We start from the raw sequence: 72,089 nt of genomic DNA, 5'->3' as shown, positions 1-72,089 counted from the left end.
TTTGCAGGCAAGTGGTGGGATCTAGAAAAGATCATTCTGAGTGAAGTATCCCAGAAGGAGAAAGACAAACTTGGTATATACTCGCTTATATAGACCTATAAGATATGATAAACATAATGAAATCTACACACCTAAAGAAGATAATCAAGAAAGTGGACACAGGTGAAGGTGATTAATCCTCATTTAGAAAGACAAATGGGATGTGCATTGAACTTATGACAGGAGTCTACCACAAAAGGCATCTGAAAGACTCTACCTAGCAGTGTTTCAAAGCAGACACTAAGACTCATAACCAAACCCTCGGCAGAGTGCAGGGAATCATATGAAAGCTTTACATCCTGATCTGCAGGCAGCAGACTTAGAGACACTGGGCCTGGAGTGGACTTTTGAAACTTTAAAGCCTACCTAGAGTGATGCACTTCCTTCAACAAGGCCACAACTGCTCCCACCAGGCCACATCTGCTAATTGTTCCAAAACAGTTCGGCCATTTGGGAGCCAAGCATTCAAACACATGAGGCTATTGGGGTTATTCTGATCAAACTATATTTGGACAATACATACAAATCATAAAAAGACATCTGTTAGGGCAGCATCTGGGATCTAGATTTGGTATTAGAACTGCAAGAACTGGAGGTTGGGTGCAACTGAAGCAAGCTGTCAATGGGAGGAGGCTGCAGTGCTTAATCCAGTGTTGAGGATAGTAAAAGGGTTTTGGTGTTGTTAGCTTTGTTTTGTTTCTATAATTTATTTTTGAGATTATGATAGAATTTCAACATTTTCCCCTCCCTTTTCCTCTCTCCAAACACTCTCATGTACCCCTTTCTGCTCTCTAACAAATTCAAGTCTTCTTTTCAACAATTGTTTTTTAATATATATATGCATACATATGCAAATATGTATTCCTAAATATAATCTGTTCAATCTTATTTGTATTCAACTTTGGGGGACTGATAATTTTGCACTGAACAAACAATTGGTGTACTCTAATCTCAACTCCTGCAAGAACTCAGTGAGCTACTTCTGTTTGTTAATGCTAATTTTGGAAGAGGCATAAAATAACTCACAATCTTATCCTCAAACTTTTAAGCACTGTTTTTGAATTCTTCCTTTGGTTTCTTCTGCCTCTTTTACATATATTCCTGTAGATAGATTTAATGATAGATTTAATAATTAATTAATATTCTTTTATCATTACATCATAAAATGGCTGCCATACATTGAGTGATCTTATTGCTTCAAGAAGATAAATAACTGAGTCCATTATGTCTGGGAAAATAATCATGTAGTTTCCAAGTCATAGTTGCACTCATAAAGAAGAAAAAATAGCTACACAAATGTCTTATAAAAAGCAAGTTTTATACAACACCTGCAGAAAGGGAGCATGGTGTTGTGCTTATCTAAATTGGAAAATGTAACCTTATGGAATGATTTTTAACTAGTGAAAGACAATGAACTATTAAAATAAAAGGAAGCAAGGTGGATGATAAGACAGGGGAAAATGGCAAATGAACCTCATATCTCCTTTATTTATTGACAAATGTAACCAAATTTCATAAGCAATTAAAAGATGGTGACATTTAAAATAATTTCGTAAAATAAAGATGAGACTGTAAAATGTAATACATTTATAATTGTCTATAATGTTGGTTTGCTGCTTTGTAGTAAAGGAGAAATAACAATAACAAAACAGTGAATCAAACTTCCAGTATAAGACATTATTAGAACAATGTCACCTTGACTAGACTCTCCTTTAACAGGGTGATAGAAAACTAATACTGTTATTTCTGAGGCAAAGGCAATAAATGACTGCAACTCAGGCAAATTCAATGGTGAGGGTGGAAGGGCTAGGTACACAAAATATGAAAAAGATGTTTCCTTTCATCTGTTAACATCACACTCTTTCATGTTTTATTGGAACATTATTCTAGGGTTATTTTTTTCTGTTTAACTTTTACAGGGTGCTTGATTTTACTTTTTGTGCAATATTGTCAATTAGAGTTTGGAAGATTACTTGTCTTCACACACACATTTGTGTGCCCTAAGGGGAAAAAGTAGGAATGCAAACTTTTGTAATACAATAGAAACAGTATGGAAGTTTCTAAAGAGAAACTAAAACAAAACCACACTGGGAGTATACCCAAATGACTGTAAATCACATGGAAATACTTAGATATTCATGTTTGCTTCTGCAGTTTTCACAGGAGCCAAGAAATAGGCCCAGTTGAGAACTCTATCAGTAGATGAATGAGTAAAGAAAATGTGGTACACATGCAAAATAGAATTTTATTATTCTCCAGTAAAAAAAAAAAAAAATGAAATTATGCCATTAACAGGAAGAGAGATGGAATTGGAAATTATGTTAAACAAAATAAGCTAGGCTCAGGGAGACAAATATTAAAACTTTCTCTGATATGCAGTGCCTAGGTTATAATTTATTAAAGCTCAAGGACAATTCTATTTGAATTTTTAAAAAATCCTAAGGAAGGCAACATGTATACCAGCAGCTTCCCAGGGGTAGATAATGGAAAACAGAAGGAAAAGTCCAGCTGTGATGACTTCCAGTCAACCATACAGCATATAAGCAACCACAGTAGGTTTTAATATTTGTATATATGATTATACGTGGGGATATAGGTGTGCAGTATATGAAATTGTACGGGGTTCATGAGAGAAGGAAAGGGATCTTAAGAGATGAAGGTAACAAAATACAAGTGCATGGGAGCAGATGGGGAGTTACTGTGGGGAGAGATTGGAGCAGCAAGAGTTGGAGAGAGTGTCAGGGGAAGGAAGGGAGGGTGGTATTATGAAGTGCATATGAAAATGTGCTCAGCTGTGAAAGCACACATCTTCCATACCAACACTAAGGAGGCAGAGGTAGGGAAATCTCTGAAAGTTTGAGTCAAGCCAGGTCAGCATAGTGAATTCTAGGTCAACTATGCCTTCATAGTAAGATTTTAACAAATAAATAGATAGATAGATAGATAGATAGATAGATAGATAGATAGATAGATAGAAAAATAAATAAATAAGTGCCATAATAAAACTCAATAGTTTGTATGTGAATTAAAAATATCCATTTTCCTAAACCACTCAAAGACCCATTAAAAAAAGAGATATTCAGACCTATTTCTCTTATGAACATTGATGCAAAAATACTCAATAAAATACTGGCAAACCGAATCCAAGAACACATAAAAGATATCATGCACCATGACCAAGTAGACTTTATCCCAGGCTTACAAGAGTGGTTCAATATACGGAAATCCATCAATATAATCCACCATATAAAAAAAAAATGGAAGGAGAAAAACCACATGATTATTTCCTTAGATGCTGAAAAAGCATTTGACAAAACCCAACACCTATTCATATTTAAAGTCTTGGAGAGATCAGGGATACAAGGCACATACCTAAACATAGTAAAGGCAATATACAGCAAGCTTATAGCCAACATCAAACTCAATGGAGAGAAATTTAAATCAATCCCACTGAAATCAGGGACAAGACATGGCTGCCCACTCTCTCCATATCTCTTCAACATAGTACTTAAAAGTCCTATCTAGAGCAATAAGAAAACTAAAGGAGATCAAAGGGATACAAATAGGAAAGGAAGAAGTCAAAATATCATCATTCACAGATGATATGATAGTATACATGAGTGACCCCAAAAATTCAACCAGAGAACTCCTTCAGGTGATAAACACCTTCAGTAAAGTGGCTGAATACAAAATTATCTCAAAAATATCAGAAGCCCTCATATATACCAAAGACAAAAGGGCCGAGAAAGACATGAGGGAACCAACACTCTTCATGATAACCACTAAAAACATAAAGTACCTTGGTGTGACTCTAACCAAGCAAGTGAAAGACCTGTTTGAAGAAAACTTCAAGTCTCTGAAAAAAGAAATTGAAGAAGATATCAGAACATGGAAAAATCTCCTGTGCTCATGGATTGGTAGGATTAACATAGTAAAAATGACCATTCTGCCAAAAGCAATCTACAGATTCAATGCAATTCCCATCAAAACACGAACAAATTTCTTTACAGAACTTGAAAGAAAAATTCTCCATTCTTCATATGGAGAAACAAAAAATCCAGAATTTCCAAAACGATCCTGTACAACAACAGATCATCTGGAGGTATCTCCATCCCTGATCTCAAGCTGTACTACAGAGCAATAGTAATAAAAAAAAATGTATGGCATTGTCATAGAAACAGATTTGTGGATCAATGGAATAGAATAGAAGACCCAGAAATAAACCCATGCACATATGGGTACTTGATTTTGACAAAGAAACCAAAACCATTCAATGGGAAAAAGACAGCATCTTCAACAAATGGTACTGGTCCAGCTGGATATGTACATGTAGAAAAATGCAAATAGATCCATACTTATCACCCTGCACAAAACTAAAGTCCAAGTCAATCAAAGACTTCAACATAAAACCAGACACACTAAATCTTTTAGAAGAAAAAGTGGGGAAGAGCCTTGAACTCATTAGCACAGGAGAAAACTTCCCGAACAGAACACCAACAGCACAGGCTCTAAGATTAACAATCAATAAATGGGAACTCATGAAGCTGAAAAGCTTTTGTAAAGCAAAGGACCCTGTCGTCAGAACAAATTGACAGACTGGGAAAGAACCTTCACCAACCCTATATCTGACAGAGGGTTAATATCAAGAATTTATAAAGAACTAAAGAAGTTAAAAAGCAATAAATCAGGGAATCCATTTAAAAATGGGGTACGGAGCTAAACAGAGAATCTCAGTAGAGGAATATTGAATGGCAGAGAAACATGTAAAAAGAACTGCTCAACATCTTTAGCCATCAGGGAGATGCAAATGAAAATGACCCTGAGATTTCACCTTACACCCATCAGAATGACTAAAATCAAATCTCAAGTGATAACACATGCTAGAGAGGTTGTGGAGAAAGGGGAACCCTCCTCCATTGTTGGTAGGAATGCAAAATTGTACAACCACTTTGAAATCAATCTGGTACTTTCTCAGACAAATAGGAATAGTGCTACCTCAAGATCCCACTATAGCAGTCCTAGGCATATATCTAAAAGATGCTCAAGTACACAAGTACATTTGTTCAACCATGTTTGTAGCAGCCTTATTTTTAATAGCCAGAACCTGGATATAACCCAGATGTCCCTCAACTAAGGAATGGATACAGAAACTGTGGTAAATTTACACTATAGAATACTACTCAGCAATTAAAAATGAGGAAATCATGAAATTTGCAGGCAAATGATGGGATCTAGAAAAGATCATCCTGAGTGGGATATCCCAGAAGCAGAAAGACACCCATGGTATATAGTCACTTATAATTGAATGCTAGACCAAAAGATAGGACATCCTAAAATCTGTATACCTAAAGAAGCTAAATAAGAATGAGGACCCAAGGTAAGATGATCAATCCTCACTTAGAAAGAAATATGGGATGTGCATTGGAAGTAAGAGAAAACAAGAAACAGGACAGAAGCCTACCATAGAGGGCCTCTGAAAGACTCTACCTAGCAGTGTATCAAAGCAGATGCTGAGACTAGTAACCAAACCTTGGGCAGAGTGCAGGGAATCATATGAAACAAGAGGGGATTAGTAAGACCTGGAGAGGACGGGAGCACCACAAAGACCAAATATTTCTGGGCACAGGGCTCTTTTCTGAGACTGACACTCCACCAAGGAACATGCATGGATATAACCTAGAACCCCTGCTCAGATGTAGCCCATGGCAGCTCAGCAGCCAAATGGGTACCCTAGTAAGTGGAACAGGGACTGTTTCTGACAGGAACTCAGTGGCTGGCTCTTTGGAATCTCCCCCACTCCCCTGAAGGAGGCACAGCCTTGCTAGGCCACAGAGGAGAACATTGCAGCCAGTCCTGATGAGACCTGATAAACTAGGGTAGATGGCCCCTATCAGTGGACTTAGAGAGGGGCAGGGAGGAGATGAGGGAGAGAAGGTGGGATTGGGAAGGAATGAGGGAGAGGCTACAGCTAGGATAGAAAGTAAATAACCTCTAATTAATATAAAAAATAAAAATTATTAAAATCCATCTTTTAAAGAAAATAATTTTTCAAAAATGAAAGAATTTGTCTGAATATTTTTATATTAAACTGTATCATCCTTCTGTAGCATATAAAATGTCAGTAAGATTGTGGTGTACAAGTTCTAACGCAGTCATGTTTTATAATTTCAAAGGTTATAAAGACTTTGATGAAGGCCTCTGTCAATTTTCTACCATGTCTCTGATTGATGGAAAGTTGGTTTCTTAAATAAACTTTAGTGATGAGCAACCATAATTTTTAGAACCACAATAACAGCTTACTCATCAAGGTAATTACTTACAATTTTACCTGATATAGCTAGATTCCTAGGAAAAGATATACTAGATATTGTGGAGTGCTATCTTTTTTCTTTTTTGTATATTTATCTACTGATTTTGTTACTTGAACATTTCATACATGTGTATATTATGATTACAAACTCACACTCTTAATTGTCTACCATACCTATCAATATACCCCATTTCTAACAGCATTTTTCCCAAAATTACATGGGCTTTCAATTTGATTTGCAACTCAGTTAATTTACTTGGGCTTATCTGCACAACTGTTGGATTGGGACTATGGTTTGGAGCCAGGCAGGGTCATTAGTGTCTCTACAACAGAAGGCAATAATTCCCTTTTCTTGAATTTATCATTAGTTAATAGTTCAAACTGGCTTTTGTTGGGTCCATTCTTAAGCAGATACATTGTTGGTGTCTGTAGTTGCTGTTTGTAATTGCAACTGCTCTGTCTTGTTCAGAACACGACATCTCATAACCTTTCTCCTTAATTTTGGACTCTTGAATTTCCTCTACTTTCTCTTCTGCAATGTTCACTGATCCTTCGAAAGGATGGTATAAATGACTTGTTTAGAGTCGAACATTCATCTACCACTTATTCTCAGCCATAAACCCCAGATCTTGTGTAGCTATAAATCTTGTACTTACAACTATTCACTACAAAAAAAAGAAAAGTTGTTTGGTTATGGCTGCGGGTAGCATTTATATTAGATATAAGCAAATATTCAGAAGGCAGTTTGATGAACTGTCAATTCAGCTAAACATTATTTAGTTTCCTTAGCTGAAGGCTATGATCCCCACCAATAATGTTTTGACCAAGTTTACAGTTCCAGATATGTATTTCTTTCTGTGGAAAATGTCTCAAATCCAATCAGAGAACAGTTGTATATCCTCCTAACAGTCAGTGCTTCTATTGCCTATGTGGGCACTTCTTTCTTGGTAAGTTGGTCCACAGAGTGTAAAGTTCACAGCTGTCTACAAACATACCTTCTTGGACTTTGAAACTCAGCCAGTGGGGAGAAGGATTCCAGTTCAGATCCAGCTTGTTATCTCATTGTCATGCATCCGAGGTATGTGATATCTTCAATACTAAGAACTTAGTTCTGGTGGGCAAACCAGAAGAATGGTAAGAGTCTGTATTATTTGAGGTGCTCTGAAGCCTCCCTACCAACTTCATATTATGACATCCTCAGCACAGCAGCTTTTGTTTAATAATCTAAGGCTTGTGGAAACAACATGCATGGTAAAGAGCCATGCATGGTGTCCCCACCATTCAAACTGTTGGGTTGGAATGTCTACCTACAGACTCTGCTCATGGAGCAGCACAGAAAATAAAAATTAAATAACAAAAACACTGATAAACCTCAAAGACCCTTGAAGGAATAGAAATCTTTCCATCATTTTTCTTTTGTTAACATATATTGGAAAAAATGTTGAAGCCATTAAAATTATGAAAGTGGCAAAAACTAAAAGCCATATTTAAAAGAGCCCTTGTTTTATAGAAAAAGATAAAATCAAGAGTTAATATCTGTTATAATATTCTTTTGTGTTCTAGATGGCTTAATTGAAGTGCTAAATTAGACTATTTTAAAAAAGAAATTGGTTCATTTGTCCGAAAACAATCTTTAAAATTAAAATTAAGACATTTTGCTCCTTTGACAGTTGAGTTCACAGTCAATACAAGTGTAGAGTGCTCCCTATTGGCACTGTTGGTTTTCAAAGCTCATCATAAGCAAAGCATGCATTACCAGGCTGTTTTCTCTTTAATTTGTATTTTATTTCAGTGCTACTTTACTTTCTTTCATTGATTTTAATCATCAATTTTGAATTAATCATCAACTTTGGGTTCAGTCCTAGTTTATATAGTAACAGGGAAATAGAAGAGCCCTGCCTCCCACCAAACTGTGTAACAGTGAAAGACAATTACCTGCTTTGTCTTAGCATTATGATAGTTTCTAGAGTGCGTCTGTACCGACTGATTTTGTGTATCAGCTTGATTCACATTGGAGTCATCAGAGAGAAAACAGCCTCAGTTGAGGTAAAGCTTCCATGAGAGCCATCTGTAAGGCATTTTCTCAATTAATAATCAATGGGGGAAAGTCCAGCCCATTATTGGTGGTGCCATCCCTGGGTTGGTGGTCTTGGCTTCAGTAATGAAGCAGGCTGGGCAAGCCAGTAAGCAGTGTCCCTCAAAGGCCTCTGTACCAATCCTGCCCTATTGGAGCTCCTGTCCAGACTTTCTTTGGTGATGAACAGCAATGTGGAAGTATAAGGCCCCTAAACCCTTTCCTCCCCAGTTTGACTTTTGGTGATGATGTTTCGTCACAGCAATAGAATCCCTAACTAAGACAGCATCTTTGTTTCTGGGTCTGATCTTGGGCCTAAAATTGTAAAACAAAATTACCTTTGCCATACCTCTCTAAAATTTAGGGGCATTTGTTTTAAAGAAGATTGGTGTGCAAAGCAGTACAGAAACATGGCATGGTGGTGGTGGACATATTCTTCCTACTTGATTATATTTCACCACCAGACAAGGCATTGATTTTGCTTAAATCATAATTTCCAGGTATCTGAATCTCCAATATTTGGAGATTACTTATTGTTTATCATAAAAAGACTTTCATATTGGAGAGTTTGTACTGCTCCAAGCTGTAAAAGTTGCTTTTATTTTTCTAATGTAATTATCATCTTGAAAGCTTACTGCTAACTTAGACTTGGTCCTGGGAGCTTCTAGCTTCTGTATAATCTAATCTAGGCCTAGAATGTTTTCAGCCTCTGAGACTTAGTGTTGAATAAGCTCACTCTTTCTGGCTCTTTCTGAGATCTGGCTGGCTGGTTCACTGGTTCAACTCAACTGTTCTGGATCAAGCTCCTCTCCAGACTGACTGATTTAAACTGGCTTCTCTCAGCCCCTGAATGAATTTCTCTGCTGGGCTCAAACTGACTTTGGCAATATGTTCTAATCTTCTGACTCCTTCTCATTCTCTGGCTCATTTTGACTCTCTCTTTACCTGTGTCTAGCTTATTATCTCTTCCTATCTCTGTAAAACTCTCCTTGTAAAACTGCCTCTGAATTTCAGGAACTCAACTGCCACAAATTCAACTTTACCGCACTGCCTCGTAACTCACTAACTCAACTGAACTTCCTGAACAGAACTGACTAGAACTCAGAGATCTGCATGCCTGTCTCTGGAGTGCTGGAATTAAAGGCATGTACAACCATAACTGGACTTAAACTTTTCTTTACATGAAACTTGCTCTATTCTAGTCTGGCCTCGAACTCGGAGCTCTGTTCCGCTCTATCTCCCGAGATGAAAGACATATTTGTATTCCAGTTGTATCACACAGACCTAGAAGGTTTTGGCTGTGATCTCTTGCCAGAGCAGCCATATTCTGAATTAAAATTCTACTACACAGAGCCACTTTCTCTACCTAGAGATTGTGTGAGATAAAAACTGATGGCTCTTACACTGCATTTCAAGCACCTTTCTTCTACTACTTACTTATCTTTATGCATGCATTCTGGTGATCAGATGGTGCTTCCCCTAGAATGTGAGAATATGCATATGCCCTAGCACAGAGAAGTACAGGTTGCTGGTGGACATAAAGAGGCTAATCAGATAACTTAAGGCAAAGTCTGTTCTGGATCTTGGACTTGTGGGTTGTCCTAGTAAACCACAAAGACCCTTGACTGTAGAAGGAAATAGAAGAAACTGACTCATAATGTGAACATATGAAATGTTTATCTTCGCTGTTGTCAGCCATCATGGCAGCATCGAGGAAAGTTTGATGACAATGGCCAACAAAGCCCTTCACAGTGGCTCCCTGTTGCTACTCTGATATCCTTTATGTCACCAGCCACTCTGGCTCTCATCTGGTTAACTGTGAGATTACAATGTCTGGACTTGAACTGGATCTTACTACTTCAGAAACATTCTCTTTCCATATGTCTATGTGGAAAGGCTGGCACTTACTATCACACTGAAACTCACGCATCCCACTCTAGAATCCATGCTTCCCTACTTTGTTTTATTTTCCTTCCACTACTAATAAATGCCAACATATTTTATTATTTATGCATATCTTGTTGAAAAATCCATGAAAGTTAGAATTGATTTATTTATTTACTGTGGATGTTTTGGTTAGTGGCTTACACATAATGAAAACTGATGAAGTGATTGAATAAGCATGCTGTACAGTGTATCAAGAAAGAAGAAAATTAATAGTGAACAGGCTGTATATGCCCCCTATTTTGCAGACCTCAAAGGCTACAACATCAGTCACTTTATTTAAAGCTTAAAGAGGTATTTAAAATGTATGTATTTAACATATCACAAATCAGGACAATGATGCCCAGAGATGTTCTGAGATTTTTGTCACCTCTGTGTAACTTCAATAAAGTGTCTGGCATAGGCTGCTTATCAAAATGGAGAAGTTTTCATAGCTCAAGTTGTTTATAATTTAAAGACCAATAATGGGTGGCCATGTGATCTTGGCCTCTGGTGAAGGCAGGACACCAATAAGGAAGTCGGTGGAGAAGCAAATGATGAATCAGAGCAGAATAAGAGAGACTAGGTCTGACAGTCACCTCCAAACTCATATGACAAACATCCCAGATGAACAAAGAGGCCTAGGTCCTTCCTCTTAATGGTTCCCAGATTCCCCCAATACTTTATCATTATGGGAACTAGGCCTTCCTATATATGCATGAATATGTCTGTATTCATATATATGCAATTCTGAGGACACTGAAGTGTGTTTTTCAACACTGGAGGGTGTTTCTTCATTAAAGACAAAGCAGATGTCTGTTATCTCACTTAGTGTTCTTACCTGTAATACACCATCCTGTGAGCATGGCAGTGATTGCTCTTCCAGGAATTCCTCACAGTAGGAAGGGGTGAGGAGAATCACAGACCCTCTCTTGAGAGCTCAGGCATTTCACCTTGTGGCTCCTTGCCATCCGTATGCAGTTTTCCCTGGGGTGTGCGTGGTCTTACAGTTCCAGAAGACTATAGACAGCAGAAGACTAACTGAAAGGAGAACTCCATCCAGGCAGCTTGGCGCCTTTGGTTTCCCCATGCTCCTGTAAGTGTCTGCTCACCTGTTCTCTGCAAGTAAGCCCAATGAACTGGTTGACTTGTAAGTCCGCCTTTAAAGGTATATTTTTTGCTCCCTATCTGAAATGATCAAGTATCACTTTAGGCTGTGCTCTATCATCTCCTTTGTAACAGTTTGTACTCAAGGGACAATACGTAATACCAAAGCTAAATATAAGGCATACAGAGATATCTAATTAGGGTTTCTACCTGTATGCAAACTTTATTTTACATATTTATCTGCATTCGCGGTTACACAGTGAAGGTTGTATATTTTATGTAAGTTCTACTTTTACTAAGGAGGCCACCTAACATTTTCCAGTCACCAGGTGAGAGTGGGAGGACAACCTAAAGCACTGTAGCCATGGCAGAACCTCATGCCGGGGAAACTTGACTGACTTACATGAAAAATTACAGTGCTACTCATCATGCTCCACTAGGCTTTTAGACAGCTTATTTCCGCTTTGATTTGTTGAGTATATGAACTTCAGTTTGGTCTTTCAAAGTAGTTTTAAATGATTTGACTGGAGCACACAGGAGTTCTGCTTTCAATCTGAAGACTATGAACAATGAAATAGTGACTGAGATTTTTTTTTTATTTTTAGCACTGTTTTCCTTGAGTGCCTTTACTGTGTTCTGATACATTTATTGTTCTTCTGAGGAAGGAAATCCTAATTTTAACAGAATGTAACGGAAATTAACGTGTCATACAAAAATAATTCTGTGTTGTTACAGATTTCAGCCATTGCAAAGGAATAGATTAATAAATCAAAATTGATGTTCTCATGGATATGCTGTTTGTTTTCAATAAGCATATGTAAAAGCTCTGCCCATTGGAAAAAAATTAATGGTGATCAGTTCATTATTCAGTTGCTAGCAGAGACTCCAAAGGAAAAAGTCATAAACATTTCTATCAATGGCTCAAGGACATCTAAATTACTTTATTTGGGTCATAGTAATGCTGTGCATAAGAGTTATAAAACATTATTTATGTAGTTATCAGACTGTTAACATTGTCATATCTACGGATCTTTCTACGTCAGATAATATTGCCTTAGCTGACTCCTCAGAATCTGCAAGTTAGGAATGTGAAATGTGGTTGCTGTAGAGAAACTCTCCCTTAAAAATATTATCTCTCCTCAATATATCTCCTTTATAGAACTACCAAGGACATTGGTAATATTTTTTATATAACAAACAGACCATGATTATGACTCAACATCCTGAGGTCACTTATGATTTTAGATATTATTGTCAGGACTCTGCTCTCCAGGACAAACATAGGTTATTCCAAAGCTTTCAAGCAGGTTGGTTGATTAGCTGATTTAAAAATCTTTACATTGCTCAATTGTCTGGCTCAGCAATTTGTTACCAAGAAGCACAAAATAATTAGAATGTCATTCTAATGATTAATGTTGATAATTTTATTCATAGTTTTCTGGCACTTTGGAAAAACAAAATGTAAAAATTGAATTTCTATAAATGTAATAGAAAATCTAAGCTGCCCAGACATTCTAGATATTCAACTCATACAAGCCAGATGTGCAATATTACACATTTATACGTGGACATAGTCTCAGGTCAGCAACCTGAGAAGTGACTTATAGGACATAGTATTCTAAGTGAGGAAATAAACCACCATTTAAGAATATGCATACTGATTCATGTCATATGTGTAAAATTAAACATGAATTCAGAAGGTCTCCAAAGAGAATGCTGTGACAATTTTCCAGTGAGGAAACATGGTAAGAGGATTCTAGTTGGACCCTCTTTGAAAGGACCTGGTTAGGACATCTGAAGTGCAGCAACTGATTGAAGACACAGTGATGACTCAGGTGAGGAAAATGCAATTCACATAGTATGACGAATGAATAAAGAGAGCATAAGAAATCAGAGTCACAAGTAGGTACTATTTCTGCTTGAAGGCATTATTGCTTCACAAGGGGAGGGAATAAAAGATAAACAGGAAGTAGAATGTGAGTTTCTGACATGACAAATTTCTATGCCCGAAAGATGCCCAACCATACAAGGACATTTTATCAACTATGTCCATAGCAGCTTTATTCATAATAGCCAGAATCAGGAAATAACGTAGATGTCCCTCACCTGAAGAATGGATACAGAAATTGTGGTACATTTACACAATGGAATACTACTCAGCAATTAAAAACAAGGAAATCATGAACTTTGCAGGCAAACTAAAAAAGATCATCCTGAGTGAGGTATACCAGAAGCAGAAAGACACACATGGTATATACTCACTTATAAGTGGATATTAGACATATAATATAGGATAAATACACTAAAATCTATGGTCCTAAAGAGGCTGAGCAACAAGGAGGACACTAGGGAAGAGGCTTAAGCCTCATTCAGAAGGGCAAACAGGCTAGACATAAGTAGAAGACAGGGAACAGGACTGGGAGGAGATAAGGGAGGAGATACAGCCAGGATACAAAATGAATAAATTGTAATAGATAGATAAATAGATAGATAGATAGATAGATAGATAGATAAATCATAAAATTTTAAAAACAAAGTTTTTCTCTGTCTTTCACATAATATTTTATTAGAAACTTCTCTCTCTTCACAGCAAATCCACAGCTACACTAATGAGTTTTTAAATTTCACTAAATTTTCATTTTCCAAGCTCAGTATAAATATAGACAGACTTAAGTTTGGCAGCAGTAAATAATTACTAATAAATTTAATAAAAGAACTATTGATATTAACATTAGTAAAATCAAATGTATAGAAATAAATTGATAAATTCAATTCAAGACATTTATTCACAAATTATATGACTACTAAGATGTTTATAGTTCTGACAACACAATATTTTGTGGCAACAATTCTCAAAAGGTGCTCATACGTTCTTTGTAATTGTGGTCAATACCTTGTACAGCTTTTAGTAAATTAATGATCTTTTAAAATATTTATGTGGAAATTCAAATATTAAAGAACAGCCAAGAAAAATCTTAATGACTACAAATATATATATATACACTATATATTATATATATTATATAGTATATTATATATACTACTAGGTAACAGAATATTCTAAAACAATATTAATGAGGTAGTATAAAATTCTATTAGCCCAAACTTTGGCATACAAAAATTACATAACTCAATACAGACCTCAGGAACAAGTATAGTTCAGATCCATAGCATCTATCCATCTTACAAAATCATGTTCTGAAGCATTGAATAGCACCATAATAAATTAAGATGAAATTACCATTTAAATTTTAGTACTTTCACCAGCACTTTCCCTAACCAGTAAATTATAACAAAAGGACCATTTGACAATTTTTCTTACCCCCATTTGCCTAAAATGGCACCGATCTGGTGTATGTAGGGTTGGTTATGGGATTTCTATGTATTGCAAATCTAAAACGACAGTCAATACTGAAGATGCTTTTCACTGCTGCATTTATGACTTGCGCACCTTAGAGAAGTGATCAAGGAGCAGGCATCAGAGTTCATGTTAGAGACTGTCTCTTCTTCTCTTACTAGGGGACCCACATGAACACTGAGCTGCCTATGAGCTACATCTGAGCAAGGGGGGTGTGTCTTGGCTCTCTCTATACATGGTCTTTGGTAGATGAAATCATCTCTGCAGTCTCCCATGGACCCAGCTTTTTTGACTTTGTTGGTCTCCTTGTGGGACTCCTGTCCCCTCCGGGTCCTTCTTTATCCTTCCTTTTCTATATGACTCCCTGTACTCTGACCAAAGTTTGGCTGTGAGTCTCTGCATCTGCTTCAATCTATGGGAGAGGGATAGGGGGAAAGAAGGAGGGAGGATAGGGCATGAAAGAGATGAGGTAGGGGGCTACAACCCGTATACAAAGTGAAAAAAAAAATAAAAATAATAATTTTAAAAAAGAAAACAAAACTTGTAAGTGAAGGCAGGAAAAGGAATGTCTTTGCTGTTCTCTGCGAGACCTTTTTCATTTTTTTCCATACTGCTGAACACTTAGAGAAGGCAATAAATCTCTTTAGGAGACTAAAAATAACATAATAAAAAGAAATAATTATAACCAGAACACATTTGAATGTAACTATTCGTTTTGAATACAGAAAAGATAAAATTACACAAAATCCACCAATAAGATCAGAACTGTTTTTAATATTTATTTGAATGTAAAGATGTGAATTATCAAATCTACCCCATCCTCCATTCTTTTCCCCGATTCCTCACGTAGTCTCCTCGCAACTCTTCTCCTCAAACATACTGTTTTGTTTTCTTTTTCTCCACTGTGTCCACTTGGTGCTGCTTGAGTAGCAGAGTAGATGAGTAGCAACATCTACTGGGACATGATTTGCATCCTCTGGGCCACAACCCTGAAGAAAATTGGCTTTCTCTTCCCCCTCCTCCAGAAGTCATAAATTGACCATAGGTAGTGAGACAGGGAAGGGACCTCGGACTCCCTTCTGTTACACACAGTGCTCTCACGTCCAATAACTCAGTTTTGCTTCAATCTTTCACTGCATCTAGCTCATACAAACTTTTTGTTCTCTCCTTCTCAATGATTGCCCCGATGCAGAAGGAAAGGTTCGATATGATGCCTCATTTAGGGCTGTACACAACTCAGGCTCTTATTCTCTGCACATTGAGCACCTTCTCTACCAATATCCATCTACTTCAAAGAGAAGAGTGTCCAACAAGGTGTGAAAATAGACTAATCTCTGGTTATAAAGGAAAGACCTTGTGGTTAGTTTCTTACAATTTTAGTTGTAATGATAGTTCTTATGATATACACAGCCATGGATTTTTCACCCAGTTAATAATAAAAAGCATGAGTTCTGTCTGGTTACTTCTATAAAATCTCTTCCACCTTTGGGCAGATAGTTACAGTCCAATCCTTAGAGAAACTAACACAATTAACATCTGCTGAAGACTGTTGATTATTTTTCTACCATGGTAGCCTGCATAGAACTTTCCAGTACAGTGAAAACTAGCCAGTAGGATGAAATTTCCAGGATAGTAGCAGGTTAATTTTTCTTTTTCCTATGACTCAAGGAATTGGTATCTTCAGCAACAGAGTTTTACCAAAAAATTCTGGGGGGTAACCAAGAGCAGCTGTGAGTTTGGGGTTGGGGTAAAGGTGTGGAAATCTCACTTACCAATAACTCAAAAAGAGGGAACCTCTATCTGGCACTGGGTATTTTATTTAATAGCCTACTCTGGGAGATCCACTGTTCTTCAACTATAGGGTAAGTAGCTTAAACTCTTTCTACACATGTGTATATTTGTATATATATTTAGAAAATACTCACAGTAATAATATTCCATGTAGCCTTTTCACAGGTTTTCACTGTCGTTTCCTCTCCCTATACCCATTCTCCTGCCCTGCTCTCCTACCCCTTAACCATTTAACACTTTCTGTCCTATTATTGGTTTTACCCTTTATAAACCTATGTTCTATGCCCTTTCCCTTGAAATTCATCCCCTTCACAGACCCTAACTAGTTTCCTAGCTTAGAATTGGTAATCAAATTTAGGCACACGTATTTTAATGGTTCAGAGACAGCACCCACCTATGAGATAGAAAATGAGGTGTTTGTCTTTCTTTCTTTTTTTTTAATTTTATTTGTATCATTAGTTACATTTTGTTAATTTTGTATCCCTCATTCTCTCCCCAATCCCACCCTCCCTCCCTCGTCTCCTCCCTGCCCCTTTCCAAGTCCACTGATAGGGGAGGACCTCCTCCCCTTTCATATGACTCAGTTTTGTCAGGTATTTTCAGGACTGGCTGCCAAGTCCTCCTCTGTGGCCTAACAGTACTGCTCTTCCCTTGGGAGGTGGGGAGGTCAAAGAGCCAGTCATTGAGTTCCTGTTAGAAATAGTCCTTGTTCCCCTTACTATGAGAAACCAATTGGTTACTGAAATACCACGGGCTACATCCCAGCAGAGGTTCTAGGTTATATCCATGCATGGTCCTTGGTGGAGTGTCAGTCTCAGAAAAGACCCCTATGCCCAGATATATTTGGTCCTTGTGGAGCTCCTATCCTTTCCATGTCATACTAACTCCCCTTCTTTCATATGATTCCCTGACCCTCCTACTTCTAATGAAGCCATGTGTGTTCTCTCAAGAACACTGAATTCCAGTCTCCTTTAACACTTATTTTTTATACTTACTCTTTCTGTAATCTTATTCCCCTGGCATAGTTTTAGTCCTTTCTGGTCACTGTGTCAAAATACCAGATGGAACAACTTAAAGAAGGACAGATTTAACTTGTATAACAGTTTGAGAGGGTAGAGTCACTCATTTAGGTTTGCATAGTAGAATCCATGGTAGCTCTTGAGCTTTGGTGCATGTCTAGGACTCATAATGCTTCAGTGAACCAGGAACCACTCTCATTTAACTACATGTATTTATAGTTTCCTGATAAGCATGCATCAAGTAAGGATCAATAGGGTACAAAAATCAGCAGATAAGAGAATGTGTGTCTTGCAGAAGTACTGAGCTTGGTTACCAGCACCTACATATTGGCTCACAACCATCTGTAACTCTAGTTCCAGGTAATCCAATGCCTTCTTCTGAATTCCACAGGCAGCCTGCGCAGTACTGCACACATGAAAATATAGCCTCATTTTTCTTGGTATTTAGTTTTTGAGTTCTTTACAAATTCTAGACAGTAATCATATACATAGCTTTCTGTAGGCTGCCTTTAACTTTGAATGATGGTGTCTTTTGCTGTACAGGAAAATTTTAATTCTGTGAGGCCCTGTTTGTTAATTGTTGACTTAAGGTCAAAATTACCAAGCACATGTTCAGAAGTCATTTTCTGTGTCCATACTTTGAAGTGTATTTCCTATGTTCTCTCCTGAAACGCTCAGGCTATCATGTGTTATGTTAATGTTTTGGTCTGTTTGAAACCGAGCTTTGTGCAGAGTGACAGATCTAAATGAATCTAAATTCATTCTTCCACAATTTGTTGAAGATACTCTATTTTCTCTAGTGTGTAGATTTTGGCCTCTGTAAAAAAAAAAAAAAAAAAAAAAATCAGTTGGCTGTCTTTTTAGCTGGGACCTCAAATTTATTCCATTAATATGTATGTTTTCATGCTACTTCTATGCAATTTTTATTGCTAACATGTATGATGCACAGACATATTCATACAGAAACACATGATAAATAAGTAAATACATAAATAAATACATAAATAAAATTTATACATAAATAATGGATTGGTATAATAAAAGCTGACATACTGGTGAGAAATATTCTCCAATTTCAACTGTCAGGAAAAAAAAGACAGCATTATGCATGAAAGAGAATCAGGAAGTCTTTAAAGGTTTCTTAGTAATTCTATAGAAATATCTGGCCTGCTGAGAAGTATTTAGGAAATGAAAAAACTCAGACTGATTTTTGTAAATTATATATGTTCTGTGGAAGTAAGGACGTCTGACATTATATGGATTCATTTAATAACACCAACAGATTAACTGAGACAATTGAACATAGGTAATTAATGATAATACAGTTACTTCTAAAACTGTGACTTCAGGAGAAAGTCATGGAGCAATGAAGAGCAGTGAAAAACAGATGCAGTAAGGATTGTTGATTGCCTATACTTTGATCTGAAACGTGTTAGTTAACATTCAGTGGGTACAAAAAGAGAGCATATCTCCATAGTTGTAAATGATGACTTTGCTTTGGCTTTAGAAAAATCTTTACTTCTAAAAAAAAAAAATGCTATTCTCCTAGATGTTAGATTCAGGTGCCAAAGGTTTATTTAGTCATTTGACAGACGTTTATAAAGATTCATTTGTGTGAGAGCTCTTGCTTTACAGGCTTGAGAAAAACAATCACAAAAAGTTGTAAACTTGTACAACCACTTTGGAAATCAATCTGGTGCTTTCTCAGAAAATTAGGAAAAGTGCCACCTCAAGATCCAGCTATACCGCTCCTAGGCATGGTATCCAAAATATACTCAAGTATGCAACAAGAACATTTGCTCAACCATGTTCGTAGCAGCTTCTCTATCAGTGGACTGGGGTAGGGGCATTGGAGGAGAAGAAGGAAGAAGGGTGTGTGATTGGAAGTTGAGGAGGGACAGGGGCTACAGCTGGGATACAAAGTGAATAAATTATAATAAACATTTTTTAAAGTAACAAAGTGGGTTTCTGATGGGTTAGATCCTCCACTACAATGATGCTAATAGACATTAAGTGGCATCTTAGAGGGGTCAACTGTTAGAAGGCAGCAAGGGAGGCAGGCTTGGGGGGAAGGGTTCTGTATTGCACTAAACACAGTGGTCAGGGTAAGTCCATTACGGAAAACATTTAAGCACACATTTGAAGGAAGTGAAGCAGTAGAGTCCTTCTTGTTAAAGTGACAGTTGGAACATATTGTCAGACCGTCTGTATAAAGAGCCATAGTCCTGGAGACCAGAGGCTTGGGTCTAGGTGTTCAGTCCTCTACTTATCACACAAGTCAGCGTCTCAAACCGGTTAAATACCATTCACTTTCATTTTTCTCCACTGCAAATTAAACATAAAATAGAGTATCACAGTACAGAGAGAAAAACCTTCACAGTTAAAAATATTTTAGTTTACATTCCCACCAGCAACGGAGGAGTGTTCCCCTTTCTTCACAACCTCTCCAGCATCGGTTGTCATTTGAGTTTTTGATTTTAGCCATTTTGATGGGTGGAAGGTGAAATCTCAGGGTTGTTTTGATTTGCGTCTTCCTGATGGCTAAGGATGTTGAGCATCTCTTTAAGTGATTCTCTGCCAATCTATATTCCTCTACAGAGAATTCTCTGTTAGCTCCTTCCCCCATTTTTGAATTGGATTACTTGATTTATTGCTTTTTAAAATCTTTAGTTCTTTACATATGCTGGATATCAGCCCTCTGTCAGATATAGGGTTGGTGAAGATCCTTTCCCTGTCTGTAGGCTGTCGTTTTGTTCTGACGACAATGTGACAGTGTCTTTTGCTTTACAGAAGCTTTTCAGTTTCATGAAGTCCCATTTATTGATTGTTGCTCTTAGAGCCTGTGCTGTTGGTGTTCTGTTCAGTAAGTTGTCTCCTGTGCCAATGAGTACTAGGGTCTTCCTCACTTTTTCTTCTAATCGATTTAGAGTATCTGTTGGTGGGAATGTAAACTGATACAACCACTTTGGAAGTCAATCTGGCACTTTATCAGACAATTTGTAATAGTGCTTCCTCAAGACCCAGCTATACCACTCCCAGACATATACCTGAAATTTTCTCAAGTACACAATAAGGACATTTGCTCAACCATGTTTGTAGCAGCTTTATTTGTAATAGCCCGAACCTAGAAACAACCCAGATGTCCCTCAACGGAGGATTGGATACAGAAATTGTAGAATTTTTACACAATGGAATACTACTCAGCAGTCAAAAATGAGGAAATCATGAAATTTGCAGGCAAATGGTGGGATCTAGAAAAGATCATTCTTACTGAGGTATCCCAGAAGGAGAAAGACACACATGGTATATACTCACTCATATAGACCTATAAGATATGTTAAACATAATGAAATCTATACACCTAAAGAAGATAAACAAGAAAGAGGAACTGGGGTAAGATGATCAATCCTCACTTAGAAAGATAAATGAGATGTGCATTGGACGTAGGAGAAAAATAAGTAACAAGAGAAGAGCCTACCGCAGAAGGCCTCTGAAAGACTCTACCTAGCAGTGTATAAAAGCAAATATTAAGACTCATAACCAAACCTTTGGCAGAGTGCAGGGAACCATATGAAAGAAGGGGGAGTTGGTATGACGTGGAAAGGATAGGAGCTCCACAAGGACCAAATATATCTGGGCACAGGGGTCTTTTCTGAGACTGACACTCCACCAAGGACCATGCATGGATATAACCTAGAACCTCTGCTGGGATGTAGCCCGTGGTATTTCAGTAACCGATTGATTTCCCATAGTAAGGGGAACAAGGACTATTTCTGACAGGAACTCAAGGGCAAGCTCTTTGACCTCCCCACCCCCCAAGGGAGGAGCAGCCCTGCCAGGCCACGGAGGACTCTGCATCCAGTCCTGAAGATACCTGATAAAACAGGGTCAGATGAAAGGTGAGGAGGTCCTCCGCAATCAGTCGACTTGGAAAGGGGCAGGGAGATGAGGGAGGGAGGGAGGGACTGGGAGGGAATGAGGGAGCAGGATACAGCTGGGATACAGAGTTAATAAAATGTAACTAATAATAAAATAATAAAGAAATAAAAATAAAAAATAAATAAAAACATTTTAGAATACACTTGGATTTATAGATGAGTTGAAAAAATGGCCCAGAGTTCACAAGAATTCTGTCCCCACTTTCTTCTCCTGTTATCATTTTACATTTACATAGTTTCCCTAATTAAGTAGTTGACACTGAGGTATCATTGTTAGGCCCAGTCAGACTCTGTGTGGATACCTTTAGCTCTCATCTCCCACCTTCCTGCCCCAGCACTCCAGCACATGGGCTGCCACAATTCATAAATGTTTCCTTTATAGTTTCTCTTTGTAGGATCAGTTTATGAGGCTTTTCCTGCTTTTCCTGGGTCTGCTCCTTTTGAGACGCTTTATTCAGGTATTTTGTATAAAAGCTCTCAATGGGGAAACCATCAGAAATTATTCTTATGGCGGAACAGAGCTTACGTATTGAAAGGAAGCAGGCAGCAGCTGTAAAGTCCGTTTTCATCATATAACATCATATCATTTCATCTCATCCCGTGTCACTGTATTGTATCTACAGGGAACCTCACTTAACGTTTTTGTCAGCCATAGTGTCGGCTCTTCCAACAACTTCAGTACATCTCCACTGCTCGAATAGTGATAAAACAATCTTGCACCATGCTTCCCAGCAATGAGTTACACACTCGTTTCTCACTTGATCCATTAACAGTAACACTGATCAGTATTTTTTTTTCAAAAGCTTTTCCATTTTTGTGAATGTGTCTTAGAAATCAATGAACTAAAATCTTTGTTTCTTCCACTTGAGATCATTTCTAAGGCCAGGTACCCATATTCACTGGGTATGGATAGCACGAAACTAATTTTTGCTCTTTATTGTCAAAATGCAGAAATTTCACAAAACCATAAAGCTCTCTTTAGAAGAAGAAAAAGAAAAAAAAAAAAAAGGTAATTCCTGAACTTGTTTTCCTAAGGAAAATTTTGTGGAAAGGAAAAAATTTCTACCTTTTACATATGGGTCTCTATAAGCATTTGTTCATATTTACCTTTAATTCTACTGATTATTAAAGATATAAAATACATATGTCTTTTAGCTTCTAGCTTGTCAATGTGTTTGCTGCTGTACTACTGTCTAGCAGTTTCTGTTTGGGAATAGAAAATGCATTTGTCAGTGACAAGAATGTATTTCTACTGAACAGACAGTTGGTTATGAGGCCCTAGGTTATATTTCAGCAAATGAAAAGCAAACCAATCAAACAGAAGGCCTCTGTGACTGGCCACAGCCTCCACTGCTTTCTAATTTTGCTTCCATGACTCCCACAGAGTAAATTATATTGCTCAGTGTGAGACATAGCCCTTGTATAGCCGGATACTTTGTACGTCTTTCAAAAGATGCCAGACCCAGATCAAGTTCAAGTTTTATAGCCTCCCTGTCAACATCAGTGGCAGAACATAGCATGGTACATTTCTATTTCTCTTTAAATGGAATTCATTCCTATGAAAAGTTGTCCTGACAGTTACAGAGTGGTGGCTTGGGGTGACTCATGATTTTGATCTGTAAGCCTGTAGCAAGTGGCTTCTGCAGCTGCCCTTTTATAGCAGGGTGCCAGTTCTCCCCCTGGGGAGAGTTCTGGGCTTTGCCTAAAAGAAAAACACATTTGTCTTTGTATTGTCCTTGTGACTTCTGGTGTTCAGGGTCTGCTGTGCGCAGACACTCTCCCCACAAATCTCTGTGTTTGATTTGGTGAGATGAAAGCCCTGAGGAGATGCAAATCTGACATTAACTGAAAAATAAAACATATTCCAGAACATAGGAGACACAGATTGACTGCTGGAGTATTAGACGGTATCTTAATCTCTGCTATGCTATGTAAATGGCAAAGCGGGGCCAGGCATTGTGCAGCTAGCTGCTTCTGCAATCAGGAGTGTCTAGGGTTAAAAGGCCACAGCTAATGGAAGATCTGCCTGCTGGTGGGAACTCTGCAGAATCTCAAGGCAGCATGGGTTACCCCATTTGAGACCTAACAAATATGCTAGCCTGGGACTCTCTAATCCCTTCAACAGTATTTACCCAAGGTTGGGGAAGGTCATCACAGTGATGATAACTCATGGTTATTCCTCATTAGTACCACCTTCATATGCCTTTAGCATAAAACTTCAACATGTTTGAAGGGTTGAAAGGGACAAATACCTAGATCATAGCTGATAACATGGTTTTTCTGCCCAAATGACAGGAACTCCCTTCTTTCATCCAGTTAAACATGGTATATAGCTATCAGTACCTTTCTTCCTAGAGGCCTGAAGACACACTTAGCTTCACCTTGTAAAGCTAGTTCAGTCTGGCAGTACTCTCCATTTACCCCCTTATCTCTCTCTTCCAGACTCAATCATCTTAATCTTTATTATAAGCTTTATATAACATTATCTATAAAATTATAAAGTTAGTGAGTAGTATTGGAATAAACTATTCTTTTCATTATATTCCCTTTTAAACAATGCATGAAACACCTTTATTTATAATGTAAGCTTAGTGTCTATGTTCACAGAACTTTTCTCCATGGTCAGTCTGCCCAGATCCATGTACTTTGTTCTTGTATCATATAATTACCATCAATTCTGAAATCATTACTCCTGGAATAGTTCACGTATCTTTCTCATTTTGTTAACAGTTCTGAAACTTTAAATAATATATCTTCATGTGGATCATGGAACAGTTTCCAGAAATAAGCAGTTCTCTTTAGTACTCAAGTTTTAACAAACTTTTCTCTCATTAAATTTATTCTGCGAACTGTGGCCATTACTGAAAAAAAATAATTATGGCTTTACATTGTGTTAATGGGGCAAGATTTACAGATTAATTAACTTTGATTTTCCCTCTAAAACGGGTAATAGTGGGAGTTAGCCTAAGACATTTGCAATCATTTCGTAAACATAGTGGGATGCTTTTTCATTTTATGTATAATTTAATGTTTCCTTATTATCTAGAAAGTTAACTCAAGCTGATAAATAGCTTAAGTTGGTCATTTTAAATTGATAATAGTGGAAATTTATTTTATCAAGTAACAGGAGCACTAACGTTGCGATCCAGTATGACCACAACTGCCCAAGCATATGGGCTATTAATTTTTTTGGTTCAGTCTTTTGATTAATTTATTTGGTGGGTTGTTTTTTTTTTTATTGATTGATTGACTGTTTTTGTATCCATAAGATGGTTGCTGCTTCTATAGTTGTGGTGTTAGTGTCTCTGAAATGAGTAGATGAATCACAAAGGATAAAAATGTAAACATGTGTACCAGCTGAACTAATTCCCTTTAAAAGATTTTCAGAGTTTTCACCTAAATACTTCCTTTTACATCTTATTATCTTTGTTGCTGTTGTTTGGTAATCCCTAGAAGAAACGTTGGTATGGATTAGGACTATCTACTTTAATTTGTCATTCAGCATTGCTTAAACTCATCTCTACCTCTGTTGTTACTGAACTATATGTTACATTTATTGTATGCTTGTTGATGGCCACAACAGAAAATTTGGCTCGTAGCATGGCTCAGTAAGGAAAAAGCAACCAACTGGGGTGTGAAACTTGGAAAATGACATCTTCTACCTATGAATCTACTGTAAGAATAAGTGTTTTGATTTTTTTCCTGCTCAGTTTTTCTGTTATTTATTTTCTATAAACAAAGAGAATATGAGAGAGAGAAGCAAATACCTGTGATTTTCTTTTCAAATTCTCTTAGAGTGTAGGCATCAATTACTGTTGCCAGATTAATCTAAGAAGACATGTTTGTAGCACGATGGCTTCTCCTGAGTTATTAACTAGCAGTACCATATAAGTAACAGGACAACGTTGAAATTAAGATTAATGGAATGGGCCGGGCATGGTGATGCACACCTCTAATGCCAGCACTCCGGAAGGCAGAGGCAGGCAGATCTCTGTGAGTTCCAGGCCAGCCTTATCTACAAAGTGAGCCCAGGACAGCCAAAGCTACACAGAAAAACCCTGTCTCTAAAAACAAAAGACAAGAAAAAAAAATATGAAAAGATTAATGAGATGATTACTTCATCCAAGAAAACCCAAGTGGAGGTATTCTTTTTTTTTTATTTTATTCTGTTTTTTTCTTTTTAAATTATTTTTAGTTTTATTAATTACAGTTTATTCACTTTGTATCCCCCCTTGTACCTCCGTTCCTCCTCCTTTCCCAATCCCAGCCTCCCTCTTCCCCACCTGTGTCCCTCTCCCAGTCGACTGATAAGGGAGGTCCGCCTCTCCTTCTTTTTGATCCTAGTCTATCAGGAGTGGATGCATTGTCTTCCTCTGTGGCCTGGAAAGGCTGCTTCCCCTCTGGGGAATGTGATCAAAGAGCAGGTCAATCGGTTCATATCGGAGACAGTTCCTGTCCCCATTACTATAGAGGCCACTTGGACACTGAACTGTCATAGGCTACATCTGTGCAGGGGTTGCAGCCTGGAGAGGACAGGGGCTCCACAAGGACAGCAACAGATCCAAAAAATCTGAGCACAGGGGTCTTTTCTGAAACTGATACTCCAGCCAAGGACCACTCATGGAGATGGCCTGGTATTCTCTTTTATGCATGCTCATTGAATCAATTCATTAATGCTAGTTAAAAGTATTTAAGCTAGTACATATGCCCATGTCATTCCTAAACAATATGTGCTATAATTAAAACCCATTTTGAATTAACTACAATTAGAAATAGCAGTTTTCAGCCTAATTACGTGTTATTGAGTCTTTCCTGGCACACAAATACACACAAACTATTATATGCAACACACTGGGATTGTTCTGTGTGATCCAGATTAAAAGATAGAAAAATTGTGTAGTTAATCTAAAATAAAATATTTGTACTTTTGTTCTAAAAGCTCTTTAAAAGTCAATGACTTAATTTTAACTTTGTGTGTGTTTGTTTTGCCAACTGAGTTAGACTTATCAATTCATATTTACTAGAGGATCTTGAAAAGTTCTGATTATTCTTTGTGATGATAAATATACCTAACTCACATGTGCAAGCCACAATTATTCTCAATGGTACTTAAGTTTCCTTCTCTGGTTGTGTGATTAAACAGGATAGAAATACTATTTTATTTTGATGATATTACATTTGCAGAATGTAAAATATTAACACAGAGAAGGGAAGATATTATTTAATTCATATACATTAAATATGCTATATGAAAGTTTTAAGGGAAGCTCTTGGAAAAAATTACATTCTGATTATTGGTATTAATGGGTAGTCTTATTTTCATAAAGTGCTGTCCTAAATGTTAATCAAAAACATTAAAGGTTCTTGTCAACTTGTATTTTGTACAATGACTTTCACTTTTGAAGAGGCCAGAACACTGCCAAGAGCTCTGTTTTGTTTTTGTTTTTGTTTTCTGTCATTTTATTATCAGTAGAAGTTGTTTAGCTTTGGAAGCAAGAGTCTTCATGAGAGGGTCAAAGCTTTTACTATGATCATGCTACTGTGGGTGTATTTACACGTTAAAAAAGTAAATGGTCTGAAATGTAACATTGCGTTTTATTAACATAAAATTCTCCATTGCTCTTATATATTTATCATTCCAATAAATGACCAATCTAAAATGCTAAACAAATCAAACATATAAACCCTCTGAAAATTTTGCATCTGGCTTCTCTATAAGTAATAATCCGTAGTCACAATGTCCATTAGCATCATCTTCTACACAACAAATACCCTTCTGCCTTACAAGAAATGAGTCTCTTTTAAATATTTTTGCTTTTGATTTAGGTGTGTGTGTGTGTGTGTGTGTGTGTGTGTGTGTGTGTATGAGAAATATTAACCAAGACAATTGTTAAATATCATTCCATTATAAGTAGTTTGAGATACATTTAGATGGAGAGAGAAGGAGATAGAAAAAGAGAGAGAGCAGACAGGCTACAGAGGCTGACTTTGTGATTAGCTGGTATAGCATGCATTCTTATGCTTGTGATCAAGTATCACTGTGTTCAGGATCATAAATGTTACCTGAATAGGAAAACTTCCATGACAGTCAATCTCATAATTAGGAAAGACAGAATGAAGCAGAATAGCCTGAGATGTAATGATTGCTCCACAGAACATTGCAGAAGGTAAAACTTACAAGTTATTATTTCCACTTGATAGGCTCTGATCTTGGTTCACCAAATAACACTAAAGCTACAGAAAGACTTAAAGCTAAGGGTAGAATTATAGTTATAATGTGCTATATATTTATATTATAGTCATACTGTGTTCTTTTATACTTATTATATGTCAAAATATTTAGTACAGATCATAGCATATATTTTACATCATATAATTATATATGTTTATATTATATATCTTATTGACTGTATTGAAGGTAAATCTTGGAAGGCTTTTCCAAACAGAAAATGTTCTCCTTTTATTTGAAAAGGTCTACAGCTATCAACTGAAAATCCCAGATTTTATATGATTAATCTTTTTGACTATGCAAAGAGATTTTAATGGGCTTATTCTTTTCCTTCCTGTCCTTGCTCTTTCTTCACCATCTTTTTGCTTCCATATATTTTAATAAGTACCTGTGATATGTTAAGATATAAATCAGTTAGTTTTAGCAATAAAAACTGAAAAAATATATGAAATCCCCAAAAACTTATTGTTAAGTAATGAGATAGAGAAGTAAATGCCTTGTTTTTCAGAGACAGGGGTTTTCATCCTGTAGGTTGTGGCCTTTTGCAGATCAATGACCCTTTCACAGAGGTCACCTAAGACCTTGTAAAACATTTACATTATGATTCATAACATTGGCAAATTACAGTTATGACATAGCAATGAACATAATTTTAAGGTTGGAGGTACTCACAACATGAGGAACTACATTAAAAAGCTGCAGCATTAGAAAGGTTGAGAACCACTGAACAAAGATAAATTAGAAAAGACAGGCTAAGTGCGAATTCCAGAAGCACTGAATGAACACCCACTATGCTCCAGACCTTGGGTGGCTGCGATCACACCATGAAGTCTGCGTGCCACAAGGCAGAGAGTTCTCCAACAAAACAAGTATTGTTGTTTTTTTTTTTCTGTCACTTGACTTTTTCTGTCTGTCTATCTTTCTATTGATTCTCTCTCTCTCTTCTGTGTGTGTGTGTGTGCGTGTGTGTGTGTGCATGTATGTGTCTGTGTGTGGTACATGTGTGGAGGTCAGAGAACGGCATAGCAGCTTTCCACGAGGGGAAATGAGTTCATTAGCTCATTTATGGTTAGGCTTCCTATCTATCACCAAGCATCAGCTTATTCTACATCATTTTAAGCCATTATATTAGTATTGATATTACCAAAACAGCTCGTGACATACTTTTGGATGAGATTAATAGCCACACAGCTGGATGATGAAACTGCCAAGTCATAGACACAAGCTGACAGTCTTATTTATTTTTGTTTAATATTTGGAAAGCTTTACAAAGATGTAGGGCATGAGATGCCCTCTGGCATTGAGAGGGTGAAATGCACTGCAGGAAGTGTAAAGGCTGTGCTCTAACTTAGTGGGGATGGGAGAGCTTATTGTGAACCACATACAGGAGAGCATGGGTGCTCACTTCAGCGTGACCTTTGAAATCTTTTCAGTGATGATGTGGGAGTAATTTTTAGGAATTCAAATGAAACAAAATGTGCATCTTCTCATGAGTAAACTATGAAATGAGTCTTTTAAATGTTTTTTTTTAATTACAATTACTGAACCCAGGTTGAAGGTGCCATCTAAACTGGAAGGCTACATTACTTATCTCATTGTACTAGTGCATATAATGGGAAAGACTTTCTAACTTGCTCTAAGCCAACTGAAAAAAAAAATATGTGAAAAAAATTTCTGAGACTTCTGAATGTAAGAGTGGTTAGAAGCTACCTCTGTGGATACAGTGAATGGTAGGGTTTCCAAAGAGAGGAAGAAATGAAGAACATCGAAAATACCGAGTGTGGGGAAATAGGGCAGTGACAGCACAAAGAAACGTGGCGAGCCAAACCCAAACCTAGCAGCTCCGTTCCCCATTGTGATTTGGAGGGTGGTGCCAGGTACTCCTAGGTGGCCCTGACGCTCAGTCCTAGTCACAGTCACAGGGCAGGCCCCCAGCTCTCACATGCCTCGAGTCCTCTTGTGGATCTTTCTGAGCCAATGACTCCTACACAACTGAAGGACTTTCATGTTGCCACTCGTCTCTGCGTGGCAATGGTATCTAGGCATTGTCATGAGATAAACCATTCTTTAAAACAGAACTATTTGAAGAATGTGGTAGATCATGGCCAAAATTCCAGTGTTTAGGAAGTATGTGCAATCTGTTGTGAATAATCTTTCAGGCAATGGAGTGAAAATTATTTCTCAGTGATTTCATTATTAACTATGAAAACTAATGCACAATAGAATGTATTTTATAATATTTAAGATGTAGATTTTTTCACATTTTAATAATTTAAAGTATGGTGTTTCATAATTCGGATGACTGGGGAGAGTATAAAGCTATGAACTTTAACTGTGTATAAATATTTATTTTAATTTCCATTTTAAAATGTGTTTAAAAATTACAACTGTGGTTCGATACTGAGGACATAGAAAGAAAACATTGTGTAATCATGTAAACAGCTGTGTGGAAAGGTGTAGTATTGGACCAGAAATCCAATACAAGAACAAAATAATAGTGCAATTTTTTACATCCTTTCTTTGTCCGCTTCTTTAAAATAAAAAAGACTCCTTTTAAAAATTATTTATTAATTACACTTTATTCATTTTGTATCCCCCCCCTGTGGTTCCCTCCCTCCTCCTGTCCCAATCCCTCCCTTCCTCCCCTTTCTGCACCCATGCCCCTCCCCAAGTTCACTGATAGGGAAGGTTTTCTTCTCCTTCCTTCTGATCCTAGTCAATTAGGTCTCACCAGGAGTGGCTGCATTGTCTTCCTCGATGGCCTAGTAATGCTGCTCCCCCCTCAGAGGGAGGTGATCAAAGAGCAGGCCAATCAGTTCATGTCAGAGACAGTTCCTGTTCCCATTACTAGGAAACCCACTTGGACACTAAATTGCCATGGGCTACATCTGGGCAGGAGTCTTAGGTTATCTCCATGCATGGTCCTTGGTTGGAGTATCAGTCTCAAAAAAGACCCTTGTGCTTAGATTTTTTGGTTCCATTGCTCTCCTTGTGGAGTTCCTGTCCTCTCCAGATCTTACTATTTCCCACTTCTTTCATAAGATTCCCTTCACTCTGCCCAAAGGTTGGCCATAAGTCTCAGGATCTGCATTGATAGTCTACAGGGCAGAGCCTTTCAGAGGTCCTCTGTGACAGGCTCCTGACTTGTTCCCTCTTTTCTACTTCTTCTGCTGTCCATCCTCTTTGCCTTTCTGGATAGGGATTGAGCATTTTAGCAATAGTCCTTCCTCTTGATTAGTTTCTTTAGGTGTACAGATTTTAGTAGGTTTATCCTATATTATATGTCTATATGAGTGAATATATACTGTGTGTGTCTGCTTCTGCGATAGCTCACTCAGGATGATCTTTTCCAGATCCCACCATTTACCTTCAAATTTCATGATTTCCTTGTTTTTCATTGCTGAGTAATATTTCATTGTGTAGTTGTACCACAATTTCTGTATCCATTCCTCCTTTGTGGGACATCTGGGTTGTTTCCAGGTTATGGCTATTACAAATAAAGCTGCAACAAACATGGTTGAGCTAATGTCTTTATTGTGTACTTGAGTTTCTTTTGGGTATATGCCTAGGAGTGGTATGGCTGGATCTTGAGGAAGCTCTATTTCTGGTTGTCTGAGGAAGTGCCAGATTGATTTCCAGAGTGGTTGTATCTGGAAAAAAAGACTCTTAAACCTAGAGATGTCAGAAAGGCTTTAATCCAAAAGTCTAACTGCCTAAACCCGACCTGAAAAAAAAAAATTATGTCACATGGAGCCTGGAGAGATGGAGTAGCAGTTAAGGGTCCTGGCTTTTTTCCTAGAGGTCCTGAGTTCAATTTCTGGTACATACACCTTGCAACTGTGTACAATTGAATTTTCATATTTCTCTGCACTCCCTCTCCTACTTTGTTTCCTGTCTTAGACCACTATCTATGTCTATTCTATTTTCCCTTCTGAGTGAGATTTATGCATCCTTCCTTGGTTCCTCCTTGTTACTTGTCTTCTGTGGATCTGTGCCTTGTAATATGCTTATCCTGTAATAGATGGCTAAAATTCACTTAAAAGTGAGTCTTGCGGGAAAGTGGGAGGAAGGAGAAAAAGACCAGGAGGTGATAGAAGTTTCATGAGAAGATCAACAGAGCTAACTAACCAGGGCACAGAGGGGCTTGCTGAGGCTGAATCATCAACCATGAGGACCATGTGTGGACCGGGCCTAAGCCTATTCACGGCTTAGGTTTCATGTAGGTCTCAAATAAGGAAAGCAGGGACTGCATATGATACAGACCCTCTTGCCTGCTTTTTGAACACTTGCCCCTGGTGGGACTGCCTTGCCAGGCCACAGGGGAAGAGGATTTGGTCAGTGCTGATGAGACTTGGTGAGCTGGCTGGATGGGAAGGGGGACTCCTCTTTTCTGAGGAATAGGGTAAGGAAAAGGAGGAATGGTGAGACTGCGAGGCAAGGTAGGAGGGGGCTACAATCAGGATGTAAAGTGAATAAAAAATTAATTAGTTAATTAATTTTAAAAAGAAAGGTAATTTGGTGCAGCTCTTTGGCCATGCATTGTAAAAAGTAAACCTTAAAAAACACATGTGTGATATACATTTACCAATATTCATCCAGATACTTATAAAGAGGATTTAGAGTGGGAAAGAGGAAAAAAAATAAAAAATAAAAACATATTTACATATTTACATACTGCTGCTTGGTCATACTGATAAAAACAAATGAACCAGGTTTATATTAAGCTGAAGCTCACAAATGCTTCCAATCTTGTATCAGTATTTTGTAGATATGGAATACACAAGGCAAGCAATATAAACAGCTATCTTTACGCTCCTGTGAGCAGCTTCTACCTTTATTATCATCATCATCATCATCATCATCATCATCATCATCATTATTATTATTATTATTATTTGGACTGAGAATTAGGAATTCTCTGAATTTTCTAGGGAACAATGTTTGAAGTGAAATTTTGCCTATCTATTTGGAAACTGACAAATGACACTTCATTTGTACTAAGTAGATGATTAGTCAGTAAAATATTGGAAATGAAGGATCATTAAGGGGAATTGGCTCTTACTGAAAACCGTGCTGTAAAATAGAACTAAAACACTGGTACAACTGTAGTTACTGACAGATAAATCAGCCTCTAGACCTGAGAGGCATACATAAAATGTACTTGAGAAATACTTTTTTAATGAGTGGACAGATTAATGGATGAATAATGAAACACTGAACCATTGGGAAAATTTTAAATATGTATTCCCAAGGAATTATGATGTTTCAAATAAGGAATAGAACAATTATTTAGTACATATTGATAAGATAATTTATTATTTGCCTGGAGAAATGCAGTGTGTGGAGTAGTAGAAGCAACCAGCTTCAATTTATTTTTAATAAATATTTTATGTTTACCAAATGAACAGAATCACAGGCTGTTAAAGAACCTGGAAGACTATTTTGTTTAGTTTTTAAATTATTTTCCTTTTTATTAATTATAGTTTATTCACTTTGTAACCCCCTGTACCTCTCCCCCTCTCCCCTCCCAATCCTACCCTCCATTTTCCCTTCCCCCAGTTCACTGATAAGGGAGATCTTCCTCCCCTTCCCTCTGATCTTAATCTATCAGGTCTTATCAGGACTGGCTGAATTGTCTTCTTCTGTGGCCTGGTAAGGCTGCTCCCCCCTTCACAGGGAGGTGATCAAAGAGCAGGCCAATCAGTTCCTGGCAGAGACAGTCCCTGTCCCCATTACTATGGAACCCACTTGGACACTGAACTGCCATGGGCTACATCTGTGCAGGAGTTCCAGGCCATCTCCATGAGTGGTCCTTGGTTGGAGTATCAGTCTCAGAAAAGAACCCTGAGCCCAGACTTTTTGGTTTTGTTGCTCTTCTTATGGAGCTCCTATTCTCTCCAGATCCTACTATCTCCCACTTCTTTCATAAGATTCCCTGCACTCTGCCCAAAGTTTGGCTATGAGTCTCAGCATCTGCTTTGATACCCTGCAGGGTAAAGTCTTTCAGAGGCCCTCTCTGGTAGGCTCCTGTCCTGTTCCCTGTTTTCTTCATCCTTCAGTGTCCATCCCCTTTGCCTTTCTGAATGAGGATTGAACATCTTAGCCAGAGGTTCCATCTTGATTAGCATCCTTAGGTGTACAGATTGTAGTATGTCTAAAGAGATGGCTCAGAGGTTAAGAACACTCACTGCTCTTCCAAAGGTCTTGAGTTCAATCCCCAGTAACCACATGGTGGCTCATAACCATTTATAGTAAGATCTGGTGTGCAGGCAGAATGTTGTAAAAAGTATAAATAAATCTGTTCTGTTTATTTTTGTCACCTCACATTAGAAAGAGATAGATTTTAGACAGGATTTTTTCTGTCAAAACGCTGAAAAAAATAAATTAAAGAAACTGTTGATCAATAATTGAATTGAGAGCGATCACCTGAGGATCCAAGGTGTTGTTTGCCCTCTGTGTTGCACACTTCCTAGAAGAGCTAAGTCCATGTAACACCTTCTATTAGGCTTAGATTATAATCTCATACATTCATATCCATAGAGACATAATACAAGAATTAAATCAAAAGCCAATTAAACTTACAGTCCTGAAAACACTATTTTTTATTTTCAAAAGAAATCTCCAATAACCGCAATTCTGCAACATTAAAATAAAAAAGTCCAGAGCTTCATAATATATTTGGTTTTCAAGAGTCTAACTAAAATCTAATTTAGTATAAATTAAACCTTTTCCCAATATTTTTCTTAGAGTAGTATAAGAAAAACTCTATAGAGATGATTTTTATAGAACTATTTTCATGTGACAAAAGTATACATTTTCAAGGAACATTAAATTATTTTGACTCTTCATTCTTTTCCTCCATAGTATGATGATATGGCATTGTGAAATAGAATGGTACTCAGGCATTATATTGCTAACACAAAATTTTAATAATTTTTTTGTGAATAAATGACATTTCTAAAACAGTGGTACCATGTATTTGATGCTCTGTTCTGTTTTCCATTCCCACTGATGTACACACATCGCAGGTGGGCTCTGTTCTATTTTCTTTTTTAAAATATTAATTACAGTTTATTTATTTTGTAACCCAGCTCTTTGTAGCCCCTTCTCTCATTCCCTCCCAATCCCATCCTCCCTACCTCATCTCCTCCCTGCCCCTCTCTAAGTCTACTGATAGGCGAGGTCCTCCTCCCCTTCCATATGACCCTAGTTTATCAGGTCTCATCAGGACTGGCCGCAGAACTAGTTTCTTCACAGTAGTAAATTATAGCCAATGAATGACTACATGACCCACCTTTCTGTAGAGCAAGAGGAAAGGGCATCAGAACTTGGCCAAGCCATCCAAACTGTTGGATTATTAATGGCTCCCTGGAACACGAATCCTCGAAACCAAACAAATATACTACATCAGAAGAGATATTTAGGCAGCAATTCATCTCTTTATTCATTCGTACATTCAACAACATGTTATGTGCCAACCACTATGCTTCTGCTGGAAACAATTTATTTCTGGTTTATCAGGAGCAAGTGTTATAGTTAAAACACTTACTTTCCACTAGGCAGTGAAAGGCAATAATATTATTACAATAATAGCTTTTGTAGTAGTAAAACTACGGTATGGACAATAATTCATAAGAGAGTCATCTTTGTCAACATTTAATGCATAGCAGTACAGAAGAAGTGACTTAGCTCACTTTCTGTTGCTGTAATAAACACAATGACCAAGAGCCAGTGGGAGAGGAAAGGATTTGTTTATTTTACACTCTAAAGTCCACTGACAAAGAAAGCCAAGATAGAACCCTGGAGGGAGGAACTGATGCAGAGATCATGGAAAAACTGCTTCCATGAGCTACATCTGACTTGCACTTTCTGGCTTGTTCACCTACTTTTCTTATGCAGCCCAAGCATACCTCCCCCAAAATGGAATTGCCTATACTTGGCTGGGTGTTCCTACATCAATTGCCAATTGAGAAAATGGCTCAAACACATGCCCACAGGCCAAAGTACATATAAAACAATAATGTAGCACACCAGAAGGTATATGTTCATATTACATCACTGACAAAGATATATATCTGAAATTAATTGCATTTTTGAAAGTCTGGATAGGTACAACCACCACTGTGGTGTGTTAACCCAACCATATTTAACAAATATACTTTCAAACTACCATGAATCCCCACAACTCACAAAGGAAAACCTTTGATATTTACAGATGCTTTCCTTTATTTTTCTGGAACTAGACCACACTTTTGTTACCTGCTAAAACAATGTGTGTTGATTCTAATAGGTTTTCCTCTCAGTTTGGCCTGATAGGCATATTTATCACAATCATTTAGGAGGAGAAAGGAGAGACCACCTTTAAGTGACCTTTGAAAATTAGAGATTAAGAATAGTCTGACTTTGAAATACCATATCTGCCAAGATTTCATGCTGCTACATTCTACATCAGCATATCCTTTTAAGAATATTTATCTTAATTTTATTTAAATGTCTCTGTGTACCCATGCATGCACATGCATGTATCCATATCTATGAGCACCCGTGTGTATAGATGCCTGTCATGTCCAGAAGAGGGAGCTGGCTCTATTACAGGTAGAATGATAGGAACCTGTGAGCTTCCAGATGGAGTGCTGGGATCTGAGCTCAGATCATTATGACTGAGCAATGAAATCATCTTAACCAGCAACCACTCTCTGTAGCCAACCGTACTCTTCTTCTGTCTAATCTGTTTTAGTTTGGATTTCTATTGTGATAAAACACCATGACCAAAAGAAACTAAGGAAGAAAACTGTTTCACCTTCTGCCTCATGTCACAGTCTATCACTGAGGAAAGTCAGCGCAGGAGCTAAAGCAGAAGCCATGGAGAAGTGCTGTTTACTGGCTTGCTCCGTATTGGTTGCTCAGTTTGTTTTCTTATTCAACTCAGTGCCACTGCCCAGGAGTGACACCACTCACAAGAGTCTCATCCTCCTCAACAGACTTACTCACAGGACAGTCTGGTGGGGGCAGTTTTTTCATTGTAGAATTCCTCATTCCAAATAATGCTAGATTGTGTTTGTTGACAAATAACTAACCAGGGAACTCCTCTTGATTCTTCAGATCTTAACAAACTAGAGGGCTCAACTAGTACTGAAACTACAGTTATCATGGCAGATTTTGCATGCCAAGACATGGTATAGCTGTAAACATCATAATAGAAGCAAATGCATCATGTAATGAATCCACAATTTACTTGCCAAATTTAGTGAGAGAGAGAGAGAGAGAGACATTGTTTCAGCTTTGCCAGCTTAGTTTAGAAATATTTAAACTTTTGTAATTATCCGTACATAAACTAAATTGAAAAATAAAAATTCCTAAGTAATTCTCTCAGTAGTTTTTGACAAAAAAAGCCCTCACAAAAGACAAGTTAAGGAGTAAAATCTTATTTTGTCTCATGCTTTGAGGAACTAACTCATCATGGTGAAGAGGCATCATACTAGGAGAGAGACAGCTAGTTACTTTCATGATCAGAAATCATAAAAAATAATCTTGCACATATGTTTTTTTTCTACTTCAGTCTGGAGCTCCAGCCAACAGGATGATGCCAGCCGCATTCAGGGAGAGTCTTTGTTCAGAAACACCCCACCAGACATATCCAGAGGTGTGTATCTTATGTGATATAAATGCTATCCAGGTGATAGGCATCTAGGATAATTTTAAATACAAAGATATATTTTTATATTAAAAATTGTTTTGTTTTTTTTTTGTATAATATATTCTGGTCATGTTTTCCCAACCCTCTTCTCTTCCCAGATCTTGGCCAATGTAGATCGAGGGGTTTGAAGCTGGTCTGGTGTTTGGGTTTTTCCTCTGGTAGTTTTCAGAATACCTTCCAATAACATGGACATTAGTCATTGGCACTAAAGGCTCTAGTTAGGCACCAGCTCAGTGTTTCTGTGTTCAATGGGACATTGAGGTATTGTAGATGTCAGCAATGGGGCCTCATCGGCAGTTTGTGGACAGAAACCAAGAGCCTGAGCTGTTTCAAGGTTAGAGATTTCCAGTTGGGGCTTTAAGTACCTCATTATTTTGTTATTCCATTTAGATTTCTGTCATTTATGTACACAGAGTAAGAAAGTTCGACTGTACGAGGTTTCCATATAAATCTACAGTAGCCTTTAGTTTTAGAGAAAACGTGTATATTTTGTCATGTGTACAACGAAGATAATTACATATTCACGCAGTCAAAACTCAGTTATTAAGGATTATATTTAAAAAGCACAAGATATACAAAGGATTCTTATAAATACTGCATAAATTCCTATAAAAACTGTGTAAATTGCAATACTGGGAAAAACTCCCGTTTTCTGGCAGAAGAAATAATTTTCTGCTGGAAAAATAGTTTCATCTTATTTATCTCCCTGATGGTGATAAAATCTTTGTTGTTATGCTGATTCATATTCTGCAGAAAAGCAAAGATATTATTTAAAGAAATGTGTTCAAAGTTGTCACATTTTCACATATTGAATAAAAAAGGTTTTTTTTTTTTATTCACAACAAGAGATATTTAGAGATGTTGACGCTGTTTACACTTCCATCTCAGAATCTTGTTGTTCTGTGATGAAACTTTCTTTTTCTACATAAAGGAAAAATGTGAAGATTTATCAAAATGGGACCAAAAGATATTCACTTCAATAGCTCGCAGTGGAATAAGGGCATATCTTAAATCTCCACTTACATGTTTATTTGTGTGTGTGTCCACAGTTGTGTACAACTACACTTGCCCGTATGTACGATTGTGAAGGCTACATTCAAGGTCAGGCATGCTCACCCTTTCACAGCAAAAACTTTCTCCATAGCCCAAGAAACCCATCTTTAACTGGTGCCAGGACCTGCTCAAGTAACTGACACAGCTCTCCAATCCAGAATTCCTGCGCAAGTTCAAATTTAGCCCCTATGTATCCACCTGCTCATTGTTAGTGTTTACCCCCAAAGTTGCTGTTCTTTTTTTCTTTCTTTCTTCAGAAGATTGGCATTTCTATTGTTTGGCAATTTTATGAAGAATGAATTTTATGACAAAGAATGGGAATAGTCCCATTAGAGGACTATCCGAGTAAACTTTATATATCGTATTGTAGAAATATCAATATGAACATTCATTGCGATGAATACTTCCTTCTTCTGACCCTTCCAAATCTATTTCTCCTGAACCTTAGTGACAGAAAAAAAATGTGGTGAATATAAAATTGCTGGTTAACCACTCTTGTAATGAAAGATTAAGAAAAAAAAGATGTAGAGAAGGAGTCCATGGCTGAAAGACACGGGGAAAGGGGGAGGGGAGTGCAGTTCTTTAGGTTTGATGATGAACCCCAACAGTTGCTAAGTTTTTAAGGTACAGTTGCCTCTCACTTCTTAATTTATAAATATCTCCTCACCAAGAAACACTAAAAGGACACCTAGAAACACATAGGTCGGCCCCATAGCAGACACTTTGGGAACACAACGTGAAGTAGTGAAAGGACCAAGAGATAAGAAATGCTATGCCGGAAGAGGTGTTGCAGGTTCTGTATGAAGGAAGTACCTTCTAAGACAACGGGAAATAGAAATATTGTTTCACTCTCTGTACTCCAGGTAAGATCTTCCACATGTAACTCCATTTAGTATGGATGACACTGGAGTCTGGAACTTCCAGCTTGCAGGAGTCAGATGACCTGTGCCATGGTAAAGAATAAGTGTATAATAAGTATCTAATGCTGTAAATATAAAGGCAAAGCAAGTCACAGGGATATTACCCAAGGGATTTCTCTGAAGAAATCTCCTAAAATACATTGAGAAAAGAATAGTTCAAATGATTAAGAGAAAATAAACTAAAACAAAATGAGAATGCTCTCTTCTCTGATTTCCCCAGAGCCTAGTAGTCATTAGTAAACCTTGTCAGCTATGGTGGTTACGATTTGTGCAGGTGGCTCCTGTTTGAACAAAAGAAATTTCTAAGGAGGAGGAGCACTGTGAGCCACTAGGCCACAGGAATAGCATAGAACAGATGCATAGGAAGATTGTACCCATAAAAAAGATCTGGATAGGACACTCCAAGCATGGCCATCATGACTGTTAGCAAACAGATAACCAGCACTACCAGGGCAAAAGTTAAAAGGAATAACCAGGGAATATTAAAAAAATATCAGGGGTAGCTAAGGTACAGGATAACTAGAGTGCATAGTGATAGAAATGAATTAGAAAGGGAAATTCTTACTAGAAATATTTGGAAAGCTGTTATTAATAGTAATAGTAAATAAGAAGGTGACTTTTTCTCATTTTATTTATTATTAATTATAGTTTATTCACTTTGTATCCCAGCTATAGCCCTCCCTCACTGCCTCCCAAACCCAACCTCTCCCTTATCTCCTCCCATGCCCCTCCCCAAGTCCACTGATAAGAGAGGTCCTCCTCCCCTTCCCTCTGACCCTAGACTATCAGGTCTCATCAGGACTGGCTGCATTGTCTTCTTCTGTGACCTGGTAAGGCTACTCCCTCCCTAGGGGGAGGTGATCAAAGAGCCAGCCACTGAGTTCATGTCAGAGACAGTCTCTGTTTCCCTTACTAAGGAACCACTTGGACACTGAGCTGCCATGGGTTACATCTGTGCAGGGGTTCCAGGTTATCTCCATGCATGATCCTTGGTTGGAGTACTAGTCTCAGAAATGACCCCTGGGCCCAGATATTTTGGTTCTGTTGCTCTCCTTGTGGAGCTCCTGTCCCCTCCAGGTTTTTCTATTTCCCCAAGAAGGTGACTCTTTTAATATGGAGTTTTCAAAAGAATACTTCAGGATACCATTATATTTCTAGATAAATGATGCTGCATTTAGCAGAAATTAGAGGCCAAGCAAGAAACTTGCTAGAGAAATGGAAAATGATTTAATGGTTGTAGTTTTAGAATCCAAGCAGACACTTCAACTGAGTGATTGGATTATGGGAATGTCCGTGGGGGTTTTCTTGACTGTCAATTGTAGTAGAAGGTACCAGGATACCAGGGGCAGCACCATTCCCTGGAAGATGGTCCTGGGATGTATAACAAGAAAGGTAGCTAAGCACGGGCCTGGAAGAAAGCCAATAAGCAACATTCCTCCATGGTTTCTGCTTCACAATTTTGCTTGAGGTTCTGCCCTGAATTCCCTCAATGATGAGCTGTCAGCCAGGAGTATAAGCCAAGCAAATCCTTTCTTACCTCAAGTTGCTTTTGGGTCAGAGAGTTTTATCACAGAAACAGAAGAAACTAGAACACGCTTTAAAAGGAAATTATATACCTAGTGCCTGCGGGACCTGGGATCGGAGAGCAACAGAACCAGAAAATTTGAACACAGGGGTCTTCCCAGAGACTCATAGTCCAACCAAGTACCAGGCATGGAGATAACCTAGAACCCCTGCACTGATGTAGCCCATGGCAGTTTAGTGTCCAAGAGTAATGGAAAGAGGGACTGCCTCTGGCATAATCTGATTGGCCTGCTCTTTGATCACCTTCCCCTGAGAGGGGAGCAGCCTTACCAGGCCACAGAAGATGACAATGCAGCCACTCCTGATGTTATCTGATAGACTAAGATCAGAAGGAAGGAGAGGAGGACCTCCCTTATCAGTGGACTTGGGGAGGGGCATGTGTGAAGAAGGGGGAGGGAGTGTGGAACTGGGAGGTAAGGATGGAGGGGCTTATGGGGGGATACAAAGTGAATAAAGTGTAATTAATAATATAAAATAAAAATTTTTAAAAAAGGAAATTATATTTAGTTAAAATAAAACAATAAATGAAACCATTTAGATACTAATATACTTATTAAATGTTCATAAAAGGACTACAATTTTTTATTTTATATTTTATTCATTATATATTCTTTACTTTTTTTGTAATTTATTCACTTTGTATCTTGGTTGTAGGCTCCTCCCTCATCTCTTTCTGGTCCCACACTTTCTCCCTCTTCTTCTCCTATCCCTCTCCCCTAGTCCACTAATAGAGGAAGTCTTCCTCCCCTACTGTCTGACCCTAGCCTATATCAGGTCCCATCAAGACTGTTTGGAACCTCTTCCTCTGTGGACTGGCTAGGTCTCCCCACCAGGGAGAAGTGATCAAGAAGCAGGCAACCAATTTCCCCTTACTAGGAAACCTACATGGAGACTGAGCTGTCTATGGAGTAAATCTGAGAGGAGGTTTAGGACCTTTTGATGTATAGTCTTTGGTTGATGCATCAGTCTCTCCAGTTCCCCCTGGACCCAGCATTTTTGGCTTTGTTGGTCTCCTTGAAGGGATCCTCTCCCCTCTTTGTCCTTTAGATCCCCCTTCCTAGATAAGGCTCCTTGTGCTCTGTCCAAAATTTGGCTGTGAGTCTCTGCATCTGCTTCAATCCCCTGCTTGGTGGAGTCTTTTATAGGACATCTGTGGTAGGCTCCAGTCCTGTTCTTTCTCTTCTTCTGCTTCTGGGATCTATTCTGTTTTCCCTCCTGAATGAGAATTAAGCATCGTCCCTAGGGTCCTCCTTGTTGTTATTGCTTCTCTAGGTCTTTATATTTTTGTATGTTTATCCTATATTATATGGCTAATATCCACTATTGGTATAATGTTCTTTTGGAATGTATATGCCTTACCCTTGTTCATTCACATGCTGATTTCTCTCACCCACTATCTGGTTTTAATCCAGACATTGCATTGTGATATTTAATCTAAGCATCACCTGTCTCAAGTTTGTGTAAACATGCCACCATTTGTTCTCTAAAATGTCAATTAAAACAACCAGCCACAATGTTGAGCAATGGAGAGGATAGTGTGGGACATTCTGGTTCAGAGTGGAAGGAGAGGAAGGAAGAGAAGGACAGGAAGGAGTGGGAAGAGGGAGGTGGAGAAGCTGCAGGAGCAGATGCTGGGAGAGCAGAGGCTGGAGGAGAGGCCTTGGAACAGAGGTCTTGGAAGGATATTGTGAAATGAACTGGACCTAAGAGATCACTAAAAGCAAGTGTAATGGATGAATCTGAATGGTAGGAACTATGCGGGCTTGGAGGTTTATGATGGAGTAACTATTGTTCAACATTGTGTTCTAGGTTAACTAAATAAATCCTAGTCTCTGTGTGGTGATTTGGTTAAACAGCTGTTTAGGATTAACTGCAGCTTTACTAAAAGATATATAAAATAGTAAATATTAAATGGCAAAATACAACAATCCACTTATAAGTGAGTATATACAAGTGTGTGTGTGTGTTTGTGTGTTTGTTTTGTTTTGTTTTGTTTTGCTTTGCTTCTGGCTTACCTCATTCAGTAAGAGCTTTTCTAGTTGCATCCTTATGTCTGAAAATTTCATTTCCCTGTTTTGAATAGTTGAATAGTATTCCATTCTGTAAATGTACCACAATTTCTGTATTCATTTTTCAGTTGAGGGACATCTAAGTTGTTTCCAAATTCTAGCTATTATGAATAAAGCTGCTATGAACTTAGTTGAGCAACTGTCCTTGTTGTATGGTTGAGCATCTTTCAGATATATACCCAGGAGTGGTAAAACTGGGTCTTGAGGTAGCATTATCCTGTTTTCTGAGGAAGCGCCAGATTGATTTCCAAAGTGGTTTTACATGTTTGCACTCCTATCAGCAATGGAGGAGGTTTCCCTTTCTCCACATCCTCCCCAGCATGAGTTTTTCTTCTTAGCCATTCTGATAGGTGTGAGATAGAATCTCAGAGTTGTTTTGATTTGCATTTCCATGATAACTAAGGACTTTGAGAGCATTTCTTTAAGTGTTTCTCCTCCATTTGAATACCCCAGGGCTTAAGGATCAGTCAATCTTAACCCTCCTACCTACTTCCCCTTTGCTATTACAGAACTAGCATTCATTCCTTTCTATTTTGAGATGCAATGCTCAAAATTTACTTAAGTACTTATGCCCAGATAAAAATCAGACCCAAGATACTTGTCTTTCTTGAGAAAATTTTTATTCATGTTGTTTGGATAATCATTAAGGCTGATTTTATGTAATTTTTACTTCCTTTTCTATATATGTTGTAAATCAGGTGTTAAGTACAACACATAAATATTATTTGTGGAAAGGGAATCTATTTTTCCTTTTCTGAATAACTTGAATCCATCAATATTAGAGTGCCAGGAAATGAATAATTTGAGTGTGTCACTGACTTCTACACGCGTGTGTGCATGTGCGTGTAATATGTTTTGAGCATTTGAATACTTCACACTGTACGTATGTACCAGTTTATGGCACTAAGTAAGTCTTAAATTTTGGAGCTGAATTTCCTTCATGTTACAGTGATCTCTGTCTTTTGTTTTTAGACTTTTGCATTTGAAGGAGTGTTTATCTCCACCGGAACCTCAAATGTACCCAGTACTGGACCGAGTCCACTAAAGAAGAAGTAGATAATGATGATAGATTATACCCAGCGAGACAGACATGGCTCAGCACAGTGACAGTGAGACGAGTAAGGGAAGAGTTGTAGTCAGATGTTCTCCTCTTGATTCACACAACCCTTGAAAAACAGCTGTTGTGAACTAATCCTTTGCCATGCATTTCTAATCTTCACTAATCAAGTGCAACTTTCATTGCTTTTAAATGTATCACTTACCTAAACCCCTAAATGTATCAAACTAACAAAAACTGACCATGTTCTTATTAAGAAGAGCTTGTTTTGAAGCTCAAAATTTTCAAAGCACAATACTATCAACTTCTCATCTTCTTAGACATCCAGAATAGTTTGCTAGATAATAAATGTAAGAAAAACATTCTGGTCAAAGTAGTCATCTTTGTGGTCACCGTTATCTGATATGTGCCCCTCATGGAAGGCTACTGTGTGAAACATGTATGAATTTTCTTTGCGAATTTTTATTGGTAAATAATACATGTCCAGTAGGTGATGATAGTATCTAATGGCTCAGGAACATGATGTTTAATTGATACTTTTGGACACATATTTGGCAATCACAAGAGCATCCTTTGCACTTTCCCTTTGCAATGTTCATGTCCTACGTGATGCAAACTGAAAACCATGCTTTTCTAAGAATCCCTTTGAGTGGGGAGACTTCACTTTCTTTGTCTTTTCTTATCTCAGATACTTGATTACATTTTCTCTTTGACAAATATATTTTTCTTTTTCCTAGAATACAATTTTCTACCTGTTTTCTATGATCTGTACCTACTCATCTTGTTCCTATGACTATTTTGAATAGATCAGGTGCTCTTTCAACATTTATAACTTGAAGAGGGGATTTGTGTCAAAGAATTTGTCTGACTATAGTAGCTGTATATTTTAGTCACATAACACTGGGCACATTGATCTTTTTTTTGTTCATGAATTCCTATGATACCACATTGGTGGAGGAATTTAATTATTAAAATAACTTTAAGTTCTCTAGCATATTTGTCATCTTATAGAAGCCCTCAGAACTGCTAGTTAATTTATTTATTCAGAACATTGTTAAAGTCATTATTGAATTGACTTGATATATTTATTTAATTAATGTTGCTAGCCTTGGAGAAGTAGTTTAAAGTTTAAACTTGAAAATTTGAAAAAGATTAACTTATCATTTAATTAACTGGATCTGTGTTAGAGAAAAGTAGTGGCATGTTCAGCACACTATGAGTCTTTATAGATACTTCAAGGAAACAAAGAAATATGTAGTTATAAGTAATATAACTATTTTCTTTATTTTAAGCAACATACTGGTATAACAAATTCTCAAAAATAAATCACATTTTTAATCTAATTGTATTGATCAGCTTGAACTATCTTACAATAGCAACTGCTAGTTTATAGTTTTTAATTTTTCTGAAATGAGTTAAAAGTTAAGCTTCATAATATGTTAAAGTGTGTAAATATCAAATATGCTCCAGACAGCTTTACTCAGATAAGTTCAGAAACGTTTTCAAGTGTGCGTTGACACATCCTTGAGAAAAATAACTGTAATATAGAATCAAGTAATGCTACTATTTTAATTGATAAACTGATGGAGCAGTGATAAATCACTAGGCTCTCATCCTAAGAGGTACAGAAGTAGGCAACATAATTCATCCTCCTGAGCCATAGAGCCAGACTAGATTTTCTGATATTTTATGTCATCTGATCCTTTGATGAGTGTGCCTTTTCTAACATGCCATCACATGTCACTGTAACACATTTTAAGAAGGATTGTGTGTCAGAGCAGAGAGTTCTAACACTGTTCTGTAAAACACCTTTATCTTGGCAGTAAGCCATCAATCTACGACTTTCAATTTAAGTACTTCATATAAGAAACAGAGAAAATTCACCTCTAGCTACTGACCTTGGTAGCACATTCTAGCTTTATTTGCTACCTGTATTAGTCCAATTGAGACAAAACTTCCCATCTTGATGGTTATTTTATAAATTATATGACATGCCATGCATAGAGTTTTACAGGGTGTGTTGAGTTTAGCTCAATAGCTAAAGCACAATGACAAAAAATATTAAAAGCAGTATTCAAATTGTTTTCAGGAGGCCTAACAAACCAAGTGCGATTTGTTCTTTGACTAAGAAAGGGAAATGGAATTAATTTCATAAAGTTACCATTTCCTCCTACTTGTTCTTTTCCATTCACAGAACAGCTGAGAACAACAGGACAACAGGCTCCATTAGGAAGGAGAGTGATCTCAGAACATAACAAACAACCTCATTCCTTAGCAAGTCACAGAAAGTAAAGAGAAAGGTCTATTGCTTGCCTTCAAAGTGAGTATGGAGGGATGGGAAGCAAAGGATGATGCAGTTTGAATGGAATATCTTTTTTAATATTTTTCCATTTTAAAATTAATTAATTAATTAATTTTAATGTATTCATTTTGTATCTCAGTTGTAGCCCCCCATCTCCTTCTAATTCCACCCCCTCTCCCTCTTCTCCCCCTGTGCCCTTTCCCTAGTCCCCTGATAGGGGAGGAGCTCCTTCCCTTTTATTGGACCCTAGCCTCTCAGGTCCCATTAAGGCTGGCTGCATCCTTTCTGAATGGGACATCTTGCCAGTTTCTGTGTGCACTGAGCAACATGCTGGGAAGCAATAAAGTCCTAATTGATTACAAAAACAGCAAAAAGAACCACCATGAAGCTAAGCTTAAATATGTCCTTTTTTGGGGAATAAAACAAAGAGTAATCTAATTTCAAAGGAAAATTTGCTGTTTTGATTAATTTAAAAAGTATCAGTTGAACATACAAAGCGCTCAGCGTAGGTAGTGTTTTGAAGCATTACGTGTGCACAAAAGGAATAAGCAATGGAAAGATACCATACTTGTCAAGTATTTGTGAACATGAGACAGAGAAAGAACAACTAAGTACTAAGTAAGAAGATGCTCATATCTTATGTTATGGAATATAATATTTCAACGTCTGAGAATGGATTTTTTATTCACTTTACATCCTTGTTGTAACCCCATCCTTTCTCCCCCCAGGCTCATTCTCCCCTCCACATTTTTCTTAGAAAAGGGAAACTCCTTTAAATCAAAGATGATGGGATAAAATGCAATTTTAAGTAAAAATGTGAAATCCATATCTTTGTAAAAGTTGGATGGAAGTATATGTGAACATGTTTTCTTTATCTCCAATAACAGGGTACGCTTTATTTAGCTCTCTAAGATTTTAGTTTCCATCTATGAAACAGTTGAGCTAGCCTTTGTGATACAGTGCTGTACTTCTAGATACTTCGATGGCTAAAATTGTGATATCACACATTCAAGGATTGCATGGGATACAGAATGAAGTCAAGGCCAGACAGGACAACTTAGTGTCAGCCTTTTTCAAAATTAAAAGTGGAGATCGAAGAGGTGCCATCGCAGTTAAGACTACTTGTGGCTCTTTCGGAGGACCAAACTTAGTTTCCAGGACTTATGTCCAGTGGTTCACAATACCTTGTAGCTCTACAGGAGATCTGAAGTCCCTTCTAACTTCCATGGGTTCCTGTATACACATGGAACACACACACACACACACACACACACACACACCTACTAGGCTTATTTAGTGTTCCCCTTATGTACATGTGGTTAGGAATAACTTATTTTTACACCTTTGTGAAAAGGCATGGTGGTACATGCCTTTGATCACAATACTTGGGAGACAGAGGCTAATGGATCTCTATAACTTTGGACTAGCCAGGTGTACATAACTGGTTCTTGGTCAGGTACAGTTACAAAGTTACAGCCTGTTTCAAATAAGCAAATAAACAAATGTTTGTTTCTTCATTGTTTTTTGTAGCTTCATTAGTTGGAAAAGTGTTTTAAATTAATAAGGTCATATCACTCAAGTTACTAAGTTAGTATGTGGACTTGAAGGTGGATATTTGCAATCACAGAATTTGGAAGCTGACGTAGAAACACTGATAGTTCAGTTATAACCTGAGCTATATAACTTCCTGATACATACAAGAAAATATTGTTGCTTCATACACACAAGAAGAAAAGAGAGAAAGAAATCTTTCTTGTTTCATATTCATATTTTTAAAAAAAATCTCTGATTTTCATTTAGCTTATACACAAAAGCTTATGCCTATTATATTAAATATTATTATACCAAGATACAACTGAAACGATTTTTCTGCTCCATGTAATTTTTAATGAAATCATTTTGGTCAAGAGAAATTTCCTCTCTTATAAATATGTTGTTTCAATGTGTTCTTAACCATCTCGGATTTGTTGCTAAGGGGTTAGAAAGTTAATACTGGAGTATAAGGTGGTATGGATTATTTGTTACCATGATGAAACTCTGGTTATTCATATATCTATTTTATTTCTTTTTAAACCATTTCTTTCTTTCTTTCCTTCTTTCTTTCTTCTTGTTTTTTTTCTGTTTGTTTGTTTTTTGAGACAATTACTTTCTGTAGTTCTGGATGTCCTGGAAGTTGCTCTGTTTTTCCCTCCTGAGTGCTAGGATTGAGGGCATGTAGTACCATGGCTGGCATTTTTTCTCTCTTTTCTTTAACCTTTGTTTTAAGAATATCTTTTTAAAAACATTTACTCCTACTTACATGAGCAGACTGAGAGAGGTGACTTTAATCAGTGCTGGGAATTATCTGTTATGATTAATCCTCACATTTATTAAATATAGAGAACTTCAGTTCAAGAACTTTTCCTTTCTCACTATAAAAATGAAAATATTTGGGAGACAATGGCAAGCACAGTATTTGGTGCTCAACATGCAAGGTTGGAAATTGACCACATTGTCTTGATTTGTGCTAAGCATGTAACACCTCTCATCTTATTGGGTGCAAAATTTTCCTTTGATTTCATAGAAAATAACTCTTTTCCAGTCACATCAGTTGGCTTTTAGAATTCCTCAGTAAAATGGAGAAAATGTAATTTTGTTGTTATTGTTGTTTATTTTGGACAAGTTGTCCTTAGAAACCTGGGCAAACATGGAACTCATGATCCTCCTGCTTCACTTAGCATTTCTTGAAGGTAATATCTTTTGCAAAAAAACTAACTAACTAACCAAAAACCCTGAAATCTACTGCTGTACTGCCTATTACCTACCTAGCTCCATTTTGTGTGTAGCAGAGAATCACTTAATGAATTCTAATTTCTTGTTGTGATCAACACACGAGCAGCAAGCACTGAATAAAGAGTAACATAAGTTATTTAAACTCTAATTTTTGGTATTCAATAGCTATAAAATCATACCTAAAAATAACTATTTAATGAACTTATTTTAGGAATTGGATTTTATGGCACCTATAGGTATGTAAAATACATGAAATGTATATGGGGGAAAATCTAAGTGCAAATGGTAGATGATAATTAATGATTTTTTAAGCAAAGAGAAGGAAGATGAAAAAGGAGAACATTTATAATTTATATATAAGGACATGTTCTAAATTAAATAACCAATTGTATAGTCATGTATAATGTATATGTTCTGATGCTAATAAAATACCGAGAAGACTCTAACTCAAATTTTCAAACAGGACAATGATCATTAAATGTTTTCTTAAAATGTCAGATATGAAATGATTTTTAAATTGGAAGGCCTACAGTCACCAAGAAATCAAATAAAAGACAATTCAAAAACAGTTATGGAGAACACATGGAAAAATGCATGCAGTTATGTACTAATAAATCTCTTTTTGCAAAGAAAGGTAGCCACCCTCCATGCTGATCTGACAAGTACTATAATATATTTGTTACTTTTGATAGGAGGTAGATGTTACAAATTTGACATTAGGAATCTGAGATGTGAAGTTTCTTTCTTATTGACTATATTTAATTGTAGATAGGCAATCAATTTCTGAGTTCAGGGCTTCATTTGTTTACCAAGTTATTTATTTAAAACATACTTTTTAATAAAGTTCTATGTTCCAGCCCTAAATTTTATGCCAATATAATTGTTGTGTAACAATTTCTTGCAGATCAAAACATTACAACTTGAAGAGAAGCCTTTAAAGCAGGAATATAAACAACTCAAACTGGCTTCAGGAAGTACCTGAAACCAAACAGATTAACCGTCACTTTCCAAGAATAAATAAGCCAAGCTGCTGAGAGTCACAGACATGTCTGCAAAGAAGATTTTAAGACAATACCAGCTTACTGGGAGAAGCAGAAACCAACACAGCAGCTTGGAAAAGGATTAGATTAAGTGTCTTTGAAGTGACACTCCCAAACATGTTTTCCTGCCCAAATGCTATGAAGTGTGCTCTAGATTTCCAGCTTCTGTGAGCTGTTACCATGCTAAGGTAGGCTTTGAGGACACAACTTTCTATGAGCCATATGTTTTGTAAGTAACCTCTTACCTATAAGTAACTACAATAGAACTCAGTGATTCACCAAAATGGACTTTGATGGTATCTGTCTTTGGTCTCTTGTGAACTTCCTATTTGGACTGAACAAATATGTTTGTTGCATCTTCTCAAAAAGTCTTGACACAAATGTGGAAGATGGCGGCGCTGGGATGACTCTCATTCTGAGCGGCAGCACAGCAGGATTGGCACAGTGACCAGCAATCAGAACTCACAGCCATAAAACACAAGTGATTGTGTTTCACAGGTGAGAGGATACCCTATGGTGGGGGATTCCATCAGCTTTAACTCACCCTGCTAAACCACGGGAAGAGATCCTGGTTCCGCCAGGTGCTTGTTCGCCAGCCCAGAGCTTCACGCCAGTGTGATCTGGTTACTGTCTCAGACTGAACTGTGGGCCCCATCACAGACTGGATTTTCCAGTTGAGAGATAACCCCATGGAGCAGGAAACAATTGGGACCAACCTTAGGTCACCCAGACATCCCCTGGAAAAGACTCAGGTTCCGCGGGCGCCCCAGGAGCCAGCCTAGAGCCAGAGCCGGGGACCCAGGCACATAAACAGAGCCCTGCCTGCGTGCCTGATTTGCCTCCTCAGATAGAACTGTGGGCCCCAGGGCACCAGGGCACCAGAGTACCAGAAGACTGCGTTTCACTGTCAGGTGCAAACCCACAGGGAGGGAAACGGCTGGTCTGATCTCAGAGCACTCAGCCGACATCCCCACCCCGAAAAGGTCTTGGGAAAATTACCCAGTTTAGGCAGACGCCCAGGCTCCCAAAGGCCAGAAAGGCAGAGCAACAAGCGGGCATCTGTGCCTGTGGGTTCTACTTGCCACCCCAGACAGAACAGCGGTTCCCAAAGCAAAGACTGGGTGTAACTGGCAGGAGGAAACCTCCGGCAGAGGGGATCATCAGGTCTAACGTTCAGGACACCCAGCACCAAAAGACTTTCTGGATTCACGCAGACTCTAGGCTCTAGCTTTCTACTGCAGGCAGGAGCGCTGTGCTCAGCCACCATTATTGAGTTCCCCTAGGGCACTGGGACACACAGCTGCATCCTCAGACCTACAAAAGCCAGAGAGCCATTACAGCAGCCCTCAGATACTGTGCCAAGGATCAACCAGTTATCCCTAGATAGACTGACAAAACTGTGGGAATCCCTGGTCCTTTAAGAGGGCTGCACCCACAGCCTCTGGAACAGAGCAGTGCCTGCAGCCGCCAGCCCAGACAGGGACACACAGGTTCTGGTCCAGAGTGAGGCACCCAGCCTCCAGACCAAAGTGGCACCCCCAGGCACCAACTCAACCTAGGTGCATATTCTCCAGGCCCAGAGCAGAGCACTCAGCCTCTGGCCCAGAGGCATGCTGGGCGCACCTCTCACTTTCCCGGACAGAACTGTGTACCCCAGGATAACAGACTGAGTTTCCCTGTTGGGAGAAAACCCCACAGCCAGAGAATCAGCAGGTTCTGAAGAGACTGTACCTGGAAAACTGTAACAGCAGCAGCTCACTAAATTTATAACGAGAATCCCAACAGTGGGGCAGCTGTCTTGAGAATTTCTATGGGTAAAAGGAGATCCCCCCCCTGCCTAACAAAGACCACAGCTACTACTCAGAGCTATACACCTGAGGTGAGCAGTGGCAATTCCTGAGAAACACTGGCCATACAGTGACCATAACCAAAAAGCAGAGGAGGACTCCTTCAGGAAAAATCATCTTCCGGCCAAGGGGATTCTCCTACCTCAGGACTCCAGGAAGCACAGAAACTAACAGCCAACACCTAAATCAGCCCAATGGGTAGAGGTCAGCGTAAAAGCTCAACCAACAAAAGACAAAGCAATATGGCATCTCCAGAACCCAGCCATCCAGGAGCGAACAGCCCTGGAACACAGCATAATAGAAAATCAAGAAGATGACCTTACATCTATGCTGATGAAGAGGATAATAGAGGAAACAAATAAAATACATAAAGAATTAGAGGACAATAAAACAAAACAGATCATGGCTATCCGCAAAGAAATGGAGGAAGTTAAAGACAAGCAGATTATGGCCATCCATGAAGAAATACAGGAAGATGCAGCCAAACAGTTTGCAGCCTTCAGAGAAGAAATAATTAAATCACTGAAAGAAATAAAAGAAACAGAGCTGAAGGAACTAAAAAAAAACAGGAAAATACAATCAGACAGGTGAAGGAAGTAAACAAAAGAACTCAAGATCTGAAGATAGAACTGAAAAAATTAAAGAAAACACAAATGGAGGAAATAATGTAGAGGAAGAATTTAGGGAAGAAAACAGGAACTACAGAGGTAAGCATAACCAACAGAATACAAGAGATGGAAGAAAGAATCTCAAGTGTAGAAGATACAATGGAAAAAATTGATGTATCTGTCAAAGAAAATGTTAAATCCAAAAAATTCCTGACACAGACCGTCCAAGAAATCCAAGACAATATGAAAAGACAAAACCTAAGAATAATAGGTATAGAGGAAAAAGAAGACTCCCTTCTCCAAGGCCCAGAAAATATTTTCAACACAATCATTGAAGAAAATTTTCCCAAGTTGAAGGAAAAGCCAATAAGAATACATGAGGCCTACAGAACACCCAACAAATTTGACCAGAAAAGAAAATCCTCCTGCCACATAATAATCAAAACAGTAAGTATACAGAATAAAGAAAAAATACTAAAAGCTGCAAGGGAAAAAGGCCAAGTAACATAAAAAGGCAAAACCATTAGAATCACACCTGACTTTTCAACCCCAGCCCCAGCACAGAGCCACAAGCCAGTGTCTCTGGTCACGGTGCGCACCACACTATCAGAGACAGGAATTTTCAGTCGAGAGATAACCCCATGGTACAGGAAACGATTGGGACAGACCTTAGGTCACCCAGACATCCCCTGGAAAAGACTTGGGTTCCACGGGCTCACCAAGAGCCAGCCAGGAGCCAGAGCCGGGGACCCAGAATCCAGCACAGAGCCCTGCCTGTCTGCGCACCTGATTTGTTGCCTGAAATAGAACTGTGGGCACCAGGGCACCAGCGAATGAGTTTCATTGTCTGGTGCAAACACACAGGGAGGGAAACGGGTGGTCTGATCTCAGAGCACTCAGCTGACACCCCCACCCTGAAAAGGTCTCGGGAAAATTACCCAGTTTAGGCAGACACCCAGGCTCCCAAAGGCTGGAAAGGCAGACACAGGCAGTTTCTGTGCACCAGACAGCTGACGGAGACTGAGCCGCCATCACTCAGCTGTGCTCCATACACAGGCAGTTTCTGCGGCAAGCCAGCTGGCAGAGACTGAGCAGTGTGCACCAGGGCAAAAACAGAGACTGAGAGTCCCTGTCTCCAGAGAATCCACAAGGAAGGAAACTGTACTGACTTAAATCACCAAATCCTTCCCTGGAAAAAGACTAGCAGACCGGCGGGGGGCGAGCCTCCATCCCTCAGCTGTGCTCCACACACAGGCACAAACAGTTGCTGTGTGCCAGATGTCCAACTGGGTCACAGCAGCTGATTCTTAAATTTACAGCAAGAAACCCAGAAACAGGGCAGCTGTCCTCAGGACTTCCCTGGGTGAGAGGAGAACCCTCTCGACTAACAAAGACCACAGTTACCACTCAGGTCTCTATCTCTGAGGTGAGCAGGAGAAACTCCTGAAAAAACGTCAGCCATCCAGGGACTATACCCAAAAAGCTGAGAAAACATCCTTCAGGAAAAACCAGCTTTCTGCAAAGGGGATTCTTTCCACCACAGGATCCCCAGAAACCACTAGAAAATAACCCCAAACACCTAAGATAGCCAATGGGTAGAGGCCAGCGTAAAAGCTCAAGCAACAAAAGACAGAGCAATATGGCAACTCCAGAACCCAGTTACCCAGGGGCAAGTAGCCCTGGACACCCGAGCATAACTGAAATACAAGAAGATGACCTAACAATTATGCTCATGAAGATGATAACAGAGGAAACAAATAAGATATATAAAGACATAGAGGAAGATAAACTCAAACAGAATATTGTCATCCATAAAGAAATAGAGGAAGCTGCAGCCAAATAGTTTATGGCCTTTAGAAAGTAAATGCTTAAAGCACTGAATGAAATAAAAGAAACAGAGTTGAAGGAACTAAAAGAAAAACAGGAAAGTACAATCAGACAGGTGAAGGAAGTAAACAAAAGAACTTAAGACCTGAAGATAGAATTGGAAAAATTAAAGAAAACACAAATGAAGGAAATAATGGAGAGGAAGAATCTAGGGAAGAAAACAGGAACTACAGAGGTAAGCATAACCAACAGACTACAAGAGATGGAAGAAAGAATCTCAGGTTTAGAAGATACAATGGCAGAAATCGATGTATCTGTCAAAGAAAATGTTAAATGCAAAAAATTCCTGACACAGTCCAAGAAATCCAAGACAATATGAAAAGACAAAACCTAAGAATAATAGGAATAGAGGAAAAAGAAGACTCCCTTCTCCAAGGCCCAGAAAATATTTTCAACAGAATCATTGAAGAAAATTTTCTCAAGTCAAAGGAGAAGATAATAAGAATACAAGAGGCCTATAGAACACCCAACAAATTTGACCAGAAAAGAAAATCCTCCTGCCACATAATAATCAAAACAGTAAGTATACAGACCAAAGAAAAAATACTAAAAGCTGCAAGGGAAAAAGGCCAAGTAACATATAATGGCAAACCCATTAGAATCACACCTGACTTTTCATCAGAGACTATGAAAGCCAGAAGACCCTGGACGGATATCGTGCAGACCCTAAGAGAACACAGATGTCAGCCCAGGCTACTATACCACGCAAAACTCTCAGTCCTCATAGACGGAGAAAACAAGATATTCAATGACAAAAACAAATTTCAACAATACCTACAAACAAATCCAGCAATACAGAAGACACTGGAAGGGAAAATACAACCCCCCAAAATTAGCTTCTTTCAAGAAAACACAGGAAATAATTAAACTTACTACAGTAAAACAAAAATCAACCAAGCACACAACCTTATGACCAGAGCCAACATCAAAATCAAGGGATCTAACAGCCACTGGTCATTAATCTCTCTCAACATCAATGGACTCAACTCTCCAATAAAAAGACACAGATTAATATAATGTATACGTAAACAAGTCCCAGCAATCTGTTGCATACAAGAAACACACCTAAGACACAAAGATAGACATTACCTGAGGGTAAAAGGTTGGAAGACAACTTTCCAAGCAAAAGGACACAAGAAGCAAGCAGGAGTAGCCATTCTAATATCTGTTAAAATAGACTTTTAACCAAAATTAATAAAAAGAGATGGGGAAGGACACTTCATACACATCAAAGGAAAATTCCACCAGGAAGACATCACAATCATGAACATCTATGCCCCAAATACAAGAGCACCCACATTTGTTAAAGAAACATTGATAAAATTTAAACCACATATATCGCCACACATTAATAGTGGGAGACTTCAACACCCTACTCTCAACAAAGGACAGGTCAACAAAACAGAAATTAAACAAAGAAACAATGTCTCTGACAGAGGTCATGAATCAAATGGACCTCACAAACATTTACAGAACTTTACAACCAAACACAAAAGAATTTACCTTCTTCTCAGCACCTCATGGAACCTTCTTCAAAATAGACCATATAGTTGGTCACAAAGCAAGCCTCAACAGATACAAGAAGATTGAAATAATTCCTTGTATCTTGTCTGATCACCATGGAATAAAGCTGGACCTCAACAATAGCAGAAATTACAAAAAGCCTACACACACATGGAAACTGAACAACTTGTTATTAAACGACAGCTGGGTCAGGGAAGAAATAAAGAAAGAAATTAAAGTCTTTTCTAGAAATCAATGAAAATGAAGACACAACATACCCAAACTTGTGGGACACAATGAAAGCAGTGCTAAGAAGAAAGTTCATAGCACTAAGTGCCTTCAAGAAGAAATTCGAGACAGCTCATTCAAGCAACTTAATGACTCACTTAAAAACCCTATAAAAAGAAGAAGCAGACACACCAAAAAGGAGTAGACAGCTGGAAATAATCAAACTCAGGGCTGAAATCAATCAATTAGAAACAAATAAAACAATTCAAAGAATCAATGAAACCAAGGGCTGGTTCTTTGAGAAAATCAACAAGATCGACAAACCCTTAGCCAAGCTAACTAAAAGGCAGAGAGACACCACCCAAATTAACAAAATAAGAAATGAAAAGGGGGACATAACTACAGACACTGAGGAAATCCAAACAATCATTAGGACTTACTTCAAAAGGCTATATGCCACAAAATTTGAAAATCTAAATGAAATGGACAATTTTCTTGATCGATTTGACTTACAAAAGCTGAACCAGGACCAGGTAAATCAACTAAATAGTCCTATATCCCCCAAAGAAATAGAAACGGTCATCAAAAGTCTCCCATCCAAAAAAAGCCCAAGACCAGATGGCTTCAGCACAGAATTCTACCAGACCTTCAAAGAAGAGCTAACACCAATTCTCTTCAAACTATTCCACAAAATAGAAACAGAAGGAACATTACGAAACTCATTCTATGAAGCCACAGTCACCTTGGTACCTAAACCTCACAAAGAGTCAACAAAGAAAGAGAATTTCAGGCCAATCTCCCTTATGAACGTTGATGCAGAAATACTTAACAAAATACTTGCAAATCGAATACAAGAACACATCAAAGATATTATCCACTATGACCAAGTAGGCTTCATCCCAGGTATGCAGGGGTGGTTCAATATCAGGAAATCCATCAATGTGATCCACCATGTTAACAAACTGAAAGAAAAACCACATGATAATCTCCCTAGATGCTGAAAAAGCATTTGGCAAAATCCAACATCCATTCATGTTTAAAGTATTGGAGAGATCAGGGATACAAAGCACATATCTAAACATAGTAAAGGCAATATACAGCAAGCCTATAGCCAACATCAAACTAAACGGAGAGAAACTTAAAGCAATCCCACTAAAATCAGGGACAAGAAAAGGCTGCCCACTCTCTCCATATCTCTTCAACATAGTGCTGGAAGTCCTTGCTAGAGCAATAAGACAGTTGAAGGAGATCAAGGAGATACAGATTGGAAAAGAAGAAGTCAAATTATCACTATTTGCAGATGTTATGATAGTATATGTGAGTGACCCCAAAAACTCTACCAGGGAACACCTACAGCTGATAATCCCCTTCAGCAAAGTGGCCGGATACAAAATTAACTCCAAAAAATCAGTAGCACTCCTGTATACAAAAGACAAAAGGGCTGAGAAAGAAATTAGGGAAACAACACCCTTCACAATAGCCACAAATGACATAAGGTACTTCGGAGAACCCCTAACCAAGGAAGTCAAAGACTTGTTTGAAAAAAATTTCAAGTCTCTGAAGAAGGAATTAGAGGAAGATATGAGAAGATAGAAAGATCTCCCATGCTCATGGCTCAGCAGGATTAATATAGTAAAAATGGCCATTTTGCCAAAAGCAAAATGCAATTCAATGCAATTCCCATCAAATTACCAACACAATTCTTTACAGACCTGGAAAGAAAAATTCTCAACTTCGAATGGAATAACAAGCAACTCGGAATTGCTAAAACAATCCTCTACAATAAAAGATCTTCTAGAGGTATCTCCATCCCTGATCTTAAGTTGTAATATAGAGCAACAGTTTTAAAAACTGCATGGTACTGGCATAGAAACAGTATGGTGGATCCATGGAACCGAACAGAGGACCCAGAAATAAACCCAGACAGTTATAAACACCTGATCTTTGACAAACATGCCAAAACCACACAATAGAAAAAAGATAGCATCTTCAACAAATGGTGCTATTCCAACTGGATGTCTACATGTAGAAAAATGAAATTAGATCCATACTTATCACCCTGCACAAAACTGAAGTCCAAGTGGATCAAAGACCTCAACAAAAAACCAGACACATTAAATCGGCTAGAAAAAAAAGTGGGGCATAACTTAGAACTCACTGGTACGGGAGAAAGCTTCCTGAAGAGAACACCAACAGCACAGGCTCTAAGAGCAACAATCAATAAATGGGACCTCATGAAACTGAAAAGCTTTTGTAAAGCAAAGGACATTGTCATCAAAACAAAACGACTGCCTACAGATTGGGAAAAAATCATGACCAACCCTTTATCTGACAGAGGACTCATATCCAGTATATATAAAGAACTAAAGAAGCTGAAAAGCAACAAACCAAGTAATTCACTTAAAAAAATGGGGAACAGAGCTAAACAGAGAAATCTCAATATAGCAATATTGAATGGCAGACTAGCACTTAAAGAAATGCTCAACCTCATTAACCATTAGGGAAATGCAAATCAAAACAACCCTGAGATTTCACCTTACACCCATCAGAATGTCCAAGATCAAAAACTCAAGTGACAGCATATGCTGGAGAGGTTGTGGAGAAAGGGAAACCCTTCTCCACTGCTGCTGGGAATGTAAAATTGTACAACCACTTTGGAAAGCAATCTTGCTCTTTCTCAGACAACTAGGAATAGCGCTTCCTCAAGATCCAGCCATACCACTCCTAGGCATATATCCAAAAGAAGGTCAAGTACACAAAAAGGACATTTGCTCAACCATGTTTGTAGCAGCTTTATTTGTAATAGCCAGAAGCTGGAAACAACCCAGTTCCCCCTCAACTGAAGAATGGATGCAGAAATTGTGGTACATCTATACAATGGAATATTACTCAGCAATGAAAAATAAGGAAATCATGAAATTTGCAGGTAAATGGTGGGACCTGGAAAGGATCATCCTGAATGAGTTGTCCCAGAAGCAAAAAGAAACACACGGTATATACTCACTCATATAGACATACAGCGTAGGACAAACCCACTAAAATCTATGCATCTAAAGAAACCAAGGAAGAGAGAGGACCCTAACTAAAATGTTCAATCCCCACCTGAAAGGCAAAGAGGATGGACATCAGAAGAAGAAGAAAACAGGAAACAACCTAGAAACCTGCTATAGAGGGCCTCTGAAAGCCAGAAGAAGAAAACAGGTAACAAACTAGGAACCTACCACAGAGGGCCTCTGAAAGCCTCTGCCTTGCAGACTGTCAAAGCACATGCTGAGCCTGATGGCCAACTGTCGGGCAAAGTGAATGAAAATTTAGGTAAGAAGTGGGAAATAGCAAGAGCTGGAGAGGACAGGAACTCCACAAGGAGAGCAACAGAACAAGAAAATTTGAACACAGGGAACTTCCCAGAGACTCATACTCTAACCAAGGACTATCCGTGGAGATTACCTAGAACCCTGACAATGCAGCCACTTCTGATGAGAACTGATAGACTAAGATCAGAAAGAAGGAGAGGAGGACCTTTCCTATCAGTGGAATTGGGGAGGGGCATGCATGCAGAAAGGCAGGGTGGGTGGGACCGGGAACAGAGGAGGGAGGGGCTTATGGGGGGATACAAAATGAATAAAGTGTAATTATTAATAATAAAAAAAGAAAAAAAGTCTTGATACACAGCAAAAACAAATAGAAAAAGCACATTGCCCCTTTGAAAAGAGCTAAAACAAATGAAAAATGTGTATATTCTATATATGATATGTTTATATTTATGTAGAGAGAAATAGTGATCATAATAACCCTGAGAAGGTTTCTACTTGGAAGGTGCAGAATTTAGCCTTGACCAAGGAATTTGTTCCAAGAATAGAATATTGGCAAATATTAGGTGATCAGGAGTTAAAATAATTTAAACTTGAATTTTTTGCTGCCCTTTGGAATGTATCATATGTAGAAGTTCAGGATAGCCTTCCAAAAGTCATGAGAGCATATGCAACATAAGGCATCAGGACTGAAACTACCTTGAACAAGGAGCCTGTCCACACCAGACAGTGAGTGAGACCACCCAAACTATGCAGTCCCAGCTGAGATTCCCTGGAATCATGCAAATCACACAAGCTGGCATAGACCAGAATAGCTTTTCAGATGGTTTGGTTTGTAGCATTGTGAGAAATATTACTAATGCATTTTGCTTGACATCTTTGTGTTTTGTCGTATCTTGTTATGCATCCAAAGCAAAACTGAAATAATGCCACTATACTATCACTTGGGATGTATAATACGGCACATCCACGTGTGTGAATATGGATACAGGTAGCTGTGGTGTACACATATACACAATAAACACATTCGGAGCATTTTATAAGTTTGCAAGTCTTTAGTGTACTCCAGTTTTGTAACTAAGTTGAGATATACCTAAAAATGTTAATTAGTGTAGCAGTATATTGACATCCTTTAACTGACTTTCATCTGTTTAAAGGGGGAAAAAGAAGGCATGAAGAAATAAGTACAGCAATGAACTTCTGCCCAAAATTAGAAAGTGTAACATTTTAAAAATATGTCATGTACCATATGCCACATTGGCTTCTATTACTACAGTAATTCATAACATTTCTGCATGCCAGCACACTTAGTAGTCTGTACAATATGGCCTTCATTTCACTGGCATTTGTCATTGCTCTGTATTACTTTCTAACTGTTAGTAGAAGGATGTGTTTTCTGACCATTTTGAGGGCCATTAATTCTCACACTCCATTTAGTGACAATTCCTTCGGTATATTAATGAAGTTCCAGAATATGAGGTAGATAGTGTCTCTGCAAGAGGTGAACAATTCTTTCTTTTTCCATGAATAAAAAAGGACATAACAATCACAAGACACTTTTTAAAATATATTAATTCTGGAACTCTTAGCTATACAGCTAAGAATTAACCTCACAAAATAACCACAGATGAAAAATATAGTCACTAATTTATATCAGGAACTCACAGCACCTAGAAGTCTGCAGCTTCCAATGGCTGCAAGCTCTCTGCTTCCACCATACAAATGGGTTATCCTTTCTTTGGTCCTCATAAGTGAACCCACATTATCCCATGACTATACCCCAAGAAGAACATTTATTCTTTTTTTACAGCTTTTTTTTTTATTATTAATTACACTTTATTCATTTTGTATCTCCTCATAAGCCTCTCCCTCCTCCCCTCCTGATCCTACTCTTCCTCCCCTTTCTGCATGCATGCCCCTCCCCAAGTCCACTGATAGGGGAGATCTTCCTTTCCTTCTTTCTGATCTTAGACTATCAGTTCTCATCAGAAGTGGCTGCATTGTCATCTTCTGCGGCCTGGTAAGGCTGCTCCCCCCTGGGGGAGGTGATCAAAGAGCAGGCCAATCAGATTATGCCAGAGGCAGTCCCTCTTCCCATTACTATGTAACCCACTTGGACACTAAACTGCCATGGGTTACATCTGTGCAGGGGTTCTAGGTTATCTCCATGAATAGTCCTTGGTTGGAGTATGAGTCTCTGGGAAGTTCCCTGTGTTCAAATTTTCTTGTTCTGTTGCGCTCCTTGTGGAGTTCCTGTCCTCTCCAGCTCTTGGAACATTTATTCTTATGGTTCCCCATTTCCCCTTAGTTCTTGACAGGGACCCATCTTTACACTAAGATAGAGGAGAAGACATGGATAGTTTACAACAATTTGATATTCTCATCATATTCCTGATATTTCTGTAAAAGCTCTACTTTCCAAAGAAATACAAATATTGATCATAAAAGACTACAAATGTATGAGTACTTTACTGGAATGATCTTGGTGACAGTTGCAAAACTTAATGACTTAAAACATCAAGTAATTACTTCCTAAGATGACATCATTTTCAGATAAGAGGTGTTCGTTGGATTCATTTGGACTTGTTTAATAGAATTTAACTGGATTGGGTGGTTCAAGGTGACCTCACTTACATAGTTTTAGTTTTATTGGTGTCTTTGTCTGTTAACTTCAAAGCTATGTTCCAGGTAGATAAAAGAGGCAGGCCAAGGACCTAGTCTGATCTATGTGTTATATATTATTCCAGTGTTCAAAATGAAGGAGGACCAATTCAAAAGAATAAAAGCTCTCTCTTCATGTCAGAGTGAGGTGTGACTGTAGAGGTTCATGCACACTGCAAAGGGAAGAATTGTGGTCAATAAAGAATCCATGAGCACTAAGTTTAAAGCACCTCTTAATACTGTTTTGCAAGAAGATCAAATAAAACTATTCTGGCTTATTTTTACGTATTTATCCTGGCTTATTTCACAGGAAATAAATGAAATTGTTTTCTATCCCACTGATATTGAGATAAGGTTTATATTTCATTCTACTTGCAAATTATAAACTTCATCACAATATAATCTCTAACTTATAGTTTGGAAAAGGGAAACTTTTCATTTTATCATTTAGTCAAAATATTTGACTAACATAATTGAGCAGTATTTAGTCAAATAAAAGACCCGGCAACTGCATCTTTCTCTAAGGTCACATATATAGCAATTAACAATGTTAAACTATTATTCTAACTTTTTAATTACAGGTATATGTATACAGAAAGGCAACATCAATTCCTTGGCAATGTTCACTGAAGACTCTTCTATAAGAATTGCTTTCAAAGCAGTGTCAGAGCCATTAGTTCAATGTAAACACATAACATAACTTGTGACATGAAACAAAGATGAGTTCAGGATTGGAATAAATTTCTGGAGAAAATGTTATCTACAATGCTGTTTAAGTACAAATATACATTTGTGCTTGCTCAGACTTCCAGAACCTAACAAATGAGAACATAAAACTACATCTTACATTTTGTTGCTCAAAATTATATCATGAGGATGTACACTTAGTAATACTGTCAAAGGAAGTGAACTCACTTTTTTTTCATAAACAGTGAGACTCTAGATCTTTGAAAGAGATAATTATGTTATGTTTAAACATTTTCAATCTGAGAGTTTCTTTTCTTAGTAGCCTCATATTGTTAGAGTGTATTATATATGAGAAAGAAAGACAGAAGAAGAAAAAAGAAAACAAAAACAAACCCAACCAGCCAGCTAAACAACAACAAACCGGTGAGGTTTCAAAGCTTACTGGTAAGGTGAAATGAAGTTTGTTGTACCTTAACAACAGTACAAAATTCTCCTTGCAATTAGAACATAATTGGAAGACTTCAAAGTGGAAAGGTATCACTTTATGCCTGGATGAAGTTAGGCTTTCTTTTTTTTTTTTGAAGTTAGGCTTTCTTTGTTGCCCTCTTTGCTTCCTGTATTAATGACACATTGTTCTTATGAAAAATCTTGAAACACTTATGTCAAATAGGGACGTCTTAACTGGGGAGGAGAGAAGGGTAAGGGTAAGAAGAAAGAAGGCTTAGGGAATAAGGGTGGAAAAATTTTAAGTATATTTGAAAAAGTCATGCGAAAATATTAAAAACTGAGTTCATATTACACACACAAACACACACACTTTTGTGTGAGCACATGTACACACACGTGCATTCATGTGCATGCAAGCACACACTTGTGCATGCACACACACACACACACACACACACACACTACAGCAAGGAAGACCCCTCTTTGCATTGAAGAAACTTCTCAAACAATAAAGCCATTGCCATTGCCTATGATTGCCTTCTCCGGTTTGTTCCTGAAGTTTGTTCACATTTTGAACATAGAATTGGAAAGCATCAAATGGGTATTGACTTGGATTCCTTCTTCATGAGGACTAGCCCTCACAGTATTGGGAGATGTTAGGAAAGCTGTCAAGGGAGAAATGTTATCAATAGTCCCACCTAACTGTAAAGCCTACAACCACAAGAATTTCTGGCACTGAAAGGTATACCTTTCTGTTCAATAGTGATGCTTATATCTTGGGATAATAAGCAGCTGTCTAATTGGACTAAATAGTCTGCTCAAAAGGAGGGACTTGATGACTTGTACTGTGAGCTTAGCCAACTACTTGAGAGATTGTAAACATTAGGAAAGAGTCCACTACTGCCATTTTCTTAAATCAATAAAGCACCAAATATTTGGGTCACAAAACATGGAGAAATCAAACCGGTACTGGCATGGAAGCTTCCTTTCTAGTGGCTAGTTTTAATAATGTCAGAAGGTCCTGTGCATGCTACCAGAGAGGAAAAGTAATCCTCAGTCTTACCTAGTTCTGCACCCTCTGAACTATAATGTCAGTCATGGTAGGATATGCCCACTGATTCAACAGTGAGAAAAGTAGAATCAATTTTTCTCTAAGAGTGTGACCATTGATAGATAGGTCAACCATGCTATATATCAGCTGCCTTGATGCAAGAATATGTCAGCAATATGAATTAGACATAATGGATTTAAAAAATAAACCAGAACATGAAATCTGATAGGTAGATGGGTGGTAGTGGCTCTCGCAGGAGTTGATTGAAAGGGAGTGTTTCAGGATTAAAACACATTGTATGAAATTCTCAAGCCTCAAGATCCAGCTATACCACTCCTAGGCATATACCCAAAAGATGCCCTGATGTTCAATAAAAACATTTGCTCAGCTGTGTTCATAGAAGCTCTATTCATAATTACCAGAATCTGGAAGCAACTTAGATGTCCCTCAACAGAGGAATGGATGCAGAAAGTGTTGTACATTTACACAGTGGAATACTACCCAGCAATTAAAAACAAGGAAATCATGAAATTTACAGAAAGATCATCAGTGAGGTAACACAGAAGCAGAAAGACACCTATGATATATACTCACTTATAAGTGGATATTAGCCATATAATATAGGATAAATATACTAAAATCTATAACCCTAAAGAAATTAAACAACAAGGAGGACCCCAGAGAAGATGCTTAATCCTCATTCATAAGAGCAACAGGATAGACATTGAAAGTTGGAGAAGATGATGAACGGAATAGGAGCCTTCCACAGAGGACCTCTGAAAGACTCTACCCACCAGGGTATCAAAGTTGAAGGAAATACTGAGAGTCATAGCCAAACTTTGGGCAGAATGCCCAAATCCTTATGTGAGAGGAGGGAGACAGAAAGACCTGGAGGTGACAGGGACTTCACAAAGAGAACAACAGAGCCCAAATGCCTAGGCCCAGACGGGCCTGCAGAGACTGATACTCCAAATAAGGACCATGCATGGAGAGGACCTAGATCCCCTGTTCAAAGGAAGCCCGTTGGCTGCTCAGTTCCCAAGTGGGTACCCTAGTAAGGGGTACAGAGGCTGTCTCTGACATGAACTCAGTGGCAGGCTCTCTGATCACCCCACCAACACCGCTGGGTGCAGCCTTGCCAGGCCACGGAGGAAGATGATGGAGCTAGACTTGATGAGACCTGATAAGCTAGGGTCAGATAGAATGGGAGGAGGTCCTCCCCGATCAGGGGACTAGGGAAAGGGCATAGAGGGAGAAGAGAGAGGGTGGGTGGGACAAGGAGGAGACAATCAAGGGAGGTGCTGTAGTGGGAACACAAAGTAAATGAATTGTAATAAATAAATATATTCATAAAATTAAAAGAAAAAAGAAGTAATAAAATATTTTGAACAGAAAATTTCCAGAATTTGAAAATTAAATAAAGTTAAAAATCTATTATTGAAAATCCATGATAAAAAAAGCAATGAGTAAAAATGTTCAGTACTATTTTAAGTGCATAGAGGGAAAAAAAGCAAATGATAGAGTTTGCACAATAAGCTGTGAAAGGGAGGAGCCAGTTGCTTTAAAGCTTTCGAGTTTGAAAAGTAAAATAATAAAGGAATTACCAAATCCGAATTTTGAAAGTGGAAATCAAAATACCCTCAAATGACCAAGGACTAACACAATACAAATGAAGAACATATATGATTTAACAGCATTAATTCTGGCCTAGCATGATGGATGTAGGAAATTGTATGGATCTCAGGGAAACAATGAAGAGCGACACTATGGTGAAAGGGAATGGATTTCTCCATATGCTTTCTCTTGCAAGTTCTAAAGGAAGGGAGAAGTAAGACACAATTCTAATACCACATGATAGAGTTAGCTCTCAGCATATATAGTAGAGGCAGAAGAGGATTTTGTTAAGGGAAGCTAAAACAACATTCATATTTCCATATTTCACATGAAATTGTAAAATGTTGATACAAATCATTTAAAATAAATTATGTATTACTAATGGATAAATATAGTGACTACCATAAACATAGAAGAGAAAGATATATACAACATTTCTGTTGATAAACCAAAATTGAAATAAAATCCTACTATCTCATGAGGAGAAGAAAACCAAGAAATGAGTTATAAAACAGCAGGAGGAAAGTGTTTGAAGTTGATGAATGTGTTTAATATCTTGATTATGGCAATGGTTAGAAAAGAGCATACAGCTCAAAAGCCATCAAATTGTGTATCTTAAAACATTCTGATTATTGTGTGTCAGTCATGTTATTATCAAGCTATTCAAATGAAATTTTATTGAAAAGAGACTTAATTTGTCAAGGAACTATTCAATCTTATGGCTGTTTAAGTAATTGTCTAAAATATGGCTTCATACTTTAAAGTGCTTTCGGGAGTGCGTGCTGTGTATGAAGCCCTTTGGTTAGAAAGTATTACAAGGAGGATTTTCTATCATGCTTTTGAAATGAATGTCATAAGAGAATGCTTATTCTGCTCAGTCCACAGTGGGAAAACAAATTGGAACAGTGATATAAGGGACCCACATTTGTAATGATAGCTATTTTCAGAGCCAGAATTCAGATGGATGGAATTTGATTGCAGGGTTTTCATACCTTTTTCTTCATTATCCTACAAAGCCTCATATTTTCTCTAATTCTCCTTTTGAAATCAATTTTAAAACCTGGGAACATATGACAGCTTGCTTCCAATGCATAAAGCATCAGAATCAGTCCTAGTATCCCACCAATAAAATCATTGAAAGGCTTAAAAATATTAAGCAACTCAAGCCCATTTAGCTTTTTCTCATGCAGACTCCATCTCATTATAATGCATGTAATGTGTGCAAAGGCACATATTGGTTTCAGCAGTATACTGGTTCTGACACTGATTGATCCTCCCCACAAATATTTTCAGACCATTTCCAGAGCAATCACCTTAAGACATAGTCTGCTGCTCAGGTCTCCTGACCAATCAGGAACTTGGAGCCACCTTGGAATTCTAAACCCCATTGAAACTTCACAAAATTTCATTTTAGTCCATTTCCTGTCAGCTACCCTTCGAAATCACCAGAGTTCTTGTTATTAACAGGTGATGTAACTATTCTTAGGTCATTGTCAACACTCAACCCCTCTTTCCAGTATTTAAACATGCAAACCTACAACAAGTGTTTGGATATAACCATTCACATTTTCTGAGTTTTACCATTTGAATCCTTTCCTTACAATGTCTGGTCCTAGCAGGTCAGTTAAGTTAATATTTCTGGGTCATACAATCTCTATAGACTTATGAAGAATTGTTTCAGTCATATTATCAATAAGAAGAACAGAAAAGTAAGATTCTGTCTCCTACTAAACCATATTTATATTTTAAAGATGGTAAGAAAAATTTAAAAGAGTAAGTGGTCACTATGCTATTATACTGGATCAAATTATTTATATAGCATGGCATTGGTGCTTATATTTTCCATCTTTGTAGACTTTTCAGCAATAAGAAAAGATAGCACTTTTAAAATATTTTGAGAAATCAAAAGAAACACATTACATAATACTTATTTCTCACCTTGTTATACATAAGATTTGATGTCAGAGTCATGTTTTGTTAAATATTTTCAGGTCTTGCTATGTCTTTCCTCATTCTTGTCTTGCTGAGAGCTCATAGAATTGCTCCGGAATTTTTCTTAGATTATAAAACAAGAGCAAAAAAAGCAGCTCTGTTGGAGAATATCTTTTAACATGTTAAATCAATGGGATAGTATGGGTCTTTTGTTGAGTCAAAGATCCAAACTAATCTGAGATTACAAACTGCATATTTTACAGAAAATTCCAATATTATCAATAATATCACTTTGCGCATTAACCATACTTAAGGGCAGGTCCTATGCCCAGCAGCAGTGAGCCAGCACAGAATCAACTCAATATTATTTTGTGGACCTTTGCCTCTTATTACTTTTTTGGGCATTTCTTTTTGTCTTACTGATCTATTGCTTATTTATTATGGTTTCCAGTTTTGTGTTTCTGTGTGTGTGTGTGTGTGTTTATTTTTTCCAGCTTTTTTTTTCTCCTTTGTTTATTTTCTAAAAAGAGAGAGAGAAATAAAGGGTTTAGATTTGGAAGAGCATCTGACAGGAGTTGAGGGAAGAAAAACCATAATTAGAATATATTGTATAAAAAATTCAATAAAAAGACATTTTAAAACACTACAAATGTTTTGTGCACACAGTGTGAGTGTAATGAAAACAATCCTCCATTGATCACTGTTATGTTTACTCTATTGATAAACTTTAAGAAAAAAAATAGATACAAATGCGGAAAAATAAACCTAAAAACCTAACTTGAATATATATATTTCTAAAATATTTCTTTATAGACACAAATCCACGACTTGTCTGCAGCTGTATTAGAGTTCAGGTATGAGTTAAAGTGATTTAATGTCATTCATGAAATATCTGGGGCTTCCTCAGTGCACTGTGTACATTTCTACTTGAAAAACTGAGCTTCCTGAAACAACATTTACTACTTCTCCTAAATAATGGCATGAGAAGTTAAGGAAAATGGGCTTGACCAGAGAGAAATGAGTATGAACTATAAGGAGTAGACAGGCTATTCAACCTCATCACTCTGATGCAGCACTGTAATTCGCTGATCCGTTTAAAATGCAGGAAGAATAAAATGTGCACATAGGAAGCTGCAGCACGTTTATTAGTGTTTGTAGCCACCGAGGGAAAGCATGCGTGACTATCAGCTTTGGTATTCCTTTATAATTTCTAATTTATCTTCTAACTACAAATATAGTCAAACAAGAAAACTCAAGAGTGTTTAACAAAATTGAAAACTGAAAGGAGGCCTGGAAAATTCCTTCACAAACATCTTGAGTCAGAGCTAGAGGGCAAGGTGGTAAGCACTTTCTGCTTTGTAAGCACTTGGCGCTGTTCATAGCCCAGTGCAGAGCTGTTGGAGTATTGACAACACATTTCTAGTTGCTTAAACATTATGACATAATATATCAAAGATAGTTTAGTCAATCTCTGGTTTTTATATTGGCATATATTTATACATACATACATACATACATACATATGTACATAGACACCTATATACATACACATTACACGCACATACATGCATACACACATAGCTAATACATGCATGTATATATTCACAGATACATGCACACTGATATGCATAAATATGGACACATAAGTTTATACATCGATGTACACTTACACAAATATATGCATGCATATAAACATGTATAAATACATATTCCTATTTATACATACATGAATACATATATACACACATTTATGCATACATTCATGCAACATGTATCCATAGGTATGTGCAAACAATACTGTACAGACATACATATAAGCCTTTGTACAAGCATACATGTATACATACATTCATAGGTACATCTACTTCACATGCATAAACACACATTTTAGATAATACAAATGAGCATATAAATATTTACATGCACTTGCATGCATGTGACTATACATGCACACATAGATGCATAAATGGTTGCACACCTATATGTGCACATTTATACGTGAATCAAAGTTTCCTTATTTTACGCCTAAGTCAGACTTGGAAAAATTATAGTTTATATTTTAGATATAACCATAAATATACTTCTAATTAATATTACTGTACAAAATGCTGTAATTAAAATACAAATATTTCAGATTATATTTCAAAGTTTTTATTTATTTATTACAATTTATTCACTTGGATCCCTGTTGTAACCCCTCCCTTGTCTCCTCCCAGTCCCACCCACCCTCCCTCTTCTTCTCCTGTACCCTTCCCCTAGTCCCCTGATAGGAGAGGACCTCCTCCCCTTCTATCTGACCCTAGATTATCAGGTCTCATCAAGGCTGGCTGCATCATCTTCCTCTGTGGCCTGGAGATGACAAAGAGCTTGCCGCTGAGTTTGTGTCAGAGACAGCTCCTATACCCCTTACTAGGGAATGTACTTGAAAACTGAACAGCCAATGGGCTTCCTTTAAACAGGGGCTCTAGGTCCTTTCCAAGCATGGTCCTTTTTTGGAGTGTAGGTCCCTGCAGGACTCCCTAGGCCAAGGTTTTTTGGCTCTGTTGTTCTCCTTGTTTAAAAGGAAACAAACAAACAAACAAACAAAAACATGGAACATTCTGAGTTGAAAAGAAACACTTCATAAGCTATATCAAAAAGAAAGGTTGATTAAATATGGGATATGAGGTATGTTATTCTTCAGGACAGAAAAGAACAAAGAGAAGAGGCCTCCCTAGTGAAAGAATCTGCCACCCAAGTAGAACCACTGAACATCAGTATATAACACAGATTATGTCCTCAGAATGTAGAAATAAGCCAGAAGATATCTATGGGAAGAAGTTTGGCAACTCTTCTTGTTACAGGGAAATTGATCTAACATCTGACAATGTTTTATAGACAATATGAAAATACCAGTATAATGTGATCATAATTTGTAAAAACAGTTGATATTACTAGCAGACAGAATTCTTTCAAAAGCTTCCTGGTGTTCTACATGCCTATGAATAAGCTTTGTTACCACATATACTGTATGCTATTAAAATTATGGCAGAAAATGACAATATTTAGAATTGTCACAGGTTCGATATCAACACTCAGGTGGAGTAGCTACATATTACTCAGTAATACTAGTTAGTAATGCTTAAAAATCAATTACTTGAAACTTCTCCTCTGTCCTTTCCATTCCTCTAACTCTGAAGACACAGTTCTCAACATCCCTAAATCCTATTAGTAACCTGACAAAGTCAGACCCATTAACTTGGCAGAGCCTTACTAAAAGAACATTTGTTATTCCTTTCTTTACTGCGTCTTCAGGCAAGATTCCATAAATAATGGACTATTCCATTTTCTAGTTCCTGGCTTTATTAGTTTCCAGCCAAAACTTAATCAAGATTTAAGGTCAATGAATAGAGTCCAATCTGGCCCTTGGGAGAGTGATTGCATAAGATAAATGTAACCTGAGAAGATTCTTATCAAGTCCTTTAGGGCTACAGAAAATAAATAATAAGGAGCTGCTCAAAGACTTGTTTGCAACATTTCAACGGTCAGGCTTGCTTGTAATTTGGAAAAGCAAACCCAGCTAGGGCCAGTCAATGCAATTACAAATACAAAGGAAAGCTTGATTGTTTTTCTGTGCATGAAAACATTAAGAAAATTAAGACTTTCCCCCTCTATCCAAGTACTGCCTGTAATTATGAGTAGTAAGAGTCTTAGTTTCTATAAAGCGTGGAAGGGCTTTTATGCAGCTACTGACTATATAGATAATTGTTAGAAACATGCAGGGAAATAGGCTTAATGAGCATAATTCACAATGCAGTAGCGAACAGACATTACTTCCCAATACTGCTGGGTACTAATTTTCCACAAGTCACTCTGTCAATACTTGCTCCTATTTAAAAGACTGGGAAATGCTGACTGACATTTAATGTAGCTTAAACTCTTTTCACACTACTTTTTCATTTCTTTTCATAGCATTATTCAAAATGTTCTCATCTTGGAACACTAAGCAGAAACTAGTTTGGAAACAGAATGGAAACCAGAGAATAAAAATG

This window comes from Psammomys obesus, unplaced genomic scaffold, assembly GCF_907164565.1.
Source record: "Psammomys obesus unplaced genomic scaffold, mPsaObe1.curated_primary_1811, whole genome shotgun sequence".
NCBI classification, from domain to species: domain Eukaryota; kingdom Metazoa; phylum Chordata; class Mammalia; order Rodentia; family Muridae; genus Psammomys; species Psammomys obesus.
Note: the sequence above shows the minus strand (reverse complement) of the source record.